At 38.2% G+C, this 60,948-nt stretch overlaps 8 protein-coding genes across 13 annotated transcripts; 5 read left to right on the plus strand and 3 right to left on the minus strand.

The window, feature by feature from the left end:
* Window positions 1-11,605: 11,605 nt before the first annotated feature.
* cnot4a (CCR4-NOT transcription complex, subunit 4a) lies at window positions 11,606-22,049 on the minus strand. 4 transcript variants are annotated; one of them, XM_053318712.1, is made up of 13 exons: window positions 21,836-22,049; window positions 19,949-20,123; window positions 19,413-19,610; window positions 19,042-19,128; window positions 18,668-18,769; window positions 18,343-18,468; window positions 18,121-18,245; window positions 17,811-18,017; window positions 17,642-17,699; window positions 17,290-17,545; window positions 13,868-14,374; window positions 13,421-13,654; window positions 11,606-11,941 (listed from the first exon to the last, which is right to left on the minus strand). In XM_053318712.1, exons 2-13 carry the CDS (start codon window positions 20,120-20,122, stop codon window positions 11,613-11,615), a joined length of 2,403 nt encoding a protein of 800 aa, XP_053174687.1. In that variant the 5' UTR covers window position 20,123; window positions 21,836-22,049; the 3' UTR covers window positions 11,606-11,612. The 4 variants fall into 4 exon arrangements, with proteins under 4 accessions (XP_053174687.1, XP_053174689.1, XP_053174686.1 ...); XM_053318714.1 differs by having other exon boundaries at window positions 13,883-14,374; window positions 19,949-20,171; XM_053318711.1 differs by having other exon boundaries at window positions 19,949-20,171.
* Window positions 22,050-22,974: 925 nt separating this feature from the next.
* zgc:136858 (uncharacterized protein LOC678543 homolog) lies at window positions 22,975-28,775 on the minus strand. 2 transcript variants are annotated; one of them, XM_053318715.1, is made up of 19 exons: window positions 28,571-28,775; window positions 28,032-28,127; window positions 27,832-27,942; window positions 27,558-27,732; window positions 27,299-27,410; window positions 26,837-26,943; window positions 26,529-26,655; window positions 26,273-26,393; window positions 26,027-26,112; window positions 25,728-25,852; window positions 25,570-25,629; window positions 25,401-25,464; window positions 25,214-25,308; window positions 24,986-25,114; window positions 24,360-24,474; window positions 24,128-24,265; window positions 23,797-23,963; window positions 23,583-23,665; window positions 22,975-23,430 (listed from the first exon to the last, which is right to left on the minus strand). In XM_053318715.1, the coding sequence occupies exons 1-19, from the start codon at window positions 28,666-28,668 to the stop codon at window positions 23,235-23,237; spliced, it is 2,205 nt and encodes a 734-aa protein (XP_053174690.1). In that variant the 5' UTR covers window positions 28,669-28,775; the 3' UTR covers window positions 22,975-23,234. The 2 variants fall into 2 exon arrangements, with proteins under 2 accessions (XP_053174690.1, XP_053174691.1); XM_053318716.1 differs by having other exon boundaries at window positions 27,832-27,946; window positions 28,571-28,683.
* A 674-nt stretch (window positions 28,776-29,449) lies between these two features.
* LOC128359380 (interleukin-17 receptor A) lies at window positions 29,450-33,017 on the minus strand. Its single transcript, XM_053319872.1, has 11 exons — window positions 32,919-33,017; window positions 32,763-32,784; window positions 32,498-32,641; window positions 32,237-32,358; window positions 31,993-32,113; window positions 31,640-31,687; window positions 31,393-31,547; window positions 31,171-31,245; window positions 31,005-31,071; window positions 30,467-30,562; window positions 29,450-30,382 (listed from the first exon to the last, which is right to left on the minus strand). The coding sequence occupies exons 1-11, from the start codon at window positions 33,015-33,017 to the stop codon at window positions 29,490-29,492; spliced, it is 1,842 nt and encodes a 613-aa protein (XP_053175847.1). The 3' UTR covers window positions 29,450-29,489.
* Window positions 33,018-35,791: 2,774 nt separating this feature from the next.
* Window positions 35,792-38,221, plus strand: LOC128359381 (troponin I, slow skeletal muscle-like). The gene is made up of 6 exons (XM_053319875.1): window positions 35,792-35,806; window positions 37,117-37,158; window positions 37,254-37,385; window positions 37,469-37,558; window positions 37,668-37,835; window positions 37,919-38,221. Exons 1-6 carry the CDS (start codon window positions 35,792-35,794, stop codon window positions 38,003-38,005), a joined length of 534 nt encoding a protein of 177 aa, XP_053175850.1. The 3' UTR covers window positions 38,006-38,221.
* Window positions 38,222-39,719: 1,498 nt separating this feature from the next.
* Window positions 39,720-41,890, plus strand: LOC128358450 (troponin I, slow skeletal muscle-like). The gene is given in 6 exon segments (XM_053318732.1): window positions 39,720-39,734; window positions 39,978-40,019; window positions 40,132-40,263; window positions 40,962-41,051; window positions 41,452-41,625; window positions 41,804-41,890. Coding segments are annotated over 6 exon segments (540 nt in total).
* Window positions 41,891-43,654: 1,764 nt separating this feature from the next.
* LOC128359382 (troponin I, slow skeletal muscle-like) lies at window positions 43,655-48,360 on the plus strand. The gene is made up of 6 exons (XM_053319876.1): window positions 43,655-43,783; window positions 45,926-45,967; window positions 46,405-46,536; window positions 46,648-46,737; window positions 47,985-48,158; window positions 48,271-48,360. The coding sequence occupies exons 1-6, from the start codon at window positions 43,655-43,657 to the stop codon at window positions 48,358-48,360; spliced, it is 657 nt and encodes a 218-aa protein (XP_053175851.1).
* A 2,783-nt stretch (window positions 48,361-51,143) lies between these two features.
* On the plus strand, window positions 51,144-53,235 carry LOC128359383 (troponin I, slow skeletal muscle-like). The gene is made up of 5 exons (XM_053319877.1): window positions 51,144-51,209; window positions 51,321-51,452; window positions 51,996-52,085; window positions 52,185-52,358; window positions 53,149-53,235. The coding sequence occupies exons 1-5, from the start codon at window positions 51,144-51,146 to the stop codon at window positions 53,233-53,235; spliced, it is 549 nt and encodes a 182-aa protein (XP_053175852.1).
* A 3,411-nt stretch (window positions 53,236-56,646) lies between these two features.
* On the plus strand, window positions 56,647-59,713 carry bpgm (2,3-bisphosphoglycerate mutase). Of its 2 annotated transcripts, none has more exons than XM_053318726.1 (3): window positions 56,647-56,727; window positions 57,251-57,873; window positions 58,364-59,713. In XM_053318726.1, exons 2-3 carry the CDS (start codon window positions 57,273-57,275, stop codon window positions 58,537-58,539), a joined length of 777 nt encoding a protein of 258 aa, XP_053174701.1. In that variant the 5' UTR covers window positions 56,647-56,727; window positions 57,251-57,272; the 3' UTR covers window positions 58,540-59,713. The 2 variants fall into 2 exon arrangements, with proteins under 2 accessions (XP_053174701.1, XP_053174702.1); XM_053318727.1 differs by lacking the exon at window positions 56,647-56,727 and adding an exon at window positions 57,000-57,127.
* The last annotated feature ends 1,235 nt before the right edge of the window (window positions 59,714-60,948 follow it).

Consider the following 60,948-nt stretch of genomic DNA (forward strand, 5'->3'; position numbering starts at 1 on the left):
TAGAATATAAACCCAGTAGAGCTCTGAGATCTACTGACTCAGGTCAGATAGTTGAGCCCAGAGTTCAAACTAAACATGGTGAAGCAGCTTTTAGCTGTTATGCTGTACACAACTGGAACAAACTACCAGCAGAACTGAAATCAGCCCCAACTGTGAACACTTTTAAATCCAGGTTAAAAACACTTCACTTCCACACTTCTCTTTCAAAGCACTTTAAATGTTAATCTTTCTTGCACTGTATGTCCTTTTAATGATTTTAAAGGGAATCATTATTTTTCTGTACTTTGTTTTTATTATTAGTGTGTGTGTGTGTGTGTGTGTGTGTGCGTGCATGTTTTTATGATTTTTTTCCAATTTAATAAGAATTTCCAATTCTTACTGTTAAATGTTTGTTTTATGTAAAGCACATTGAGTTGCCATTCTGTATGAAATGCGCTATATAAATAAAGCTGCCTTGCCTAAATGTTACCTGATTTATATTGTTTGATGTACTGTTGTTGTGTTATATGTGCCTTGTAAGGTGTCCTTGAGTGCTTTGAAAGGTGCCTTTTAAATAAAATGCATTATTATTATTATTATTATTATTATTATTATTATCATTATTATTATTATTATTATTATCATTATTATCTAAATCTAAATGTTAAATCAGTTGCCGAGTTTAAAGCTAAATATTTAGAAAATATGCAAATGATCTAGGTCAGCGCTCTGATCCACACCTTTTACAGAAGCCTCAGCTCACACAGCCCAGCCAACACCACTGTAAAAAACTGTATAAAACAGTAACTGAAATTTTAACAATCGGCACCCCATATCCAGCTGGGTCTTTCCCAGCTGCACAGCCAGTGCTGAAGCTAAAGCCGCTGGCAGCTCCACCTGTCAACAGACATTTCAGCTGTGTTTGAAATAACTCACCAGTAACAGTGGATTACCCGATGTGTTGTCTTTTATGAAAGTTTATAAAACTACCTGGTGTAAAAATAGTAACTATGACTACATGCAGCTCTACTGTTTATACAGAGGGGGAGGGGTGATGCTACTGTAGTAACCTCTCTATGTCATCGAGCCACCCTGAACACAGAAATAGTTTAACGATCTTACTACGCAGTTCAGTACTAGACAGCTAAGTCTTTTCATGTTTATTGAGTGAAATATTCAAACCAAAGACTATAATGTGTTATTGATACTACCGTAGTTCAAATAAAAATATCATAGATGTCTTATGAAACTTTGGGATCTATACTAAACTAAAACTAAAATTAAGGTAAGGTTGCATAGCAAAAGGTTTATCCTGACCAGCTACTCAGTGAAAGGAGAGATATTTAAAGGATGAGGCTGCCAAAGAAATCCCCAGAAAACACCAAATTGAAGCACGTGTTCTGTCTCTCAATACTTTATAACTTCCCCACCATGTGTTTCACTGAGCGCCGAGACTCTGACTGAAGACGTAAATCTTTAAAAATGCATCCTAAATATATCTTAAAAAAAAAATGCCCTAAAGCAACTTGGCTCTGTATTTTTTTTGGCAGACGTCACTCAAACAGGAGTAAATAGTGACATTTGTTGGGGACTATTTTCAGCTGCGGACTTGGCCCTGTAGTGAGAGTTTACAGCAGCAGGAGGGGTGCATACGGGATTGACTAAAAATAAACTGCAGTGCCCATGTTCTTTGTAATCAAGGCACATGTCTGCCAAGCAAGAGTGTGGCTCACTGATGTGTTTTTAATAGTTTTTTGGGCAACGACGGAGCTCACAAAGGATCAAGCTTTGGCCACACAAAGAATTCTTGTTAGTAGCATCAGTTATTTGTTGGCTCTTGTCATTTTACGGGTTAGTTGACAGTAACAAAAATGAAGACTATAACCAGACTTATTATTTATGAGGTTAAGGTGATGTAATGGAGTTATTATGTCTTAAATTCAGGTTTTTCATAATAAAACTACTTCGACCATCTTCTCTAATGTAAATCTAATTTCCCTCTTAACTTCAGTGTAATTAGCTCCATGGTTTGAATTTTCCTGTCCTGTTTGTATTCAGTCATAATTCCTGTAATTGATATTTACTTGAATGCTCAGGTCAACACTTGCACACAGGTGACGTCCTCCGCATGCAAACGAGAAACCTGTAATTGAAAAGGTGGTTTAAGCCACTGTCTTGGTAATCCCTGATCAGCGTGTTGGACTAATTGAGGTGCTGTCAGTCAGTGGTGCAGGAGGCCTCTGTTGAGCTTAACGCCTAGCTCTTCTGTCTATCTTACAACTGCTTGAACATGTCTCTTTGAATGAGGAGTTGTCTGACAGCAAATGTGTTTTTGTCAGGCAGTGAACGGCGTTTTTGCAGCTGTGCCTGCATGTAAATGTCCTGTGGCTGCGTGTACTTCCTCTCTTGTCTTTCGGTCTGTTTCTCTCTCTCTCTCTCTCTCTCTCTCTCTCTCTCTCTCTCTCTCTTTCTCTCTCACACACACACACACACACACACACACACACACACACACACACACACACAAACAAAGGATGGCTGATTTGCCTGAGTCAGGCCTCTGGCTCACTTGATATTCCCCCATCGATTTCTTTGAAGACAGACACTCATCCCATATCCCTTGTACAAAAATGCCATGCCATTCCTGTTGACGTCATCCAAAAAGTTTCTCAAGGGCCTTTTCATTGTGGCTCAATCAGCTGTATCATATGGTTTCTCTATATCAAATCACAAGTGTCCTCTGGTGTCCGTTTTTACTGCTGTGTAAAACCAAATCAGTGAGATGCCTGAGCTCTAGTCCACCTCTAACAACCTCATGTAGGTTCTGAATGTTAACAATGTGCAAAATAGCTTTGACAGCATTATTGGATCTTCCATGATTGAGCCAAAGCCCTTGGGCCTTTCACACCACCCCACCCCCAGGTCCAAGCCCACCAGCCTCTCTTAACCCCCCCAATTCCCGAGGCCCTCTCTCTGGCCCACTTCCTCTTTACATTACCTCCATCAGGCTGGGCTGCTGACACACTTGTTTAATAATTAAGGGCACGTCCATAATTTCCTCATCCTTGTGGAAGTCCACAAATGGTCTCTGTGAAAGTCAGGCCAGTTAAATGTACCTCTTTACCTCGGGCCACTGACAGCCCTACATCACTGCAGTGATACAGCTGACACGATACAATCCAAAGAAAGTGGTGGCGGCAGGATTAGAAGGAATCAGTCCATTGTGAATCACTCACTGATCTTTTTGTGTGTTAGTTTATCCAATTTCTATCAACGAAGACATGTTTGCTCATCTTGTATTGAAGTATCCACCATCACAGTGTGCTACAGTAGGAATAATGCATGATGGAGTAGACTGACTCTGTAAACACGCTTCAATATGTCTGTCAGTGGTAGAAAGTAATGAAGTGCATTTACTCTTTCCAGTGGTGGAAAAAGTTTGAAGTATATTACTCCACGACAAGTAAGTCCTGCATTAAAAATCAGTATTAGCATCAAAATATATTTTAAGAATGAAAAGTAGAAGTAGTAGCAATTCAGTGTGATGTTATATTATTGGATTATTACTACAGATGCATTACTGCATGCAGCATTTTATGTTGCAGCTTCAAAATGCAAGTAAATCCACTTTGAACTAGATGATATATTATTGGGTAGTTTAATCAAAATAATGCATCATATGTTATAAGATGATGATGTATTTTATACATAAATCCTCACTCTTCAAAATAAATGTACAAAGTGTATGTACAAAATGTAAAGTACAAGATTTCCATCTGAAATGTAGATAAGTAGAAATATAAGATCATAAAATGGGAATACTTGAGTAAAATACTTCTGCTTCACAACATTTAAGGGGGTTATATTGTATTTTTTCTCCAGTATATTTATTTAAAAGCTAAAGTTGCTGGTTAATTTGAAAACATATGGTCAAATTATGTAAAACGATGCATTATTATTATAGATTAAAGGCCCTACATACCCATACAGCTGCTGATTAGACCTCTGCTTAGGCTGCAGTGTGAGTTCAAACTAAATCTGGATATGTTCTTAAGCTGATAGAATAAATTTGTACACGCTATTTTGTATCATGAGCGACTTTAAATTACCATGCTGTTTGTACAGAAGTTAGTTAGACCTCAGTCAGCTCTGTTCAAATGCTGCTTGTTTGACCATGTCAATGATAATAATCTACCAATTAAATCGATTTAACACTCTAAAAAAGCCATTCTGCCAATCATTCTTCATTTATGACTGCTTTTAGTATTTTTACTGGTAATACTTTTGTTCTTCATTCAAGTTAAATTTTGAATGAATTTACCAACAGAGTAGTTTTACTGTACATTGCGTTATTGCTACTTTGATCTAAGTGCTTCCTGTATTACCACCATATGTCAATAAAACAATCTATAAACTGATCAATAGATCAACATGATCTACCTCTGTTGGTAAGATTGTTTTAAAGCCCATCTCCAATAAAAATGTGTTTTGTTTGTTGTTACTTGAGTTGAATGTTTGAGCTTCACTGTGCAGAATGACATATGTGCAGTTTGACACCAGAAGGCTGTTTTCACTTCATCTCCTGAAGGAGGAAACTTTCTCGGTGCTCATCTTAAATTTAAGACATTTACCGATGCACATGACATCACAACTAGTTTGGAGCCAATCTTACTCCAGTATTCAGATTGTTTTGTGGAAACTTGAACCCTCCAGAGCACAAACACTGTCAATGGACTTGACGGTAAAGCAGGAGACATCTCGTGTCCAACAATGAAACTTCTGAAATGAAAAATATTTGTTAAATTTTTAATGAGATAGAAGGGGATGGGGGTATTTTTATGTCTTAAACATGTCTGAAGGGCATGTTTAACTTGTTTTAAGATTTCAAGACTCAATTTTGAAACTACTTAATCCTTAACCCTTAATATGGTTGTTTCCTTTCCATCTATTATCCCATAAGGGAGGCATCTGTATGAGTGCAGTAGTCTGGATCTGTCCTTGTGGTATGAGGCGATGTGGATATCCATTTTCATGCTCCTCCTGGCTGGTGTGCACTGTCAGCTAGCTTGTCTCGGGGAGAAAATTCAAAACATCAACGAAACCGGTGCTGTGACCTTCCCGCTTCAATTACATCACAGCAAGGAGCTCAAGGAGGCTGGCAAATACAAAACCACAAAAGCATATCACCGTGTGCAACGGAAGGGGTGCTGACATACACACAAGTAGAGGAGTGTCATTTGTGAAAGGCCGGCTGGGATTGACCCACCACCAAAAGTAACTTGTATGACGGAAAGGGTTTTTAGTTCATGGTACCTTTGTTACTGGTGGGAAAGCAGAGACTCTTCTGGTGTAAAAATGATGAAACTTGGCCGTCATATTTTCTACTGAAGGTCAAGATTAGTTTTTGTTAATCATGACAACGATTATTCCCTAACCTTAACCAAGTTTTCATTATTGTATCCATGATGGTGAAGGTCTCCAAATTTGAACTAAATAGTACTTTTAACCTAAACCACGATGGTTAGCTTAGCTTAGCATAAAGACTGGGAACAGGGGGAAACGGATAACCTAGCTCTGTCCAACCTCACTACTGGAGGTTTATGTGCCAGACAATTTCTTGACAAAGAGCGATGACTTCTTGGAGTCTCTGTTGGCTGTCTGCAATTTCACAGTGTGTCTATCCATCTGTCCACCACTGTCTTAACTTGAGAGGCAGCTGGATTCACAACGCTGATTCATCCAGACCAACTTGAAGTCTGACAAGATGGATTCTCTCTCATCTTGTGAATCCAGCTGCCTCACAAGCCTTGTAACCAGATAGTCAAGCACAAAACCTTGATAAAACCACAAATTTACATTTTAACATATCTGTTTTTTATGGATTAAACAAACAAGATATAATTTGTTAAGTAATAAACTTTAGAAGTGCTATGGACAGAGCAGACTAGCTATTTCCCCTCATTTATAGTCTTTATGCTAAGTTAACCCACAGCTTCATATTTAAAAGTGACACATTATGTTTTTTGTGATTTTCCGTTTTACATGATGACGAATATCTATGCCTAAATGTGGCCAAAGCTGAATACTTTGTTTACAATTTCACCCATAAACGTCCAGTTTCAGAAAGAGGCTGAACTGAGGTGCTTGAAGGCCCCAGAAAATAAATGAAAAACCTGAGATGTGCATATTTCCCCTTAAACATGCAAATTTGAGTGTGGTAGCAGTCTTTTCTTCTCTTTCAAGTGTAGGAATGTGTAGTCTGCAAAATGTTCACAACATAAAACCTGTTTAAATGTATGAGATCCAGCGACTGGACAAAGACCCCTCCACTATGATCTTATCAGGACGTCATTTATCCAAAGTCTCTCCTTCAACATGCCACTCTATTAATTTAGTATCACTTGTTAAACAGACCTCAGTATCTGGATGCTTTTGAAAACAGATCTCATCTTATCATATCACATTGTTGCACTTTCACTGCTGTTCAGGTTAAATATTGATAGCAGATGAACAGCTGTCATATCGTCTAGAGAAGCAGCCAGAAATAGAAGAATGTAGTAAGACATGAATTTGATGCATTTTTCTGAGGTTAGAAGAGAGGACACTGTGTTGGACATGAACTGCTGTCCATGTTGCTCTACATATAAAGCTCATACAGCAGAGCCATTACATATTGTAGGAAGATGGAGGAGTATGTCAGTTTTCCTGGCCAGGACACATTAACTGGACTGCTGGTGGATTTACAGTAAAGGCTCGTGTAGGTCAGTTGAGAGTTGCGCACACTGCAAAAAATATCCACCAATATCTATTAAGTCGCTATTAGCAAGAAAAAAAATTGGTGCCAATGAGGAGAAATAATTGAAATGAATTTTATTTGTTTCTGGTTATACAAAATTGCCATTCTTGATTAGTGTGTCAATTACTATTTTTTTGATTAATCAGAAAACATCAGAAAACTGAACGATTTCCCGCAGCTCAAGGTGACATCTTCAAATATTCGTCCAACCAACAGAGCAAAAATATTTAGTTTTCGGCACCAAATAGAGAAAAGCAGCAAATCCTCACAATGTAGAAGCTGGAAACTGCTTTCAATTGCTTGAAAAATGACCAAAGTAGTTCCAGATGAGTTTTCCATCAGCTGATTGATTAACTTAACCACTAATGGTATAGTCCTCATTATAATAACTAAATATGAGACTGAATAACTTCTTAAAATGGTAATTTTTTGCAGTGGAGGCAGCTCGGCAGGCAGGGCCTGCATCTCCACTGGTGAGAGAGCCTGTCAAAGACTGACAAATGGACAGAGTGCTTTCTGCTGAGAGCGGTCCCTGCAGGTTTCCCATGCAGGCAGCCAGACCAGGGCCAGGAAATTATATATAATATATATATGTATATATCATCAACCATCATAATGTTGTCATATGGAAACCACATAACCTCAAAATGTAACTTCAGATTGTCGTCCCCACTGAAACACGTTGGCTTGAAGTTTAACGGCTGGGTGTCTGATATACCTTAAAAACGTATTTTCTGTTTAGGTAAGATAAAGACAAATAGCTTCACAGATGACGGCCGTCCACTCAGTGTAGATGGATTACCGAGCAGGCGCCGGGGCCCAGGGGCCCCTACAGAGCCTCTGTTTGGGCTGACTGTTTCAGAGCTCTGTGAAAAGTAGTGATGTGCTTACTGTGTGAAATATCTCAGCATCTACTAAATGAATTAGGATAAACTTTACACACATGTTCATGTCCTCCTGAGGATGAACTGTACTAACTTTGGTGATACATTAACGTTTCCAAATTTACTGTTGTTCAATACTTTATTTTATGACATAACACATAGAAAACTAATCCTCAAACTTTTCTTCATATTACAGCTGCACAGTAACAGTAAAAGCAATTTAAGTATTTTTAAGTAGTCTGGTGGCAAAATGGTTTTATTTAAGAAAATATAACCTCCATCTCCATCAATATTTTAAAAGTGTGCTGCAGTATAATATCTGTATAGACTGGTGTCAGTGTGGATCTGTTGTGGCAGGAAGCTTTGGCCACACGGTCGCTCTTCATCTACAACGTAAATTAAATACTGAAGTTCAGCAGTTTTTGAACCAACAGCAGCACCTGGGAGTTCACCTGCAGGATGTCACTGAACCTGTCTCCCTCAGTTCAGGGGGTCTAGCTCCTGTGAAAGAGGTGGTGGGGCCTTTTACACGTCTCATAACCCATCCGTGCCTCTCAGTACAGACATCTGCAGCTACCGTGCCCTCTCCACATGCCCTCAATCTGCAGTCCTGAAGGAAAGTGAGACTTCAGCAATTTAACAGGCTGCTCCTGAACCCCCGCAGAGGCTGGCTCGCTGGAAGAGTGAAAAATCAGGGCTTTTTCTGCTTGCGCTGTTGTAACACCTGCCCATCGTTAAACACTGTTTGTACACTTAAAAATACTTAGCTGACTTTAACGAAAAATGAGTGGGTTTTGCCAGGAGTTCAAACTTAGTAACTAATTAATCCCAAACCTTGTTCTTAATAATTAAAAAACAATATTCCTTCAGTATTTGATCTTGATGCAGTGCCACTACCACTGAAAGGTGATTCTAACCTCTTTTGCTTCATCAGTCCTCCCTATTCCCTTTATGATAATGAGCATGAATATGCAGTTTCAGCAAAGCCAGCAAATCAATAAACTAATCATTCGTTTTAGCAACACTGTCTGTCACAGAGCACTTAATAATTAAGTCCGGCATGCTTTTAGGCAAATTCTGTGCCAGACTTTTCCCACAGTGATTCATTCTGGCAGAAATTAAAAACCCAAACGTTGGATATTTCCTGTAACTGTAGAAAATAAACAGGAGCTATTCTTAAATATGTCAGACATGTATCATCATAAAGATGCCTCCGTTACGTGTCAGTGCAGCGTCTGCCTGCCGTGTGTGTGTGTGTGTGTTGGACCAGGAACACTCAGCAGAGCCCCCCCCCCCCCCTCCCTCTGTGTTGCTGCTGACTCATTGTCACAGCCCCTGAATCTGCTGCCTGCCTGCATTATTCACACACTCACCTTCCTCTGCTGGTGCCTCCTCAGCACCTGGAGCCTGAAACCAGAGGGGCAGCTCCAGCCAGCTACACCACCACTAACTTTTTGGCTTGGCTTCCAATTTACAGCTTATTCACTGCGCAGACAGGAAAAAAGAAATAAATGTAACCGCTATCCTGTCAATGATGCATAAATCAGTGGAGAAATATATTAGGAAGCACCTGATTCAAATATGAATGTGGAATGTGGAAATAATGAAGGTGCTGAAGGAGCATCGACTGTGCTCCTCCTCCCTACATCTGTCATAAGTCCTACAGGATAAAAAATAAAAAACAGCCTCTGCTGCAGGTATCTACTGCTGCATTGGCCAGGAATAAGTGCTACCCTGAAAAGACAAATAAGAGCCCTTAAAAAAAAGTGATAACACCTCACTCTTATCTGCTACTACTTTGCCCAACAAATACTTCGGTTCAGATTATTGAGAGGTAAAAACATGTAGGTGTAGCTGAACGCTGTAGTAGCAGAGTGTTATTCTGGTAACCTTGTGTGTGCTTGACTGAAGTTTGACTGCAGAGCTTCATCACTGACAGAAATGAATGTGCCCCCTAGTGGAAGACTTTGGAATAACATGCAGAGAGTGATTAATGGTGACCTTCCTTCGGATTGGAGTTATATTCAGTATGGTGGTGAGTACTTTCAGTTTAATTATTTATAAGTGCACATGTCTGAATCAAGATGGTGAGAACACAACAGCAGACAAACACCAGCTCTGAATTTTCAGTTTTATTTAAGGTTCATTTTTCCAGACCTGCAGAGGACAGTTCACTTCCTTTTAAGCGCCTCGATTTGTTTTGTTTTTTTCTCGCATCATGTTAAAACCCATTTTATGACTGTGTTGGTTTTCTCCTGGATGAGTTTGTTCATTTCTGTGAATACTGTTTAATAGGGAACAGCAGGAGATGGGGAGGAAGGGGACGGGTGAGGGGTAGAGAGAGAGAGAGAGAGAGAGAGAGAGAGAGAGAGAGAGAGAGAGAGAGAGAGAGAGAGAGAGAGAGAGAGAGAGAGAGAGAGAGAGAGAGAGAGAGAGAGAGAGAGAGAGAGAGAGAGAGAGAGAGAGAGAGAGAGAGAGAGAGAGAGAGAGAGAGAGAGAGAGAGAGAGAGAGAGAGAGAGCGCAAACACGGACCAGAAATTAAGACTTCAAAAATAAAAAGGCGGTGGTCGGGGAGGTCAATCTCAAATCCTAAAGGCTGAGAGCTCCTTAAATCACTACTACAGTACTTAGTATTGTCTTGCAGCACCTTCCTTTGTGACACGCACTCACATACAGTTGCTGAAGTCACATACACTATTGCAAATTTTTCAGCAATCACTGACGCTAGATTCCCCCTTCCAATCACTCGAGCTCCTTTCTCTCATCTGTCCATTTTAAGGCCTCGTTTAAGCCCTCATGGGTCCAACAAGGGACTCGTTAACCCTGTTGCCACCCTCATTATTATTTTTGACAAATCCTCATCCAGCTAGTCATTGTTCTATCAACTTGGTGGCTGTCCATGTTAGGGCTAGCTACTGTAGGTACCACACAGTGGCACTGTGAGTAAGAATCTAACCCTAGTGCTCAGGATGTGTGCCACGATCTCCCAAAGCCCTGGCTCCCCGCGGTCAGGCAGTGCTCTATCCTCTGATACAGAGGTTCAGCAAAATTTTCCTTCCAGTGGGACGGGGCCAGTGGGAGCCCTCCACTAAAGGGAATGTGGGCCAAGTGGCCTCTTAAGCAGGCCATCTGTGTCCCTACCATTTGTGTCCCTACCTAACAGGGAGCCCATGCATAGCCTTTGTCCTCAACTCCCCTGTGTCATCTGCATTCACTCTCACCAAACTTTAGCTTCTTTTTTTCCCCTGTTTTTTTTCTTTAAAAACCACTCTGAAGAAAAAAAAAGAAAAGCTAAGTGCCAAACCCCCCTTTCTCTATCTCTCACCTCGCCTGATTCACAACAATCGGGGACTTCGCTGTAAGGGTTAACCGTTTCACAGTCTCCTGTCAAAGTGGGGAGGATGAGGGTCTTTGGGGCAAAGCTTCAAGAGCAGATTCACAGCTTGCTTCATTCCTCGAAAAACTAATCGTGACTTCAACTTTCAAAAACACAATTGTTGTTCATGCTTAATCATTAGTTACTTTTTTTTAAATTAAAAAAAAGACCTCACTTCAGCTAATTTGTTTCTTTGTCAGTTTGTGGAGTTAACTTTTGCGTCACCACTGGGCGCTCGATGCTCTACTGTTTCTTGTGCTCTCCGTTAACAGTAAGCTACATGATGAATCTCCAAACATCTCCGTGATACGCCCAGAAATAGGTCTAAGGAGTGGTGATGGTAGCAGACAAAGGGTACTGATAACTTGTGTGCCACAAACAAAAACAAATTGGCCTTCGGAGTAGACAAAAAGGAAGGAGGAAGAGAAAAAGAAGAAAGCATGTTTGTTACTTTGTTAATAATTTTCATACTCTGCAGATTGGTGTGTATTGCGTCGGGGGAGGGGAGCGGGGTACAGGATGAGTGGGTATAAAGTGGTAGTGGGGGAATGGATGGGTGTCTGCTGTAGTCTGTATTCAGTGGCGGTCCACAGCGGCACTCTGTAGCAGCTCTGTGGCGGGCTGTCCCGGGGGTCTGAAGGCGGTCTGGAAGCCTGGGGGAGGGGAGTGGAACTGGCTGGCGGGGTTGGCTGTGGCAGGGGGCAGGTAGGGAGCCCAGCCGGCGGCGGCTCTGTGGTGGAGGGGGAGGTGGGCGTCGAGGAGGCCACTGTGGATGGGCTGGGGAGTGGGCACCACTGAGCTAGCTGGACCGTCCATCTCTGTGAGCGTCTGCAGGGACTTGAGCCAGTGTGGTGGGTTGTCGTCCTGGAGACAGTCTAAACTGCTGCCTGCTGAGGCGGGGATGCCTGAAGGGAGCGGGGTGTCAAAAAAAGGTCACAGAATACATGAGTGATGACAAAATAGAGACAGGCGACATAAGAAACACTTCACAACACGACGACAGTGCAAAAATACAAATACTGTTCAGTTTATGTTGAGGCAGGAAGAATCTGGTCTTGTTTAAGCTGTTTTAACTCATTTAGAACAAAATGATTGTCGAGCTCTATGAAACACATTAATACTGCTAATCTGTATTTTAATTTGATAACATTCACAAAGCTCACTTCATAACTGTGGCTGATGTTAGCTGTTGTTTGAATTCCAGCTGCATTATCTGCATACTCTACTGTAAGCACACAGCTGTGCTTCAAGCTAAATACTAACATCAGCATGCTAACATGCTCACAATGACAATGCAATGGTTAAGAAGGTACCTGTATGTTTATTATTTTCTCCATTTGACTTCAGTGTTAGCGAATGCTTACTCAATGTGCACTAAACACAAAGTCCAGCTAAAGCTGACAGGAATTTTATTATTTTTGCAGATATTTGGTCATAAACTTTTTGGGTTGAGGAAAAGTTGAGAGATCACCAAAATAATTACAACTCATCCTGTGGGGAACATCAATGTCTGTACTGTGAATCCATCCAGTTGTTGTTGAAATATTTCAGTCTAGACTGAAGTGATGGAACATACTGAAAAATGTCTATGGTATTTTGTCCTTAAATGGTATTACAAACAATATAACAGTTTTCCACTATCATTAAGAGTGAATAGCAGCATGTCATCTAAATGTGGCTGCAACTGAAAAATATTCTCAATACTGATTTATCTGTTAATTCTTTTGTTTTTAATCAACAGAATCAAACACTGCCCGAACACTGTGTCATGAACTGTACTAAGAAAACTAAAAAATTTTTATTACAACCTAACACAATGTGCAATAATGGGACAACTTGTGCAATACTGCTTTCAAGCTGCTTTTAAAACTTTTTTTTAAAATTGATTTGGGATGATGGTTATGTGTATTTATCACGTCTATTTTTATATTCAGGCACGGCACAGCAAATTTCATTGTACTTTTGTGTAATGACAATAAAGTCTATTCTATTATTTTTTCTTTAATCACTTGCTTTATAAAAATATCTGAAAATAGTGAAAAATTTGCATCACAAGTTCCCAGAGCTTGAGGTGAAATTGTAAAATGTTATGTAGTTGATCAAAAGAAAAACGAACTAACAACTACTTCGGTGACCTTTCAAGTAAAACACTTGTTGATTCCAGGTTGTTCTTTGTTTTATATTATACTTAACTGAAAATCTTTGAGTTTTGGACTATTGGTTAAGACAAAAACAGGAATTTTAAGTTATTATCTTGGGCTTTATGAAACTGAAGGACATTTTTCATAATTTCCTTACAGTTTCATAAACCAAGCTGGAACCATAAATTGAGGTAAATGCTTTTCCATGTTGATCAGCTAATGATCCGGGCTCTGCCAGACTACCTGTGATGATAGCAGGGTCCATCCAACTGGCTGTGCCGTCCCAGCTCAGGCTGTGTGAGATGCCTGCTGGCCCTACTGGACCACCGATGTGGTTAACACTGTTGGAGGATGAGGAGGATGAAGAGGAAGAAGAGTTTGGGAGGCCCCCGAAGTTGATATTGATGTTGGGCAAGAGAGCTCTGAGGCCGTCCTGCCACTCTTTCACATTTAAGCCATCTATAGAGCCACTGTTTTCTGCAGGGAGAGATGAGGGAAACAGATCCGTCAGTGAATCAGGAGTGTTGATCACAGACTAGTGGTGAGACGAAAAACTGCATGCAACAGTGTTTCTCCTGTAAGGTCAATAAACGCTAATCAAAACAAGCATTACATACATTGTGACATTGATTAACTTCATTATGTAACACATCTGATGTTTGGTATAACATGTATTGATGCCACACTGACCCAGGCGTCTGGTACCTGAGATGGGGATCCCTCCCAACCCTGTGTTGTGCTGAGGGGGCAGATTCAGGTCCAGTAAATTACTGTGTGAGGCAGCACTGGCTGAGTGGTTCAAGTGTGTGAGGTTATTTCGTGTTGGGACGCCCATCCAGGGGTGTCTGGCGGCAGGCTGCTGCTGACTGGCCTGGCTGTTCTGACTGCCGGGGAAACTGAAGGAGCTGTAGACGGCTCTGTGGTGGAGCTGGGGAAGGCGTGGCAGGCCGCTGGGGAAGTGGTGAGAAGCGCTGGGGTTGGGGGGCAGCAGGCTGGGACCATGATTGCTCCCATGTGAGAGCATCCCCGGGGACAAGGGCTGATCCTGCACCGACAGCTCCTTCTCTATCAAGTCGGCCAAGGCCTTGCGGGTAACGTCGAAAGGATCGAAGCCCAGGTCGTCGTCCTGCTGTTTGCTGGACGAGCCGAAGCCAAAGGCGGCCTGCCAGTCTGTGGAGGAAGACACTGGTATCGTGTCTGCAAGGAGAAGAAAGAAGAGAAGTTAGAGCTGTCCACCATGTGAGATAAGAATTAATGCACTTATAGCCTAATTTCTTCAACTAGTTGATTAGACTAAACACTAAAATATTCTTCACAACATTTCAAAGATACATTTTCAAGATAAATACAGTCATGCAGAGACATCTACTGAATTAAATCTATTGCTTATTAAAGCCCAACATTTATCAGTGAACACGTATGAACAGTAATTGTGCTCACTTGTGTGTAAATATGTTGGATCAGCAATGTGTATTTGATAATAGAAGACCTTTTAGTTACATTTATAGTTCAAGCATTTTAAGCCATTTACAATGACTGCAATGGCAAAGCTTGAATACAAGTGACCCCACTATAATAATTAGGGCCCTATAAAATCTGTTTTATTTTTTCCCACATTCCATTTCTTCCGCTTTAATTTTTGACACCTAGTACAGAGCCAAACAGTTCCCGAAGGACTTCTGAGGGGTTAGTGTTGAGTTTTTTAAGTTTTTTCGCCGACAAAGACAGAGCCGTGGCCAGCCACTTCGCCATGCTTACATTGTTTTGAAGTGAGATGGGCTCAGTGTGTAGAGGGGGCTTGTTGTGCCACCCAGATTTGCTTCCCTCCGTGCAGTTTTCCATACATCTTCCACACAAAAACACCATTTCAGTCAAATTATGTCAAATTCCGCAATATTCCGCATTAAAAAAAAATCCGTTTTAATCGGCCAATTGCGACCGCAATTCCGTGATCGTGGAAATCATAGGGCCCTAAATAATAGAAAATATAAAAGATAAGATAATCCTACATACAGTTGTGACCAAAATTAGTAGCCCCCCAGGAATTATGGAACAGTTTCCTAAAATTCTTCCCAATGTTTGCAGCATTGATAAAACTCCATATAATCAAACATTCACCAGTGCTTGTTAGTAGCTTTTGGTATATTTTGGAATATAAACTAACATTTTAGGCTTGCTTTATATCAAATATAGAGAAAAATGGGGATGTCAAAAATATTAGCCCCCATGATGGAGTGGTCAATAATATTACCCCCCCATGTGAATTCTTGCCTTCAAAAACACTTTCAAACCACACCTGTGCAGTCAACTGGCTTCCGAACAACACCTGAACATTCAATCAGCATAAAAGGACTCCAAGGAACAGGGCACTTGAACACATTATTGAGAGGGACTACTTTTACTCACCATGCCAAAGACAAAGGAAATCAGTCTTGAGCTCAGAAAGAAGATAGTAGAGGCTCATGATAAGGGGGAAGGTTATACTGCCATTTCCAAGCGTTTCACAGTATCTAGAACCGCGGTACGTTGCATCATTGCCAAGTACAAGGAGACAAATTCTGTAAGAAACAAACCTGGGCGTGGTCGTAAGCTCAAGATTTCAAGAACTCAAGAGAGGAAAATTGTCAGATGTCAAAGAATCCCCAGACATCTGCCAAGATGATTGTTGCTGACCTGGCCTCTTCTGGAGTTGATGTTTCAAGGAGCACAGTTGTGAGGGCTCTCCATCGTGGTGGGCTTCAGGGCCATTATCCAATAAGAACCCCTTTACTCAAAGAGCGGCACATCAAAGCCAGACTGAGGTTTGCCCGTGAACATTTGAAAGGTAAAGATGAGTTTTGGAAGTCTGTGCTTTGGTCTGATGAGACTAAACTGGAATTGTTTGGGAACACGGATGTTGCTTATGTTTGGCGAAGAAAGGGAGAGGCTGTGAACCCTAAAAACACAGTTCCCACAGTTAAACATGGTGGTGGAAGCATCATGCTGTGGGGCTGTTTTGCAGACTCAGGCACAGGGAGCCTTGTTCGGGGGCATGGCAACATGAAAAAATAGAATTATGTTGACATTTTGAGGGATAATACGCAGAAATCTGCTCGTAGTCTATCCTTAGGTCGTCGCTGGGTCTGAAGGATACCAAAACCAGGGTCCTGGAGTGGCCCGCACAGAGCCCAGCCCTCAATCCTATTGAGAATCTGTGGCGGGTGCTCAAAGTGAATGTCCATGCTCGGAAACCACGCAATTTGGACCAGCTGGAACAATTTGCAATGGAAGAATGGGCCAAAATCCCTCAGGAGACCTGTGCCAACCTAGTGAAGAACTACTCTAAGAGGTTGCTGTCAGTTGTGGCTCAGAAAGGGTACACTATTGACTATTAATGGCTAGGGGGCTAATAATTTTGAATTTCTCATGTTTGCCCTTTTTTGATTCAACTCATTATATCAATAAAATATCCTAATCAAACTTGTCAACTTTTGTGTTTGTAGTGTATTTGTTTCCAAAATAAACACGTGGTGTTAATGGCCATTTCCATGGAGAAATCAAGAGTATTGTCTAATTTCATAAGGGGGGCTAATAATTTTGGTCACAACTGAACATCCATGTATAATCTACATAGTCAGAATAACGCAGCTACAGTTTACCTGTTATTTGAAATTTAAAGGTCAGTGTGCGGGATTTAGTGACATCTAGCGGTGAGATTATAGATTGCAACCAACTGAAAACCTCTCTCCCTTCCCTGTCAAACATGTAGGAGAACCTACAGTGGTCATGAAACACTAAAGGTCCTCTCTAGAGTCAGTGTTTGGTTTGTCTGTTCTGGGCTACAGTAGAAACATGGTGGTGCTACACTGACCCGCTCTCTATGTAGATATAAAGGGCTCAATTGAAGGTAATGAAAACACAATGATTCTTATTTTCAGGTGATTATAACCTAATTAAAACATACTTATGAATATTATATTATATTTCTGCAAAGTCTGCTTCACTAGATGCTACTAATTTCTACAAACTGCACCTTTAAATAAAGAATAATTTGAAGCAGGGCTTTGATTAAATCGGAGCACATTTTACAGAGCAAAACAAGTCATCATTCAGGACATAAACGTTTCATTTACCTGATGTGAAGAGGCTCTGTGGTTCAGGGGTCATTGGCCAGTCAGAGCTGCCCCGGGGAGAGCTGGGGAAGGGGGGCAGGCCAGCGGGTAGAGGGTTAGGATGTCTGAAGTTACTGTTGTCTGAAAAGAGTGACTGGGACTCAGCTGCCGCACCCTCGAAGGGCGAACGGGCTGTGAGGTCTGACACGCTGATGGGCACTACCAGGCTGGGCTTGGTTAGACCCGGGGGAGGGGAGGGGGAGTCACTGGTGGGTATCTGGAGAGAGAGGTGAGAGCAGCAAACGTTTAATCAGATCTGACTCACTTTCATTTAGATTTGACTGAAATAATGAGACAGTTGTGGTAGTTTTACCTGTTGTAAAGTCTCTCCATTTACCATACTGATCGACTCTGGAGGTTTGTCACTGGGACTGCAGATAGAAAATGTGATGTATATTAACAAAAACATCTTACTGCTAAATAAACAATCATCTTTGAGGATATGTTGGCCCTGTTGCCTAGGTGGGTGTGGTCTGTATTACCTGCTAATGTCACAGTTAGAGGAGAAGGGGGACAGGGCAGTACGCTGGCCGGGACCCAGCTCTGTATCTAGCCCATCTGAAGTTAAAGCTTCTTGGTCTAGATAATCTAGCAGCGGAGGGGACTTGCGGTCCTCTGAAAGCCCATTAGCCAGTTTGTTATGCCCTGACAGCGTTGGCCACCCATCTTTACCATTGCTATTGTTGGTTCTGTTAAAAAATAACAAGAGGAACGTCAATTACAGCATTAGAACATACACTCTGTAAGTACAAAGAGGAAGAAGACAGAAGTTAAATAAATAAAAGCCCTGACCTCTGTGTGGAGTTGGATTTACTCTTTGACTTGTCTGTCCCACATGCTGGAGGTTGTAGAAAGCTAGGGTTAATTTTATAGAGGTCTTGAAGGAGTTTCTGCTCATACTCTTGATGTTTTCCCGCCTAAGATCAAAAAATACAAGATGAGTCAACATTAAACCTTTTCAGACTTTATCAATACTCACAGCATGGATCATATATTCTGTTTTATTAACATTACCTGCATCTCCTCTTTAGTAAAGCTAGCTGCTTCATCCCCTAGCTCATGTAGATACATACAATCAGGTTTAGGACACTGCATACTTTTGAGGAAGTAACTGCAGTACTTTGTCGTGCCTAAAGAAGCCTGCAAGAGAAAAGAGACAGAAGCTCTGAGAAAATGATGCAAGATCGCCTCAGATTAATTTTATGGCTTTATGGTAACAGATGTTTATTATAAGAATTTCTATGTATGACAAACAGAGCAGAATAAAGTTATCAGATGGCCTTTAACCTTAAAATACACATAAAACGAATTATCTGAGTCATTGAGGTTGATTTCTCACCTTGAGTGTTCTACCATCAACAACCACATTGTTCACACACTGTATTGCTCTTAGAGCGTCTTCAGAGCGGATGTAAGTGACGTAAGCGCTGGCACTTGGCCCCTGAAGAACCAGAAAATTAAACAAACATGCAAGTCAAACAAACAGTTGTAGCTGTTTAAAGCTGTTTATGTCTTTCTGAGCCTGCAATAAACCATTATTTACACCAATGAATCATGTCATGTAATTTAGAGAATATTAAATACAGTAATTATTATAAAAAATACAAATACTGATTATAATTGTAAGAAGAATAATGATAAATGTAGCTAAATAAACTGACAGAGTAAACTATTTTAGTATCTGTTGAAACTGGAAGTATTGTTATATCTCACCTGTGAACCTGCATAAGATGTGCTATTGTTGATGACCACTTTATGGATTTTCCCAAACCTTCCAAAATACTCTGGTCGTTTTAGGACCTGTGGGGACAATGCAAAAAGGAAACACTCATCACAAAGTTTTGGGTTAACTACCAGCTCTTTCTTCTCTTTTTTAAACTCAAGCTATACGCTCATGGTTACAGTGGAGACCTTTAAAGATACATTCAAATCCTATAAGTATTTACGATGTAGCAGCTAGTGCCCTCAGTATAACACAGTCGCTGCCTCATTTGAAGTTAAAATAAAAATAAAGACTGGTCTATGACGCTAATGCAACAATCAGCATAAGTCACTGAGCTTGTTAGTGGCGACAATTTACTCACCTCCGGGTCGGCGAGTCGCTGTGAGAGCCCCACCACAAACACCAGGTTTCTCTGGACCACTCGGACACTCGCCAGGTGCTTGCGGTTTTCTGTCACCTTCTGCTTTTTCTCATTCTGTTTTTGCTTCTTTTCATTTTTTATCCTTTGGATCTCCTCCTGTGACAGAGGCTTGTACACAGCGGGGTCCTCTGGGTACGGCTATGCGGAGGATAAACATCAAGAAATCAGTTTCAAACTGAAATATCCATCATTTCAAATATATTTCACTAGTCTGCATCATGTGACTTTCTAGAGAAGAGGGTAAGCGAGGCCATTGTTGTCAAAAAGGTATTTCAACAGGCAACACTAGCCAAACTGCTGAGGCTGATGTTTGAATTGAGCAGCTACTATAGAAGGGGGATAAAACTATTATTTCCCATCTCTATTAGCGTGTGGTCTCTCAAAATCATCACCTCTACTTTTCTAAAAAACACCTCTCAATCACCCTCCAGTTCTGATAAGTTTCTCTGGTATCACGCTCGTCATCTTTTCCTCACCTTTCTGCAGGCGGGGCAGAGGCCATTCTCGTCTGTGCGGATGCGATGCCAACAGAAGCGGCAGATCTGGTAGCCGCAGGTGCAGGGAAAGAAGTTGACGTCGTCAATCTCCAGCGGCTCCATGCACAGGGGGCACTCCATGGGGTCGTCCTTCATTTCAGGGCTGTGGGACATCCTATGGCGCAGTGAGGGTGAGTGTTGAAACTGGTCACAGAGCACAGGGCTACGAAAACATATATAAGCTCAGTATGAGATCCCTATTGTAACATAAAAGGAAATAATATAATTTTTCCCCCTACACATGCTTAATAGCAGGATGGTATAACTGCATATGATAATCAAGGTCACAACAGCAGACTGCAAACACTGACACACTTATATTAGCATCTTTCATATATTTGACCTCCTAATCAGCATGGGAAGCACAGTTTATCAAGCACACCTGGTGAAAACTAACAAGTATGGTACCACTACCTTAATGTGACGTGTCAAACTGTTTTAAAGAGTTGTTGATTAACTTTACACACATTTGGGAAGCTGCAGTTTGTGCTGCTGCTGCTCTCGATGTTAAACTGTCAGTGGCTGCTAATATTTTGTCCACCCAATCTATATCAATAAGTGTGCACTGCATACTGAATACATCTCTCTGTCTAATACAATTTGGAGCTGACTCAATTAGACAGAAAATTAACCAGCAACGATTTGGTTGATTGAGGTATCGTTCAAGTTGTTTTTAAATGTAAAACAGCCGACATTTACCAGCTCTCACTTTCTTAAAAGTCCATATTTGCTGATTTTCTGTGTCCTTGATGATAGTAAACTGAATATTGTTCAATTTTAGACTGACAAAAGCCTTTTCAATATGTTACCTTGGGCTCTGGGAATCGTGATGGGTCATAAACTACACATCCTACAAAAATGACTGCATATTTGAAAACAGCATGACTCGAAAACAGCTTCAACATAATCTCAACATTACAACCTCCATGAAGCTTTTGATCTATTAAAGGGCTTTGAAATTAGATTGCAATGGTTGTTAGAGATATGTATTGCATTTGAGAGGATTGGTTAAAAATGATAACGCAGATGTTGATGGGTTGACAACATTGGACACAATGTCGTGATGGCAGCAGACACCACAGACTGCGTTTATAGACACACACTAAGCCTCTGTTTGCAATTATTCTTCAAGTCTGACAGGAGGCTCAATGACAAGACCAGATTGATAAAAAGCCGACAAAAAAGTGTGAAAGGTAAAATAAACGTTAACAGCATTTCAAACACAATGTAGCACGCCTCAAAGTACCCCAGCTTCATCTTTACAGAAACGTGAAGGACGCCTGGATACCTAGTGATCCAGGTTGGTAACCTCAGCTGCTCCGGTCCTCTGGATCCTACATTATGACAGATGTTATTTGACTAACGTTGAGCTAAGCTAACATTAGCCGCCAATTGGGGTAAAAGAAGCCGGTCTAAACGTCAGAAAAGAGAGGCGAGTATCCAGGAGGAGTAACGGTGTGGTGAAATAAAAACATAAAACAAATCACACGTAGCTGAATATTAACCCAACATTGATGTTAAACACTTGTGTGACGTTTTTTTTCTTCTACCTCCTACATATGAACTGACAGCTTGCTCTTTTTTGATGCTACATGCTACATTCACCATAAACATGTACGGGAGCTTACGACGCGGCCTACACAAGCTAACGCGAGTTGTTGGCACTAAAACACCGACTGACACTGCTCCCACGACATCAACATGATCGAGACAGTCAGGTAATAAACTTGAGAATACTCCAGTGTCTGTCTATGAAGCCGTAATACGCACAAATGTCCTTTATTTGTTGGGGGGAGAGTGGAGGCTAGCTCGGCTTACGTTACTTACCCTGTCCGTATTTAGCTTAGATTCCTCTCCAAGGGAGTCACACCAAATTGGGCGGGGACTGTGAGCCAATGTGTCTGAAATGTCCAAATTTCTACAAACGTCCACTTAAGATAACCGCAGATGTGTTGTTCTGCTGTCAATAAAAGGCTGTAAAGGTGTTTTTGCCCCTCTGTTTTTCTTGGTATTGTGGAGACAATCTACGCTCAAACCACCATCTTAGCTAGCATTAAAGTAGGGAGGAGGGAACGGGGCAAGTATTCTGCGCCACTGAGTCTGCGCAGGCGGACAGGTGCCTTCTGGGAAGTGAAGTTTTCAGTGATTCCACACAAGACAGGTCAAGGCAAATTTAAAAATAAAGCACATTTTAAACGCAATAAATTAATAAACCATTATGAAAACCGTTCCTTGAAACCCCTGACTAAGATTTATATGAATCCCCACCTATTTACATTTAAAAAAATGTATTTACTTTTATTTCAACAGTTTTTAAAATGCTTTTTTTATATGTAATTTATTGTTTTATATTCTTTATTTCCTGATATATGTAACTGAAGTTATGAACTGTATAGACTGTGTGTGTGATGCCTGAATGTGTATTCCATTGTTGTATAAATAAAGATGTAAGATGTAAAATAAATAAATAAAAAGGAATGACTATATATATGTGTCTGTGAACTGCAGAATACAAATATTGCAAATAAGTGAAATGAGTGCTGTAGTAGTAGTGCTGAGATAATAAATATTAAAAGGTAAAAAGACATTCTAGTTACATGTAGTAATTGGAGGAAAATACTGTACTTCTTACTCCATTAAATTTGCTAAAAGTGTTTAAGTTATTCATTATTTTATAGATTATAATTTTACATACACAGCAATACAATCATAGTATTAAAACGTGAAATTAGCTTACCTGCTTACACATGAATTCATCAATAGTTAAATATTGATGATATTATAATACTCTCCGTACTTTTGCTCAAGTAAGTTATTTTTATACTTGTAAAAGAGAATTCCATATATATCCATATATATTACATATACATAAATATTGACCTTCTTTACAGTAGGAAATAAAAAAACAGAGTACATTTTAATAATACATGATTTATTTACAAACATTTATAATCATGAGAAAGTTCAGGGAAAAGTGATTAATTTATAATTTGTTTTGCATGATATAAATTATTATAGAACAACATAATATATGAAGTAAGATTTTGGAAAATTTGATATCTTCTCATTTTCATTTTCTGTCATATATTGTAAAAAGGTTTCAAAATCCAATCATAAATCTTAAAAAAATTATAGAATACTGCAAAAATATATTACACAAACCAATCCATGACCAACCAAATCTTCACACATATCTCCAATAATGTTTAACAGCTAAAACATATTTTTAATCAATCCACATGAAGCTCGGTTTGGGCCAGTTCTGAGTCTGGATATCACTGGGATCCACAGAGGCTAAGGTAAGCATGGGGTTGATGGGGTGTGGAGATGCCAGGGACAACCGTGCAGCCAGGAGCCCCATCCTGACACAGCTGTCAGTCTTTTGGCCCTGGAGAATCCCTGCTATCAAGGCACCTGCAAGACTGTTGGGAAGAGAGAGGGAGAGAGAGAGAGGGAGAGAGAGAGTGAGAGAGAGAATATAGGTCATGGAAAATTGAAAGTTCATCAAACTGAAGCAGAAGTTTCCAAAAGAAGGAGTGGGAAGGGAAAAGTAGGTCGTGTAAGTTTTTATCACCTGTCTCCTGCTCCTGAGACATTCATTGTCTCTTCTGCAGTTACAGTCAGCGCTGGGTAGTGGTTCGCACAAAGCTTCCTCATCTGTAAACACAGGTGCGATGAACATAATATTCAGTGTTACTGTCATCATCATCATCATCATCATCATCATCATCATCATCATCATCATCATCATCATCATCATCACCATTATGAATTTAGGCAGTCTTTACCTTCTTCTCTTTTCTTGGCTGCAGGTTGACTGAGCCTGAATCATGCTCTCCACACAGCAGGACTCCATGAGCTCCCAGAGTGACCACCAGACAATGGAGATGCTCCAGAAGGGGGCGTGAGAGAGCCACAGCAACACTCAGCACCTCCTCGAGGGAACTCGGAAGCACTGTCACCCCACAACACAAAACCACATCCTCATTTAGTATCATACTACTTTGCATTTTTCACAAGAAAACATACAGTGAAACCAAGAAGTGGGAGTGTGTGTTTGACAGCACAAACTGATACCATTAAATACTCTCTCACTTCTTTCAGTAGATGTCTGTTTACCTTCAGGTGTTTGGATGCCCAATGTTTGGTTCATGGTGCACAGCTCTGCCAAGTTTGGGGATGAGTAGGACAGCGACTTCCAGGCGTCTGACAGGAAAGGCTTACAGGCCTTTTCTGAATCTGTTGGCTCATACCAAACTGTGACACACATTGATGGTATTACATTAAAATCAATGGAAGCTGCTGTTCATGATCATTCATTATTATTTAGTGACCATCTCTTAGTGCTTACCGTTAATGTTGTACTTTTTGGCAACAGAACAAACATAGTCTATAGTGGAGGTGGGGATGTTTCCATCGAGACACACAAGAGTGGCTGATGACAGCTGCTTCTCAAACTGTGACACCTATAAGAAAATATTCAAAAGATACAGAAACAGTAACTCTTTCAAAACCAGAGTGCATCACATGTGCACATAAAATACAATTATATCATGAAAACAAGAATTTAGTGAAACTGGTTAAACACAATAGAAATGAAAACATAAAGAAATTACAAAAATATCAACCCAAGCAGGTGGGTTTTTAAACACTTTTTGTGACACAGAACTCAGCTTTTAACAGACTTTTAACCTTTAGTCGCCAGACTTCACAGTCTTGGTGCAGAATAAGTGTTAAAGTATAGTTAAAAGATGATAGATAGGAAGCTGAGCCAAACCATGAAAGGCTTTAAAAGTAATCAACATAATCTTAAACAGAATTCTTAAATAAAAATGTAGCATTGAAATTCATTCAGGACTGGAGAGATACTGTATGTTAGAGCATGTACAGATAGTAGAGATAAATATGATTTTCAATATGATATTGGAACATAAACCTTGGGCTAGCCTGGCTAAAAATGAAAAAGTAAAAACCTACATAGTGCTCTGTGATTTGCTGATGAACATCCATGTCACCCAGTCCAAGACTCAGTTCTCCACTTTCAGTGATGACAGCACAGTAAGTAGCTGTATGTTGATCTTGTAGCCTTGCCACGCCACTTGTGTTCTTACAGAAATAAGAAAAAAGTAAATAACATTTACAAATTTAAGTCAATACAGTTTGATTCATGTTTGGTGGTGATAACTAATGTTAATATCCACATACCATATGTTTACAGTAGTTTAACACAGCATCACTGTGTGAATCAGCTCCAGTGGCAGAGATGAACAGGGGTTTATGGCCTAGACGACTCAGAGAGTCTTGAAGGAAAACATCAGACACATGGCCCTAAGACAATCAGTTTTAAATCACTAACGAAAACATGCACGCACATAATCAGATAAAAACCCACCAGCAATGTTCCGCCCTACACCGCCAAATGACTGACAGACACTTCCTGCGTTTGTCTGTCCAAACTGAAAGAGACAACAACAGTTCTCAGAAGTCATTATAGCCTACATAATATGATTGAATGGAAGCTGCAGTATTAAGGTTTAATTCATGCTGTAAATTAAACTTACAAGAAGTGTTTTTGTTTTTCCTTTGGCAATAAAATCCACATTTATTCCCCCTACGACAACCTGCAACAGAGGAGCATCATATGTTCTGTATTGTGGCTAAATTTGACTTAACCTTTTCTACAACTGAAAAGAAATACATTGTATGTGTTTATACTCACAATATCTGATTCAGATTTTTTTCCATGATCAAGTGTGCTTCTTAATTTTCTCTTATTTGTCTGCTTTGACAGTGCGCAGGCTATCTGACTGCCAACTTTAGTATTGTTACGAATGAGAGCAATGTCTAATAACAAACAGGTTAAGGATAGTGGTGTTATAATGTACAGAACGTAAAGGTCATCAATAAGGGATCAAAGAGGCCACAGGGTTGTAACATTTTCAGCCCTGTGATACATCAAATTCAGAGTTTGAGATAGTAATGTTTTACTTCTCAATAATACAGATTTCAGAAAGATACTGGCCTGAAGGGACTTTCCATCTGTCAGCTCATTGACCTTTTGAAGAATAAACGGCGTCACATCTCTTCCCGTGATGCCTTTAGCACTAAAAAGAAACACAGACAATGACAACTTTTCCGTTAGAGATTAAACTGTTCAGTTGATTCAGTTTGTCATGAGCACAAACTGGTATCTCAACATCAGAAAAGGGGCGCAGAGAAACCCACATGGCTTCAGATAGCGAGTACCACTAAGACTTTCTATACCTTGCCTCTGTCACTGCAGTCTGTATCGCTTCTTCGATCTGCTGGCCTGCTGCTGCATGCTCCTCTGGTATGGGTACAGCTAACAGGATACCGCTTTGGAGGCCCAGTGATAGAGTGCTGGCTGAACCACACAAAACAATATATGTAAAAACAACACGCTGGAAAAAAATTTGCTGAATGTGATGTTTTTTAAATTAAGTGTTCCACAAGACTTGAGGAAACATTCAGTGTTCAGGATGTGAAACTCTTGATTTACAGATGAGTTTTGCAGCCTCTTCGGGGTTGCACACTTGATACGGGGAAGTGAATCCACTTTGAGGAGAGAAGAAGGCTGGGAAACTCTTTGATGTTCCATAAGTGGCGACACAGACACCCTGCGTCTCCTGATAAAAAATACACATCAGAGGACACAATCAATGGTCTAGAAATTTTAACACAAGCCAGTGTGATACATTTCAGATGGCTTAAAGATATTTGTCTGGCAGGTGTACACATTCAAATGTGAGTCATAGTATGACAACACAGTGGAGTGATTTTCTGAAAAATAATCTCAAATAGTCTTACAAGGAACTCCAGGGTGCGACCGATGTCGAGAATAGACTTAACCCCAGCAGAGACCACAGTGATGGGAGTCCTGCCCAGCTCTGTTAGATCTGCACTGATATCTAGACCTGGGGGAATAATTATTACTTGAAATAATGTGTGAACATGATACTAACTTACTCTTCTTAACATGCTATGAAAACATAAACTCATTATCCTGACAGTTTGGTTGTCCCTAAACGTCCTCAGAGTGAACAGTCTGTCACCAGCTTGTTCAGCGTTTAAATAGCTTCCTCTAGATTTTATGTGTGACTTAAGTGGGCACAAACTTTGCTTATGGGTTTGTCATCAAATCCAGATTGTCAGATTAACAAAGCTAATCAGCTCACTTTGTCTGTTTTCAAGGCATGTTAAGAGGAGAAACAGTATCAGTAAGCAGAAAAGTCAGGTGAGTTTTTTCCAACACGATGATGGTCATCTTACTGTTCTCTCCATCTCTGTGAACTCCTCCAATGCCACCTGTGACAAACACAGGGATGCCAGCTCTGTGTGCTGCTATCATAGTGGCTGACACAGTCGTTCCTCCAGACAACCCCTAAGAAAACAACATGCACAGACAGGACAGCATACAAAACAGCATAAATGACAGATTCATAGACTATGCAGCTGGATGAGCCTTCATGTATGTTAGACAGATATTGATTTGAAGGTTATATTTGACATGACTGTGTTGCAATCTTACTTTGCTAATGACGTAGGGCAGATCACGACGGGACACCTTCATGGAGCTCTTGTAGCGGGCGAGGTAGTCAAGCTCCTCTGACGACAGACCAACGTGGACTTTGCCGTCAATCACTCCAACCGTGGCAGGAATGGCTTCTTCAGCTCGCACAATGGCCTCCACCTCCTTTGCTGTGCTGCATTAATACATAAATGGGGATTCGTTATCAATGTTTAAAACAAATATTAAATGCTGGTATCAGAGTTTGTTGACACTCAAAGATCATTCAGAGTACCTCAGGTTGTGAGGATAGGGCATGCCATGAGTGATAATAGTGCTCTCGAGCGCAACCACTGGTCTGTTTTCTGCCAACGCCTGTGATACAGATGGATGAACTCTGAAGAAGCTGTCTGAGAGAAGAGGTCATGGTCAGCAGCCATTAATCATCATTGCCATTACCATTAGGAACTGTACATAAACTTTGCTTTTCCTCACCATTTTTGCACAATTTGCTTTGAAATGTTGAAATTCCTCGGCCTAACATGAGCGCAGAGGCTTTCTTCATCATTTTCTTCAGATTTCAAAGGAAACCTTGAAAAAAAACAAACATTTTCAGTTGTGAAAAGCAGCATCAGCTGATGTTTGCCTAATTAAGTCACCAAAGGTTAAAAGGATAAATAATTATTTCTAATTTTACGGTTATGTATGTACTTTGACTAGTTTAATATAGAAAAAGAGACTAGGAAAAACAAAATGTAACTTGTCTTTCAACTTGTGTCCCCCTGTTAAGAAACATTGAGTAACCTCTGTATGTCAAAGCCTGTTCTCCACAGTTTTTGAATGAAACACGACAACAAGAATGCACTAAAAATGGCTACAGGCCCAGATAAGTTTCTTCAGTTTAGCTCCTGGAGCCTCAGTTATTTGGTAGAAAATAGTTTGTGTGCGTCTAACTTTAATTCTGCGTTGACCAATCTTTAAGAAAAAAACTGCATATAGTAGGTGCTTGCCAGAATTAAAACAATGAACATTACCTCAGTTTTTTGAAGGAAAAATCAAACAGGCTCCCCAGTTGCATCAAACCCTGCAGTGTGTTTTCTGTCACTGCAAGGCACAAGTCCAATTCAGCCATTGTGAAGATTTTCTTTGCTCCAGTTACTTCAAATTCCCACCACCCTCCCCTTCTGGGGCTACTCTCCCACACTGACACCCAAATTCCCAAGCTTGGATCTGTATTGTTGTCTTTTTTCCCCTCCTACTTCAGTGCTTTTATCCATTAAAGAGTGCTTGCTGAAAGTTTTTGCAGTTATCTGAGATAAGCAGCAAATACCAGACGTTTTAATTAATACTGTACAACTCTTTTGTGCCAACATTGCCATTTGAACATTGTCTTTAAATGTAAAATCTTTTCAGTGACACTGAAAGGATTACAAACACATATGTAAATACAATCAAACTACACTTAAACTTATTTAAAAAACCTGAAATTAATCTAAAGTACATTGACACACATGCAACACGAGAGATCATTTATCTATACGGAATTGTACTTCAAAATATCAAACTTTCAGACATTTAATGCTATAATCAGCAAACTCATTCTAAAAAATGTCTCCACAAGCAGAGTTTAATGCTTACCTTCCCCAGTGCAACAAAAATGGTAGAAACTTTGCCCAGAAGGCTGAACTTTGACCCAAACACTGTTTACACAGCCCACAAGCATCAACCTCAGATCCATGTGGTTTTAACTACTCAGGGATTGTCTCCCAATCAAAGCAAGGGATATCTATCTTCCTCTATGTTTTCTTCATTCATTCAGAATGTAACAACTAACTTTTCATGATCCAATATCAGTTTACTATAGTATTCTTTTCTAGGGCATAAATATCATCAAACTGTTCTTGATACTAAAACTGGCTGCATGTTCTCAACAATATGGGGGTTGAACTGAACTCAGGTGGACATTTGGAGCTGTTCAGCCATGTGAAGTCGTATTCTGTCGACAGTAAAATCACTTTCTTGTGTCTTTAAATAACTGACGACATGAGTTGGGTCAGGTACAGAAAATGTAATGGGGTTCGTGGTTGTTTTTGTGTCCTCGTAGATCTCAGCTGAGGTCTCTTTGACCTCCAACTCTGAGTTTTCCAGTAATTCCTCTTCAAACCACTGTGGATGAGCCAGCTGGTATGCCTGGAAGGCCTCTATAGCATCCCGCAAGGCTCTACCTGAGGGGCAGTGATAATACTCATCCTCTGCGAGCCCATCGATGTGATTCACTCGGCCTGGTTCATGTTTTTCAATGTCCAGGATTCTGAAAAAGAGCTCCTCAAACTGTTTCATTAGTTTGTATCGAACTGTAATTTTGAAAGGTGAAGGGACATCCTCTTCAGAACAAACATCACCAAAGTAAGCCACTATGTACTTTTCAAATGACGCAGATTGGACAAAATGGGGGACCATGAGGCTGAGAGCTGGAGTGAGCATGTCGCCGACTGATGAGCACACATCCTCTCTCAGAAAAACCTTTTTATCACCACACATGGCTCTCCATTTGGCATGTACTCCTCGTGAGCACAGGATCAGTATTTTATCTGAAGAGCTTCCTATTTGTGCTCTGTGCCAGTCCAGCCACTGAATACTGCCCAGTACTCCCAGTCTGGTAGAGTCCAGCAGATCCAGGACCACCTCAATACCACATGTGTTCGCCAGGAAGGCACAAAGCTTGAGAACAACGATCTTGTATAAAGGGTGGTCAAGTGAGTAGATGATGAGAACTCTTTTTCTGTCTTTCACTTGAAGGCATTCAGGTTGCTCTTTGGCAGTAGAGGTGGTAGTGGTTACAGGATCTGAGAGAAGGAAGCAGTCAGACAATAATCATCTATTCAGCTTGTGTTTTATGTGCATTATATTACATTTAAAAGAAGGCAAACCTTTATGAGATGCACTCCACAGCCAAAAAGCAAGACAAACTCCAAACACCAACAGTCCCACAGTTGCTTTTATAATTAGAGTCCGTTTTGGATAACCTAGAAATAAGTTACATATTTTATGATTAGCTAAATAATCCACAAAAACAAAACACTTAAGTTAAAATGTTATCATGTTAGTGATTCCCATCCTTGAGTCAGGACCCCTAGTGGGTCACAAGATAAATCTCATGTGCTTTCAACATGATTAATGGGGTAGGAAAGAAGACAATAATGCGTCTTCTACATAAAATTGAATTTATTTTCAGTGTTTTTTCTAAGTTTAGCTATTTTGTGGAATATGGGATTGTTTTAACCTCAAGCCTTTATTAAAATCAGATGATTAGAGAAGACATCTGCGATTGTGATCTGCATTGATACCACTTTATTTTAAAGGGTCACAAGCCAAAAAGAATGGGAATCACTCACTCATGTTTCTGTATGCACTATAGGGTCATTAAAAAAGCAACCATATACTGTATATGTCAGAAATCATACTTACTTGGACAATCAAAGGTTTTCTCTAGACGCAAACAGTCATTCTTGCATCGTATAAAAAATGGCTGAATCTTTGAAAAAAGCAGACTATGATGAGCTTTTGACTGCATATTACTACAACTAATATTAATTTCAATGGTAAGGAACATCAAATCAGAAGTGAAACTCACCATTAACACCATTTTGCACTGTGACAGCTGCAATAAACCCAACTCAAAGGTCACATTCTGTGAAGTTGTGTTCTCCTATTTGTACAATAGAATAACATAAGAAGATGCCCAAATACTGTTATATCAAACTAAATAAACAGTATTATACACAAAGTCTCACAACACATTTTTGCCATCACTGATCAATTCATATAAGTGGCATATATGGTACATTGTAATTACCTTTGAGACCTTCTCTGAGCAATTGAAACCTTGACCCTGAATGGAGACTTGGTATTTCTCTGAATATTTTGCTGCCTTAAAACCCACAACAACAGACATTTTATGTTCATTATCAACTGACACAGACACAGTCATGTTAGGGTCCCAAAGACTACCTAAAAGAACAAAACATTCAGAGTAAATGATCTGTTCTGTGATTATCTTACAATACTCCATTAAATTTGTGTAACAAAAAGATGAAAATTACCATTTTCCAAACACATCTGGGCCTTTCGGATTCTCTCGTCATCACATCCTGGTGATGAGATGATGAGAACAAGATGAATCATATCACTGTGAATTATAGTACTGATTCCTGAGAAATGTTCGAGTATAAGCACACAACATAGTGATACCTGAGCTCAATAATACTGTATAATCCTGCTTGTACAGTAAATAAAGACAAGACAATAACTTCCAACAAAAGAATATGGTAGAAATGGTAGACTGAAATTACATTTTAATCCACCTACCTATCTAAATATACAAAACCTATTCATCATCAAAAGTAACTTATAATATTCCTACTGCGCTCAACATCTGGATCTGGAGGTAACTCACCTGGGATGGTAATTTCTTTGTTGATCATGTCATGCCGAATCTTAGCTTGTGGAAAATTGAAAATTGACACCATATATGTATGTCCAGGCTCAACCACAACTCCATCCAATGAAAACGTCCACTGATAAAGAGAAAAAAGCAATTGTTGGTGTCTCATCTGTTAATAAAGAGTGTGTGGAGCCTATTGGTTGACACGGATAAAGCAAAAGTTAAAAAAAAACAAAAAAAAAACGTGTTACCATACCCTTTTATTGGATACCAGATTCATCTGTTGAGGGGTATTGTAAGAAAACTGCACACACATACTTTGATTTGTAGTTTTATCCAGAATATTTATCTCTGATCCCTGCAGTTTTAATATAGATGCTGTGGGCAGAGGAGTGTATTAAATATGAATGAACATATCTCATATACTTTATTTTCTATTCACCTCTGATTAAAGACCTGCTGATTTGTTTTTCACATACTTTTTAAAGTCAGTTTGAATAGTTATAGCCTTACTTACCATCTGACCGTATTATCCACGTCACGTTCAGAATAGAAACAGGCCTGTGTTTGTCCATCATAATGCCCACATGTCCTGAACCCCAGTCAGGGCCAGTAGGAGCCGAAAGTGCGTGCACAACCTCATGTTTGTCTGAGCAGTTATCTGACATAAGGTGAATGGTGTATATATTATTATTTTGTATATATTTCACTGATGTGTACTTATGTGTGGACTGATGAATCACAAATCATTTTATGGATACTGCTAAAAAACAGATACTTACTCATTTTGCAGTGGTCAAGACCCTGAAAAAAAGGCAAGAGTTAAAGCTTTTGGGCTCACATACACAGTCAATTATGATGCCAGAATAAATCCCCTTCAATTTACTTTTATAAGAGTGTTAGTATGTTGGCTTTGTACAAAATAAATTAATCCTCACCGGTTGACTGCAGTCCAGACGCTTGTCCACAATCTGGAGAGAAGATGAAACCGTGAGTCTAGCAGTCAAACAAAAACAGAGAAAAAGAACAAGGAACATTCTGACTTTGATGGTGCAGCTCCCCAATACAGGTGGAATAACTTTAAGAATTAGTCAATGAAAGAGGAAAAAAAATGCAATAATCTGCTCCTTTCAACCAGATGGTGCAATAGTGTGTGCAGAAAGCAGAGAAGCCTCACTGCAATACGAGGTGATTTGTTTAATGTTTATCAGGCGGTGACATCTGAACATGCAGGAAGTATGCCGTTACCAAATATGGTTTGTAGTTCCCATTCTCATGAAGAACAAAGCATGAGTTGAAGTCTTTCTGTCTAAGGCTCGCAAACTCAGGACACACTTTTAAATCCCTTCCACAAAAATGTATTTTCATAGATGTGCTTTTATGTGAAGTCGTCTTTCACTGTCTTTTATTGTTAAGTACTCATGGTTTTATTTTCCCTGTTGATCTCTTTTTCTTTTCCTTTACCTCATTTCGTGGGCATAATTGAATTATATATTAACACTGTAATTTAAAAAGGCATTGATTTCTCACATGTTTTTTCAGTGTGTTTTGGATTTATAAATGCACTTTCTAAATGCTATATGGATCCAAATGTATTAGGTTGGTGTAGGTTATTATCATTATTATTATTATTATTATTATAGTTATTATTAGTAGTATTAGTAGTAGTAGTAGTAGTAGTAGTATTAAGCAATTAACTACTACAAAATTTTTGTGTATGTATTATGTGAAATCACCACCAGGGGGAAGCAGTGACAAATTAACAAGTGGTAAATTCCTGTTTAAACTGTAGAAATTGCAGTTGTGGCTGGAAACAGATATACAGTGAAACACTCTCCAAGACAACTGTCACACTGTCAAATGAGTTCAGCTGTTGACCAAGGGAAAATATTTTTATTCACATGCCTAAACTACTTTTTTAAGGGGCATTTTTGGCTTTAAGCCTGACCTCACGTGAACCCCTAGCCACATCACCTAAATATACAGATAACAGAACATTTGACTTCTGAGGATCAATACATGAAGCCAGCAGACAGCCTAGGATTTGGACCATGAGCTCTAAACCTTCAACTATTCACTGCTTGGTTACCAGAGATTAAAATCTATAGGATGAAAAATGTGGTTGTGGCTATGTTCATTCCTATAGCTTTGTCTTGGTGTTAATGTGTCTCCTACTGGACATTGAGCTCAACAGTATCAGTTTACATAACACCAAGACAGACAGACAGAAAGACAGACAGACATGTGCCACTGAAATCAGACCAGAATAGACTGTAAAATTGTATTTAATCTCTCCTCTGCGGTCCAAATGCTTTATGTAAAAATACACTTTTATGCAGTACATATACCCTAAATTGTGATATGACATGCTGCATTCAGGATTTTACAAACAGGTTCTTTGGTAATATGTTATTTTAACCTAGCTATTAGCATTTATAAGCTATATATAAACAATTAATACATGGTTTATAGCACATTATAACACCATAATTCATTTGTAAGCACATATTATTTATCTTTAAGTGTGTATGTGTCAATAATTATAACTCCTCCTTTAAAACTCCTTTTATGAAGCATCCATAACTGGTATATAAACAGTTAACTAAAAGCATTTATCAATTGTGTATAAACATCAATTAAACCAACACAAACAAAGACAATTTAAAGGATTATAATTTTGTTATCAGGCATTTTTAATAGTTTATATACTAGTTATTACAGGGAGCAGGTATAATTATTTCTAAATACATAAAAATATTTTTAGAAATCCTTATATTTGCCTAAAACTACCCAAAGAATGCCATAATGTGTACCATGTATTAAGTACAGTATCAGTCAAAAGATTGGACACACCTTCCAATTCACTTAAATGAAAAAGTGTGTCCAAACTTGACTGGTATAAAGTTTAGTGGTGATTAGTTGGGGTTAAAATAGTGTTTTACCTGATTTTCAGTACATTTAATGGAGAATTGTTCCATTAAATGACTTTAATCTTTAAATTCAGCTTAATATACCAGCTAGCTTCTAAAACTGAAATTACCAGGCACTTTTTACAACAAGTGGTCTTTTATGTGAGCTTTTGCCAGAACACGGGGCTCGGATCACCTGATATCTGCAGAGAGGATAACACAGCTGTCAGTTAGGTGAGGGCCGTGTGAGGTGTGCCCTTGTGCAGCCACATGAAATAAATGTGTCATGGGTTGAGGGCAAATCAAAAAGGGTTGCATTGTGGTGCAGCAATTGTCAGGTGGACGGGGAGTCTATTTTAACGGGCCATTCACGTGAGACTTGGAATACATAAATCTTTCACTAATAACCATAAAGTGCTTTTTCTTTTCCTGACTAGCCATTGTTGCTTCCCTCTCTGATTGCCCTCACCATCAAGGTAAGTTTCACATGATAATAAACCAGAGCAATTTAGCAGAAGAGAATAAAGGTGAATTAGATTTATCAAAAGGGCTGAATGACCTCTTGAATTAAGTTTTCAAGTTGCCGTGACAGCAGTCCAGGTATCTAAGTGTCTGTCTCTTTAACCATAAGTTTGTCTGGATCAAGTGAAGTCCAGTTTTAGTTGAGGGAGTAGTGAAGACTAGATACTACGGCTGGTATTTATGTACGGGACTCTGTGCCATGCTGCTACTTTTGTCAAGGTCTTAAAGCAACTTTTCAAATGTAGTTCTCTGGCTTTGGCTTCTGTGACACCTCAAGCTTCTTAATGAACTTTGCATCCCCAAAGTGAGAAATGTAACCTGAGGCTTAAACTGCCTGCCAAAGTATTGGTTGCTGCTTTCAGCAAGATTGACCCATCGCCATGGCCGAAAAGCTGGTGTGATAAGTGATGATGGCTCGCTCGTATAAAGTGGCGACCCCCTGGGTGGAGGGGCAAGGCTGCGGGCTTACTAAAATCTTAGGCTGAATTGCTTGTTTACCTTGACTTTTGCACCCTGTTAGGCTGGCTTAATTTTAATGGGATATATTACAATGTTGTGTCAGAAGCACTGGCATGCTTACATCTTGCTCTGAACACTTAATCTGTTATTATTGCATCATGCTATAGTTAATATAAGTTATTAATTCAGAGATAATGTTACAAAAAGGTCAAATAAGGATACAGAATGAGAAGGGGATGGAAATATGATAAAAGACAATGTGGCTCACTAGCTTCCAGCAACATTTGTCATTTTATTGTTTTATGATTCTCACAGTCTTATGTTTGATATTGTTTTTCTGTTGGCTGCCAAAGTTTCCTGTGGCTTAGCTTTCTCTGGCATCATCAAGGCCACAGCTGCTGCTGGGACAGAGCAAAGCATGGGGGCAATGTGGCCAAATATAGCCCTGCAACAGGCTCCTAGTCAGTTCTTCAATACAATAGGAGGGATTATGAGCTCCTGAAAGTATACTGAAAAGTATTACAAAGCCATGGAGCACAATTAAGCCTAAATAAATGTATTGAACTGTTAATCAGTTGGATTCACCCATCACATAAATATAGGATACTACTGAGACTGTGTAATTTATATGAAAAGGAGTCTGTAAAACTATGTGTGATACAATATGAGTTATAAATACATGTAGAGCATGACTTGTAAATCTTTTTTTTCTTGTTGTCTACAAAGGGACTATAAACTGCAGCCATGTCTGAAGGGTGAGTATTAGCCCATCAAGGTTACCGTTATTCTGTAATTCAGTTTTGTATTATTATATATTACACTAGATTAAATAATAAGCAATTTTTTTCCCCCCTGCTTGTCATTTCACATGTTTATGAAGACCGGTGAGTTAACATAACAATTTTCTCTAAATAATTAGTTAACCATCAGAAGTGGTGCAAAAATGTTTATGCATTTCATGCTTAAAAAGACATTTGAAAACATTTTCCAGTGAATATATTCAATGTATATAGAAGGGCACAAAATTAGCACTGGCCACCAGCCAAATACTGGTAAAATATGCAAGTGGCTGGTAGATTTGCTTTACACGTCAGCCAAAAAAAACCCCAAACAAACAATGGAAATGTTTTGAGTGGCAGGTCAAATTTGAACATTCACTATCCATTTGGCTGCTGGACAAAAAAGTTAGTTTTGGACCCTGATAAACTGTACTTTATACCTTATACATCTACTATCTATCTCACAGAGAAAGCCAAAATATTCAGCTACACGTCGACTTCAATTGAAGGTGGGTCTTTTAAACCTTTATGTAAACAGTATGTCCCACTATGCCTCATGAGAAAGTCAGTTTTTGTATTCACCACAGATCTTACATTTGTACAGTCTAAGCTGCTGAAGAAGGCAGCTTCTCTGCTGGTAGCTGAAATTGAAGAGAAGAAACGTGAGAGAGAAAGGACAATGAATGAAAGCAACCCTCCACTGAAGATGTCAGGTCTGTCAACCCAGGAACTCCAGGTACTGATTCCTGATTACTGATCATCATGATTCAATCATTATTTTTACTTAACATAATTTCTAACTTCCTTTTTCCATTGCAGGATCTTTGCAAAGAACTACATCGGAAGATAGACGTTGTAGATGATGTACGTTATGATATGGAGGTTAAGGCATCCAAAAATGAAAAAGAGGTACTGCAGATTTGATTTCAGGGATTAAATGTATACACTTAATGACATATTTGGATGTTGTAGTTGCCTGGTTATTGCTTCTTCTTAAACTATGATGCTTGTTGCATAGATCCAGACACTGGCGCAGAAGATGACTGAGCTAAAGGGGGGAAAGAGGCCTACCTTAAAGAGGGTGAAGAAAACAACAGACGATATGCTGGGCACCGACGCCAAATTCATGTCTTCCAAGGCTGATTTCAAGGCCAACCTCAAGACAGTGAAGAAAGAGGAAGAAAAGGTGAAGCTGTTAGCTTTGACAATCATTCACAGAATGAGGGGGAAAAAAAGTAGTTTACAATCTACTGTATATCTATTTTACAGAGGGAAGAGGTGACTGACTGGCGTAAGAACGTGGAGGCCATGTCTGGTATGGAGGGCAGGAAGAAGCTGTTTGATGCTGGACAATAAGAAGGTGCTCGTGTGAAAAAAGGACACAAGCACTCTGGGACACAAAACCCTGAGGTTGCAAATACAGTGTATGTCTTTTCTAGGTCCAGGTTTGTTGTGTCCATCACTTCCTTTTGTTAATCTTTATTGTTCACTGTCCAACTCTCACAAGTTCTCCATAACAAGAGAAAACTAAGCAGGTGTTGTGGAGAATGATGTCAACGCTTGCTACTTTTAAATGGGGAAATGCACTATTTAGATAACACAGTATTAAAATAGTTTTATTATTCAATGAATACAAACTTGTATGAACAATACCTCTCTTTGCCATAAATGTATTAATGTGAATTGTATAGTATATACATACTGACCATTGCAATTGATATTGAATAATTATATGCTCTGAAGAAAATGCTGAGTAGTTTTGTCAATTTAAGATATGAGGTTTGGTGTCTTTCAAAGTGCAGTATTTGTATTACATAGATGATGGCGCTGTCTCACAGTCTGTAATACATGTGATGCTGATTAAACAACCATTAGCACTTTTCGGCTTGGTTTCTTTAGTTTGTTCAGATTTCAAGATTTCATCTATATTTTTAATATTTATCAATAACAGTCATAATCATGATGATGTATCATAATTACCAGACAAAACAAAACATTAAAGACTGCCCTGACATCCCGGTGTTGCGCAATGGGAATATAGTGGTAAACCTTGTGTAGGGGGCTGCCATGTAGAGGTATAGTGATATACAGACTCCTCAGTCAGGACAGAGGAGTCTATTTTGGTTAGCCACTCACAGAAGGATATAGGAGCCATTAAATTTGACTTGAGTTTTCCTCTTGTCATTTAAAGACTGCCACTGCTCACCTCACCAGGTTTTCTGCAGGGACAAGAAGGTATGTTGATTCCTGTAACAGTGTGAATGGTGATTATTTACACTTTACACATTATATCACCTGAGACTGTGTTGGTTTATGTAGAAAACTTTAATTAGTAGCAGGTGACTTACTAGATAGACTGTGACACTTACAAACCTGCTAGAAAAATACAAACTTGCGGATTCATTATTTGAAAAATATACGCTTTCATTACAGTTGGACCATAAATTAGATATAAAGAGTCAAAAATACAACATCACTTGTTATACTACCTTGTATAAAACATTTACATTTGAACTATTTTAACAAACGCTAATGGGAATATTATTTATTCCAAAGCTAACCCCTTATGTTTCAATACATACAGTCAAAAGTTTTGACACATTTTCTCATTCAATGAAAATGAAGTGTGTTCAAACTTTTGACTGATTTATTTTATAATTTTTTATTTATTTATGTTATTTGAAACTAATTCTGAATTGAGTTCCGCACAGGCTGTCGTGAAAGTGAAAATAGTCCAATTGGGATTAAAAAAGATCCTTCAAACATTCTGCAGCACTCAAGCATGTGGTGTTGCAAATTGAAAGGCTTAATGCTGGTATGACACCATACCAAGGTCCGGATGACTGAGATCCCTTACTTGACTAAGAGGCAGATGAACAGTGTTCATTGTAAAGATATTGGTTTATACATAAAATACATAGTTCCTTTATATCAATTTTAGTTTAGATTAGCTTTAGAGAAAAAATATAGATTATGGGGCCATATGCATGAAGTGAACTGCTCCATCTGGATGATGTGCTTTTTCTGATTTTAAATTGTTTTATTCTCCATAGACAAAAGGCTTCCAAACATGTCTGAGGCGTAAGTTATGATTACTTTTATTACGTAATTCAACATGTCAAAAGTCATGGTAGTTCTTTAGGTGTTAATCATGTCAATACTGTCTTTTATTGCTTTACCTTTTCCATGTCTCAATGTCCACCACAGACCAGTAAGTTATTCATATGATTAATACATATTTGAAGACTCTTTATTTAGAAACTATGTGTGATTTCATATACCATAGCTGTTGCTTTATAAAATGTTTGCCTGCTTCTTTTTTGTGTAGAAAAAATCAAAGATCTCTGCATCTCGCAGACTGGCTCTTAAGGTAATATCTTTTTGTCTTCAATACAATATAATTCATCAATAATAATTCACCCAACAAAATAACAATAATTGATCCAGAGAGTTAATAATTCTCATTTTGCCACTAATTTCAGACCAAACTGCTGAAAGTAGCAGGTGCAATGTTAGAGAAGGATAAGGAGGGCAAGAGGCAGGAGAGAGAAGCTACTTTGAGTGAGAGAGTGCCTCCTCTTCAGCTGTCTGGTTTGTCCACACAGGACCTTCAGGTATGTGCAGGTCACCGCATGAACCACCCATCATATCAATGAAACAACATGGTGCAAATACTTCATGCGTACATCCCTCTCATGCAGTGCATATAGAATGTACATATGCCTTTGTCGCCTATACTTTGTATTTCAGCTATTCATCTCACACCTACTGGTTTTTAACAACTTGTACCAGTAAAACAATAATTCATTCAATTATTAAATATGTGGTATGTGGCCAATAATAATGAGCACTATCAACATATAATTTATCATACATTAGCATGAATAAAAGACACTTGGTGTAAGGTTTCATAAATAAACTAGTGCTCTAGTAGATGCATTAGAACTCACCTTAAATTTTGCACTAAAGTTAGATAGAAGTAAGAATACTTACCACTATACTTCCAGTTGTCACAGGAAATGAGGATTTTTGATCACCTTTTATCTTGTATTTGGAAAAAAGTTAAAATGCAAAATGTTTTGTTATTTAAAAATAAGTTGTTTAATGGATTTTTGATTAATAAAAACATAATTATGTCTCATGGTATATAATTAAGGCACTGCTTTATTTTTCATGGTTATTTGTGGAATGGGGTCGGGGGACTGCATCACTTATAATATCTATAGTTTAATGAAATGGAAACCAACCAGAGGATTAAAGGCTTCTTGTGACTTTGTTTGTTTGGTGACTTTGGTTCTCTGCTTGTCTGCAGGTAATGTGCAAAGAACTGAACCGTAAAATTGACGTAGTAGATGAAGAGCGCTATGACGTTGAAGCCAAAGTACTGAAGAATAACAAAGAGGTTTGTGTTTATTCATATTTGCTGTACATGTGAATTTAAGTCTGTTTTTATGTTTTTTTGTGTTTATTGTTTATTTTTAATGATTGAATATTATCTTTATAAGCATTCTTTGCAACAAGAAGAAGCAACATTATAGAAATTATGTTAATATTTTTATTTACCACTAGCATTTAGGATTTATTGTTTTACTGAGTGTTGTTGTAATTATTATTAATAATAACAATAATAATAATAACGTAATTTATATAGCACCTTTTAAAAACAGAGTTTACAAAGTGCTTTGACAGACAAGGCAATAATTGTATTTGTAGTCATTTTAATTGTGACTGAGTTAGATATTTTTTAACTGGCTGTGCACAACTACATACTACTTACTTGCATTATCAATTGTTTCCTGCAGATCGAAAATCTGTCTCTTAAAATCTTTGAGCTGAAGGGTAAGATGAAGCGACCTGCTCTCAAGAGGGTGAAGATCTCAGCTGATGCCATGTTGGGCGCTCTGCTGGGCGCAAAGGTCAAAGAGTCGGTGGACTTCAAGGCCAATCTGAAGACAGTGAAGAAGGAGGATGAGAAGGTAAGACCAGCAGTTAGAACATTAGATTGATTTATTTTTTCAATTCAAGTTTTCCAGGCTATGTTGATTTCTTGGTTATAAGATTAACTATGGCACGATACTTGTAGTATTGCTCGTTATTTTGGGGTTATTTGTGAAAATACAGTATTTCTAAGTAATATTTTCTTCTTATAAACAGAAAGAGGAAGTGACTGACTGGCGTAAGAACGTGGAGGCCATGTCTGGTATGGAGGGCAGGAAGAAGCTGTTTAATGCTGGGCAGTAGATTTGTATTTATGGACATTTTAAATATCTTTGATGGATCTAATGTAATTGTTGTGGAAGAGAGAGTAGAGACTATTAAGAGTATAAAGACATAACTAGCAAACCCACAGTGTAGGTGTGAGTGTGTTTGTATTGACTTTATATTTGTAATATGCAAAAGTATTCAGATTCAAATAATAAGAATTGTATATATTTTGCATTTAAATGAGTTACACTGTGGATTTGTGGTGTTTGGCACTTCAGAAATTGTCTACAGCTTAATCAGAGATAAGAACATGGTGAAATGTGCTGTTTCTTGGTGTTCTGGAGATGTCTGAAAAAGAAAAGGGTTCATGTGACAATATTAAATTAAAAAAAACTGATGCTAAACTTCCATTTTCAATCTTCTAATTTATCATCGAAGCTACTTTTTGACACTCGACTGGGACGCGGCATCCGCCAGATGGTGGCGATAGTTGCAGGACTTGGCACTTGTCAACTGTAGCAGCTGAGAAGTTGTTAAATCATGTTTGTAAATCAAAGCGGGCGTAACATTCACATTAAGAACTTTGAACATCCAAAAATAAGCGGTCGCAGGTTCAGGGCTGCAATAAACCCCTCACTCAAACAACAAGGGAACAGCCAAAGCACACAAGAACAATCCTCACTTCTACTACTGCTAAAAATAATAATTATTAGTTGATATAATTGAGACCATAAATAATCCATAAATAAATAATGTACATGATGAGATTAGTCGATTCATCGATTAAGAAAGTTGAAAATCAGCTGCTCAAATGTTAAGATTTGCTGACTTTCTTTGTCTTATATGATATTAAAGTTAATACATATTTATTTTCACTATATATATAAATAATATTTGAACATGTTCCATTGGGAATTTGAGATGGGCATTAACTATTAATTTATGAACCAATAATATACACATTTGTGCAGCCCTAATATTAAAAATTATTTTTCAAATTATTGAAATAAAACAAAATAAGATTGTCGATCATTAAATATTTAGGGATCTCCAGAAATAAAAAAACCCCAAATAAATAAACAACTATAAATACATGATAAAAACTATTAATAAACTTCATTGCCCCATCATATTTAAAAAGGATGCCATTAAGTAGATGCTTTCATCCAAAGCACCGATGAGGGCCCTAATAAGGTGTCAAACCTCTAAGTGTGGGTGAACTATTGAATAATTTTCTGCTGCTCTTTTCAGTCCTGACAAATTAATATGAGAAAACTGTTTTCTGTCAGTAGATCAAATATGATAAATGATGTTAAACAAAGCAAATCACAGGGGTAACTCTTTTACACATTAAGGCTAATTTATTAGTCATGAAGTGGCTCTGGAAGATGCTTGTCAAAATAACCCACTGATAATGTCATCATGATGTCACCGGGGGGACATTTTATAACTGGAAACCTGCATTCCAGGTGGTTTGGAGGTGTGGAGTTTGAAAGACATGAGCATTTACCATGTAGGGAAGGGTTTGAATTAAAGATGCCATTGGTTGCATTGTTTGCGAGGGAAATGTAGGGTCCAGCGCTCTTGGAGCTTGATCACTATTAAATTTAATCATATTAAAAATAAAACTAGCTCAGCCTCTACAGCTTAATTTGGATCACTTTTTTAATCCATCTCTTGAGAGTCAACAACAAGGCTCATTCATGACTATTCTTGTTTAATCATTGGTTGCCTACCTATCCTTATGTGATGGCATGAGTCACAGTCCTTTGACTGAACATTTGACTCCCTGTTACAACAATGACGCAGACTGAACTGCGGCTGGCTCAGTTTACAAACCATCAAGTCCTGACCAGCACCTGTCTTTGTTCCTCTACTCCTCTAAATAAAACCAGGGTAACCTCTGACTTTGTTCTTACCTCCAAGGTGGTACCGTGATGCGTAATCAGGGAACAATATTTTCATCACACACATGTGCATGAGTAGCGATGTATATAAGGTTCAGGGGTAGTTCTGAGGAAACGGATGTGCACTAGACATAATGTAATAATGTGGTGACACAAGAACATAAACACAATCCCTTAATAAACTGCAGCCTTAGATTGTCTTAGTAGATGTCCAAATGCGACCTCTTATGTATACCTCTTTTAGATACCTATAGATGGACTTCTTAAGGCAGTCCACATTCACATTAGGACGGTGTTTATTCTATTAATAAAGAAGCAGATTGAGTGAATACTGACATGTAGTTTGATGACTTTCTTCTGTTTGACTCCTTATATATCGGATCTAAACTCTAACATGTTGACCCTGGGCATATGTGAATGTGTGACACTGACCCAGCACAAGTGTGGTGACCCATTTAAATGCTCACTGTCACTTCCACCAACAGGTGGTGTCAAAACCACACAAGATACCAAGGGTTTGAGCCCATAAATGAAATTTTATTGCCCCCGTTCCTCTCTGAATATTGTGGTGATGCTATGTGCAACAGTAAATGTCACTGTTGGTGGAGAGACAGTTGCAGTAGCAGAGACTGGATTCTATTTTAGTAAGCCATTCACATTTGGCCGAGACACTATAAATCTGATTGATTTTTCTCCATCGTGTCTCACAAAGTCCCTGCTTCCACCCTCACACACACTTTTCTTTAGTTTGGAGGTGCATCTGACGGAGCCGTCTGGTTTCATTAAGGTACGGATTTGATCATTTTCAGATACATGTGGATTAGAGTAAAACTGGTATGGTGGTAAAAAATATACTTATTAAAACAATTACAAACTGTTAACTTTGAATCAGTAAAATATCTGTTTCAAAGAGTAGCATTTTGCTGTCTTATTTGGTATCATGAGTAACATCAACAGCAAGTTGAACATTGTCATCTTACATGCCTGTGGATTATCTAGCCATTCACCTTTTTTGTCACCTATGCAGAGACTCTTGTCAGTTATGTTAACACATGCACTGACTCAGCACGTATATTTTTTGCATGCAGTTTTTTTAAATTACTCTAAATTTGCTCTTAGTATTTTAGAAAGGTTCATCCTGTGAGAATACATGTGTATCAAATTGCAAAGTAATTTTTGCACTATTATTTAATTTAGTTGTGATATGTATCTGTATCTATTTTGTGAAACAGCTGTAGGCTGACTAAAGTAGAGCAAAGAACACTTTTCTTCTTCACTTGAAATAAGAGAAAATTGATTGGGAACAGTGTTTTGGTACAAACGCTGAATTAAAATCACAGTTTATCAAAATAACCTGATGAAGGTGTGTGTACCTAAATGCTGTTCCCAATAAATCTTCTCTATCTTGCAAGTGAAGAAAACAGAGTGCAGTTTTTTTGTTCTATCGTAATTCCACGTGAAAAACAAAAACTACAATTCTATCTATATCTGTACTGAATACATGTAGCTAACACATGATCATAATAAAGTAAACTAATTATTTACTTCTATGACTCATACAACATTTCAATCCGTCGTAAGGGATATACGTGACTTTTAAGACCCTCCTAACTCCACCACAGGAACAATTAGGTGACTGAGCAATAAATAACTTGGTGTGGCAAGCTTTAATAGGACAATGAATGTTTGGAGTGCGTGAAATACTTTGACATGAGAGGTCATAAAGATCATCAATCTTCAGCACACAATTCAATTGAGCAGGTTTTAAAGGTTAAAGAAACTAAGTCTTGTTGCGATTAAGAGTTTGTAACAAAGAAAAGAAGAAGAATTAAGCATTTTCTCTTTACTTTGCTAATTCCAGTGTGAAAATTTAAGACAATCATGGCTGATGCGTGAGTATACTTTCAGTTTAATTTAATGTGTTAATCAAAGTATATTGTAAAATTATGTGTCAATATTCATTATGTAATGTTCACATTTATTTTCTCTCTTGATGGTGCACTGACAGACCAGTAAGTACCTTATTATATAACCTTTATATAAGCCCTTTTTTCAATCATTTATTTGTTGATTCACACCATATAAAATACTGTTTTGTGCTCCACAACATGTAGTATACTGTATGTTCAGAGTATATACATTTTTTTTTATCTGTGAATTCTAGAGGAAATCAAAGATCTCCTCTTCTCGAAAGCTGGGGTTGAAGGTAAGACCTGTATTTATTGGGATATTTTCCTCTATTCGTTATTAATATTATGACTGCCATACTATATGAGAATGTCAGCATGCATATCATTGTATACTCTTCAAATCCCTAAAGAAAAACAATGACTGCAAGCATAAGCAAACAAAGATGTATGGCCAATTCATTGCCAAGATACCTCATAAAGTAGTGTGTATGTTGCATTAAACATATATTGCATACAAATGTGACATATGTTGTATCTAATGATTTTAAAAGGATGTGTTACATATACTCATGTTCATGTATTATGATTCATGTTCATGATTCATCATAATAATGTAATTAAAATTCTGATATCTATTTTGACTTTTGCCAGATTTCCATTGCTCTGATTGCTCTACAGATCACAAAAAAATTAATCAACAATGATTCTTTATCTACTTTGAATGTTTCTTCAGATCAGAATGTTAACAGTCGCTGCTCAGATGCTGGATGAGGAGAAAGAGCAGAAAGTCAGTGAAAGAGAAGTTGCTCTGCAAGAGAGAGTTCCTCCTCTAAATCTGTCTGGTCTGTCCATGCAGGAGCTTCAGGTATTTCCTCCAATTAAATTATTTCCATGTATACCCCCTCAATCTCAACCTCTACTTGTGGAGTTTATGTTATATTCTAATACCACTAGAGGGCTTCTTACTATTCTACAGGACCTATGCAAAGAGTTGCACCACAAGATTGATGGTGTTGATGAGGAAAGGTACGATATTGACCTCAAAGTGGGCAAAAATGAGAAGGAGGTGAGTTACTCAAGAATGAAAAGCAATATTTAAAATAAAAAAAAGTTGCATGCTGAAATATTTCAGAAAATTACAGCATCTGGTGTCTCAACTGTGAAGACAAGGTCCCAACTCAAAGGAGTGAAAAATTAACAAACAATGCCCCCAAGTGGCTGCAGTGAGAATAACAAGAACTAACAAAACAAAGCTTCTTGTTCTTGGAAGGTAAACCCTTCTAAATATGTTATGTAGGACAAAATATTGCCCCCCAAATATTTGAAGTAAAGTTCAACACTTCGAATTTTAAACTGAACCGCTATGAAAGCTGTAATTGTCTGTTGGCTGTGTAAAAATGTTAGTAGTGGGAACTAAACCTCTTATAATCACTTTATGGCACTTTAAAATTAAGTTTGGGAAGTGAATGAATGAACTGATAATAAAGAACTGCACATATATTCCCAGGTGTAATCTATTTTACATTAAATAATTTAATTCATAATTTAATTTAATATTTTTAATTACAGCTGAAGACTTTTCTGTTTGTAACTGCTTTTTAATACATCCCAAATTAAATCCAAATTTTAGAGTTAATATCTTACTGCACTGCACTGTAAGTAGTATTTAAATGTATTTTTAATTTGCCCTGTGTTGCTTTTATATCCTGTTTTGATTAATTTTATGTTTAATGTAAAGCACTTTGAATTGCCTTGTTTTTTAAATGTGCTATACAATTAAATTATCTTGCCTTGCTTTACATGTTGCCAGTATTGCTAAGAAGGTTTGGTGTTGAGTAATTATTGTGTTCAGTGCCACTAAAACACTGACAATACATTTAAAACTGTAAACGTAGCAGTTAGAAATTGTTTCGTAAGGTAATTCACCCCAGAGATCCCATGCCTGTCACATATGAGCATTGGTTTGCTTTTAACGGCTGCTGGAGGAATCTGATTAAGTAAACAGTTGAGTTCTTGATGCTGACAATTTGTGATGATTACTTTTTCGTGGTTTTTTATTTTGTAGACTGAACTATTGCCTAATTATTTGAAGAAATAATCAACTGATATTATGAACTCAGATCATAAATGTATACATGTGGAAGTAGAGTGGTTGGAAGAAAACTAAACAAATTGATAAATTCTGTCTTAACTGTGTCCCTTGATTCTTCTCATAAGACTTAAATAACATTGCACAATAATAAAACTGTAGAGTTAACACACAGTTATGGAAGAGCAACAGCAAATCTTTCTATCACATGATTCCCCAAACAGATTGAAAACATGCGTCTGAAGATCATTGAGATTCAGAGTAAGTTCAAGAAACCGACTCTGAAGAGAGTGAAGATCTCTGCTGAAGCTATGCTGAGTGTTCTGCTGGGCTCCAAACACAAGGAATCGATCGACTTCAAGGCCAACCTCAAAACGGTCAAGAAGGAAGAGGAGAAGGTAAACCTGACTTTTGCTTTAACGCCAGATAATAGCTATTTCTGTATTTATTTGTATAAAATTGTGTTTTTATGCATGTTATCTTGACTATGTTACGTTATGTTTCCAACAGAAAGAGGAAGTTACTGACTGGCGTAAGAACGTGGAGGCTATGTCCGGTATGGATGGCAGGAAGAAGATGTTCGACGCCTCTGGAAACTAAGAAAAAAATGTATTATTCATGTTTAAATGATCTTCTTCTCATAATGAATTCCTAACATTACTTCATATATATATATATATATATACTGTATGTCTCATCTACAGTACATGAAATAAAAAATGTCTGGTTGGACAAAACCTTATAAAACCAGGATAATCTTGCTTTTTGTAATTTGTTAGAATAAAGGAAAAATCAGCAGAAAAGTATTTCCTAAGAAGAGAGATTGTAGGCTTCAAGTGGTTAAAAATGAAAAATAATTGAATAATATACTGTATGCTAACAGTACATTGAATTGTATTTTAGGAACTGTTGATGTTGTTACTGTGTTAATGATGCAGTAATCAATTGTTTGCTGTAGCATGTTTTGTTCTCACAGTTCTCCTCTGCTGCCTTGTGATGGCAGCAAAACCTTTCAAACCATTGCTGCCAGTTTTGGAATGACCGGGTATAGCCTACTGACCGTGGAGAAATATTGTTTGTCCCTCATAAATTAACCGCTAGAGTATCAGCTGTTATAAACCGTCATCTGGTTTGCTAGGAAATAAAACTCAATTGGCTATTAAAATACAACAATTGGATTGCAATCTTTGTTAAAGTTATAGCACTGGGAGTATGTTATATGGATATTTGGTTTATGTACATGGAACCAGCGATGTCTCTCAATAAAAAGAAACCAATTCTGACGTTTTTTCTTCACTGTGTAATTGAACAATCCCCTTGCACGGTATGAAGGACTGACTCTTTGATTTCACACACATTACACTGGACTAGAGCTAAAACTTCACCTTCTTCTCCAAGACGAAGAGACAGTGGTACTAAGAAAGCATCACAGGTGGAGGGTTACAGCAAGAACTTTCACACCTCATACATAAGGGATGTGAGAGATGCGGTGCAAGAATGGTGAGGACAGAGGGTCTATTTTAGTGAGCCACTCACATGAGCGCTTGAATCTATATATCTACCCTCTTTCTGTCCTTCTCGTCTCAGAAAAAGACACCTAGTGAGTATTTGTCATCAACTGTATAAGGTAAGGCTTTTTATTTTCAAATAAATAACATAGAGAATGAAGGGATGAAACAGCTAACAAAGGCTTTCATTGCAATAATCTTGAGACAAATTGTGAGAAAATCTTCCTACTTCAAACCCACCAGTCAGTGTTTCAAAAGCGATGGCAGTTTTTTATTCCTTCTAACAGCATTTATGTTTATGCCAGTAATGGCAGATATAAGATTTTACCACATGAAAATTCTGAAGAATTCAAGATTTTGCATGCAATTCAGAGAGACGTTGTTTTTTGTTTTGGGGGGTTTTTTTCTCTCAAATTTGAGATCAGCTGATGTCCTTGGGTCTTAAACAAAGGTCTAAGCTGAAGTTATGAATAACACATCAAACTGTTAATTTGATTGTTTGTTTTACTTTGCAAACGTTTCCAATTGCCTACAATTGAATAGTGCCATGCACATTTAAGAACATTTATAAAACATGTTGAGAAAAAAAACTAGAAGGAATTTTGCTAACTTTGATTTACATGCTCATTTTTTGAATACCTGCCATGTAACTTCAACTATTTTTGGCTTTGTTTTAGAGATTTTTTTTAGTCATAAGTTTGACCTTAAGGCAAAGTCATAAATTGTTTGTGTGCAGCTATGGGTCCGCAGACAATAGGACTTTCTAAACCAGAACTGATGAAAACTGACAGTCAGACTGTCAGTTTTGCTTTATTTGCTTTTCTTTTCTTTTCTTTTCTTTTTACACTGATAGATTTGACAAGGGGAGACACAGAGAACTGCAACCATGTCAGAGGCGTAAGTCTCATCAACTTTTATCTCAGCAAAACTCAAATGTTGCATGTGAAATATAAAAAACCTAACATACTGCATTTCTCTTTCCCCCTATGAATTATGGACCTTCTTCCTACACGCTTAGGCCATCGGTGAGTTAGACAGAAAAAATGTTTTAAATTAATTTTAATTCTAACTATGTTGAAGGATGAGTCTATAGTATTCAGCACTTTAATTACGCAAATATGTTGAAGTGTCTCGACTGTTCATGGTATTAATTGACCTTATATACCAAATAACTAAATTATATGAGGGAGGGGTTTTCAAAGTCTGAGACTGTGGGCCTCCCCTCTCCCCGTCTCAGTTTACTTGATTAGTTCTGCTCAATTTTTGGATGCCTATGGGATCATGATAATGTTATTTGATCCCATAGACATCAACAATTGAGCCAATATAGTGTAATACTGCTGTTTGAGATGCTTCAGAGCAAATACAGGTCTGTCTGAAGGCATTTATTAGTTTCTGAATCTGGGAAAGTGGGAAAACAGCACAATTCCCCAAGACTACAGTCTCTTGACTATCTCTTTAACCAAATCATACATTTAGGCTATTCTATGTGATCTCCTTTAATATTTTTTCACTTCCATTCACTGAGCCTCACATAAAAACGTTTGGAGCCCCACTGGGGAGGCTCACCTCCCACTTTGAAAACCTATGATATATGGCATGAAGTAAATCCAACTTTATAAGAAACCTATATGTTTTGCTCAGGCTGTAAGTAGTCATGTTTCATCTTTGTTGAATCAGAACAAATATAATGTGCAAAATGTAGAGAAATCAGATTCATTCATCCTTAATGAAATATCCTCACGAATAGAGAATCTGTCATTAGGTTTGTTTTGATTAGTGAAATGTGAATAATGATGTGCTGGATTTTACATTCACTGTATTACTTGTGTACTCTTCTATATTTTAATATTTTGCCATCATTCTGAATGAAATATGAACCATCTTCTTTTCCAGAAACCAAAGCCAAAGATATCTGCATCCCGCAGACTGTTCCTGAAGGTATTTCATGTGTAACCGTGTGTTTGTCTTGGAAAATAATGCTATAGAAAGTATGTTCTTTAAGTACTTTAAACCATAAGATGCAATTCTGTATAATGATTTGTACATCAGACCAAACTGCTTAAAAAGGCCATGACCATGCTGGAAAATGACAAGCAAGAGAAGCAAGCTGAACGAGAGAGAACCCTTTCTGAGAGAGTCCCAGCACTCCAAATGTCAGGCATGTCTACGCAAGAGCTACAGGTATATTTATCATGTTGACGAACTATGTGTTTTAATCCACAGAGAAGAGATTTTAGTGGTTGTGGCTCAGTCCAAATCTACTACAAATCACAAATTTCCCCCCTATCTCTTGTGACATTTAGCTGCAACCTACTAGTTTTGAGATATCCGCCAACCAAATATAATCAAGATGAACAGAATTTTGTTTTCAGTGCTCAAAGTGTTTAAAACAGACATTTGAAACCCTCAACAGCATTGTCACTTATCACGAACAATTCCCCAGTGAATAAGAATAAACCTTTTTAATTGGGATCATTACAAAATTCTAACAATTAATCTGTGGAACATGAAAAATTATACCAAAAATGCTGCATGTATTTATATAAATTCACATTTATTGTACATTTTATATACAAATTTATGCCCCTACATGTATTGCACTGTACCTTACTGTGTCAGCATTTTCATGAAAGTCTGAACATTATCCTTGTATTTCTAGATCAAATAAAGTCCTACATTTGGTATTTAAAATCAGTCTCATAAACCAAAGGTTTCTGTCCACAGAGTCTTTGCAAAGAACTACACCACAAAATTGATGTTGTTGATGAAGAGCGGTATGACATTAATTCAAAAGTGACAAAACATGATGTAGAGGTAAGAGGCAATATTATTTGGGATATGACCATTTTTAGCGAATGGCTTTGCAACTAAGCACATGGTTTTGTCATTTGTGTTGTAAAAAAAAAAAAAAAGATACGAGACCTGACTCAGAAGATCGTTGAGTTGAAGGGCAAGATGAAGAGACCAGCCCTGAGGAGAGTGAGGGTGTCTGCTGACGCCATGCTTGGAGCTCTGCTGGGTGCAAAGGTCAAAGAGTCTGTGGACTTCAAGGCCAACCTGAAGACTGTGAAGAAAGAGGAGGAGAAGGTAATGAAAATCATCAATTTATCATAACACTATGAAGTGTCGTTTCAGTCCAATGTTCTTTATGTAACTAGGGAATTCCAGTCAGTATAACACTAATTTCCAAGAAACAGTGGATATATATATTAAAAATAACACACTACACATATGATAAAACATATCACCATACCTTCTAAAGAAAAAGTCAACAAGATTTTGGTGTGGAGGCTTTGAAGATTTGGTTACAACAGACTACCTGAGGGTATAGATTTCATTTCAACTTTGAGGAAAGAACACACAGCACAAAATCAGAGTAGCATCATGAAAACGAGTAATACCAGTCTAAATCCAGGATTTTAACACTAATGCTAAAGCTAAAGACATATATTTCTTGAGCATACTATATGCAGATGTGACAGATGGTAGAATAATTAAAGCAGATTCAGACAATGACTAAAAAGAAACCTGTGGAAGTGAAACCTGGATAGTTTAGATGACTTTAAAGGAACTAGAAAGTAGACTCAAAACAACTTGAGACTTGTTTCATTAGTTTAAAAAATGTGGAGCAAGTAGGAATATTTGCAGAGTGCAAAATAATGAGTACTTCTAGGTTTCAGTCAGAATGAGTTGATACAAAGTCGAAGCATCACTTGGGGATGTCTCATTAAATGTTATGTAAGGGAGCTACAGTGTGTGGACCTTTATCTTTTTTTTACATTGTCTTTGATCCAGCACCTGTTTGAAGCTTATTGGATGTGTGTCTATTACACCTTTTGATACAAACCTTTTTTGTTTTAACCTTTTTGCCCCACAGAAAGAGGAAGTGACTGACTGGCGTAAGAATGTGGATGCCATGTCTGGTATGGAGGGCAGGAAGAAGTTGTTTAATGCTGGGCAGTAGTACAGTTTTGGTGGATATATTTGTGAAGATAATTGCTGCTCTATAACTGGTGAAACCACTGAATCATGTGACCAATGTTCACTTTCATGAAAATGAAATTGAACAAAGTGTAAATTCTGGCACTGTTCATGTTTCAACTGTTTGTGCAAATGGCAATAGTGAATATATCAAATGTATGATAATCCTCAAGGAATACATAGTTTTTTACATAATGTAAAATATATTATGGAAAACATGTATTTTATATATTGGAGCACTGTACTGCTTTGTTGTTTTTAGGATACATATGAATTCATGAACACAGCACCACCATTGGCTGTCCATATCACCTGTAGTGAAGTTACTTGCTTGCTTTTTGACCTCTGTTACAATAATGCAGACGGGCACATTTATCAACATTTATGAATATATATTTGTATAACATATTTTCTCCAGCACCCATTCTGCCTACAAAAAACATCTTTTGAATCATATCGTTTTGTCTTAACATGAAAACATAAAACACAACATTTTTGTGTTTTTATTTATTTATTTTGCAACAAGAAATGTGTCAGCTAGGTTGATATAGAGAATGAATACACATTCCAAGGACAGTCAATTTTGAAAGGTCAATTGTTTATGGATTCACAGCAATGTGACCATCCTTGAAAAAACGAAGACGTCACAATGCAAAGTATCAGTGTTATAAATTGTGTATCAAATAATAAAGTGTAATTGATTTTACTATTAGTTTCTAGTTTGATTTCCAAGAAAAGCTATTATACATTTATATGTATAGATAGTGTGATGTAGAATTTAATTGATTCCTGTGTTGTGGGAGCAAAGGTTTGTTCACAGTCACATTAATGTGGGGACTCACTTCTCATCTGGGGACAAAAAAAGTCTGTTACCTCCAAGATAAACCATTACATTTTGAGGGTTGATATGTGGTTCATGGTTAAGGTTAATGTTAGGGTTAAAGGACATGTTCACAGATTTTCCAAGTCTGCATTTAAACAACAGCAGGTGCCCAAATGAACAATGGAATAGGTTTTCCTTGCCATAATCATTCCTCCTGTTCGTACTGGCCATTAGAGGATCCCTTCATAATGCACTTAGAATGTAGGTGATGGGGGCCAAAATCCACAGGACTCCTTCTGTGCAAAAATATATTTAAAAGTTTATATGGAGCTAATATGAGGCTCCGGCTGTCTAAATCACTCAAATCAAGTAGATATCTTTCAATATTTAAGTCTTTATAATGCCAAATTCTTTAGTTTTTGTTGCTATACTTCCACCACAGCTCAACAGGGAAACACTGTTGAGGTACCATAAAGACAGGGGGAATTTGACACTAAAAAGACTGTAAATGTGATATCCACTTGATATGACTAACTCAGACTGCTGTAGCCTCATATAGCTTCCATCACTTGAAAGTGCATATGAAGGCGATCTTTTGATGTCCAGTATGAACAGGAGGAATGATTACAGCAAGGAAAACTTCTTTCAGTGATGTTCAGATTTTTTTGTTTTAAGATAGACTTCAAAAATTGTTAATCTATTCTTTAAGTTGGGTTTCTGGGGAAGTAAACACAGTGTCCTCCTTAGTGAGAACAGTTGTGTAAAAAGATTCAACATTCAAAAAGTCAGTTTTAAACTATGGCCTGATCGATAATGGATTTTTGGGACAGATGCCAATACCAATATGAGGGAATAAAACAATATATCAGCCGACAATCTTATACAAAATATGTACATAAACCCACTTTCCCCCCCAAATATGATTACCAAACACTTGTGACAAAGATATGGAGGCTGTGATATTTTACAGTTTAAGAATAAACGTGCTCTGAAACAGTAAACTTCACTGAGAGTTCAATATGTATAAACTTGACTTAAGAAAAAGGATTAAATACATAAACTGCTGCCTATACATCTTTTAAAAAATAAATAAAAAATCACATATTGGCCAGTATATAGACCGATATACCGATATATCTTTGATAAGCCAATACCATCAGATAATATTGGGTGACCAATACATCGGTCTGGCTCTACTTCAAACACAGAAAGTAAAGTTATGATTCACCCTGGTTAAAGTAGCCTCACTGTACATTACGTGGGAGTGAACAGCAGCAGTGGCCTAGTTTCTGAAACTGTAAAATTAGTTTCGCTCTTTAAAACTGAAAATACTTTATTGATTCTAATTTATGTCCTCCCAGATTGCTCTCAAGTCTCTCGCATTGACCGTGAGACACACGCATTTCAAGCAGTTCATGGTTACACCCTAAGCCCACCGCACAGAAATGAATAAAGGCTATAATAGGCAGAAATGGACGGGCGAGGCGTAGGCCTAATTCTCTGCTGAGATCACAGCTGTTAGACCTACCAGCCAATCAGAAAATACTATTTCTTGTTGCTGGGTAAATTCGGAGTCTGTGTAGCCTCTAGCTACCCAAACAGCCCACAACTGCATATAACCTCTGTCGTCAAGGCATCAATATCTGACACACACACTTACAACACAAAAAAAATTCAACCTTTTAAAAACATGTCTGTGCAGCTGATAGGCCTACACATTTATTTAAAAAAAATAAAAATAATTGTGAATTACATTCTTCACATTTAATACAATTCATGTTTTTTCTCCAAAAATAGGTACAAAGTGCAAAAACTGAGGAATAAACTCTCTGCTCTCTGAAAGCTTCATTGAGGATTAATCTTGCTGTTTATATGTGACTGATGATGATGAGGTATTCCTGATTGGTTGGTGTGCAGAGACTAATTATGCTGAGATACTGTGAGTGAAGAGTCTGAATATGAATAGTGTGTGTGAGGGGTAAGAGGCTCATTTGGGGACAAATATCTTTTTCTTATTGATCTATTTGGGATCAATATCATAAAACAATTAATTTAATTTAGCTGAATTAGTCTTTTATTTGATTAATGCATTATTTTCATGTCTATTTGTGCTGGTCAATTATGAACAGTACCTATGTAAAATTGAAGTGTTTTTTAAGAGGGGGGGGGGGGGCAAACGCACAGGATTTCGAGTGGCTCCGGTCCTAACAAAATGTAATCTCACTTCAAACTGATGAAATGTGAGAGCCCTGCTTGCATCATTTTCAGACGGGTATATATCAGTAGATTGTCTAATTAAGTTGTTTCAAACGGTTGTGCCTTCCAACAAATACAACATAACTTCTCTCAGAACTGTAAACTACAGCATAAATACTGTACTATCACCTATAGTTATGTTTGCTGGCCGGCAACACCCACATACATTTTATTGCTCCCTCCTTCTTCCTCCACCGACCGGACGTCCCTGCTTCTCCCAATAAGGGCATAGCGTTTGACTAAGGTACCGCCCACACGCGAGGTTCTCCATCTGATTGGCCAACCGGAACGTCAATCATCGACATTCAAGCAAACACACTACATCGCCTGCCAAAAATTCTGTCAACACTGACGACTGTAGCAGCTACATTCAGGCCGGATTAAAACCCACATAGGGTAAGACGACATTTTAACAATATTATGATACTTTGGAAGAGTGGAAGGTTCTTACATGGACCCTCTTTACTCGGACTGAGCAGCCATATTTGAAGTACTAGTCATTTATATGGCAGCATATTCAGTACTACCATTAAAAGCTTCTCAGTTGCATCCAGTAAAACATTGTGCAGACAGCACCTAGCCAACATTATTTGTCATTTGGTGCCTATATTAGGACTAAGGTTAACAAGTAGGGGTATAACTGCTGTAGCTGTATTTGGGGCACCTTTACACCCCATGTTGTACACACTCTCATATTTGATACAACCCCTAACGTTTTACTGGCACTGTCTGCAAGTATGCTTTACTCCTGAGCCCAGATCAGATATACAGTCCTGTGACTTACTGAAGCTACATTGTAGGCTGTGCTGTTCTATTTAAATTTATTTAATATTTCAACTCTCAACTAACTTCTGCTATCATTTTACTTCCTCACTGTTTCTGCTAATAATGTTCATTTCTGCTTTCTGAATATGTGCAGGTTTGTGCTGCCGGTGCTGCAGATGTCCACCTACAAACTCTTTCTGCTGAGGCATGGGGAGGGGGCCTGGAACAAAGAAAACCGTTTCTGCAGCTGGGTTGACCAGAAGCTGAGCGAGGATGGGGTGAAGGAGGCCCAGGACTGTGGCAGGCTTCTGAAGGAGCAGGGCTACAAGTTTGACATGGTGTTCACCTCCATACTCAGCCGCTCCGTCCAGACTGCCTGGCTGGTGCTGGAGGCCATGGGCCAGGAGTGGGTATCTGTGGTGAAATCATGGAGACTCAACGAGCGACACTATGGTGCCCTGATCGGCTTGAACCGGACAGAAATGGCTCGTGAACATGGAGACGAAAAGGTGAAGTTGTGGAGAAGGAGCTATGATGTCACTCCACCTCCGATTGACGAATCCCACCCTTACTTTCTGGAGATCTACAATGATCGTAGATACGACACTTGCGATGTGCCGAAGGAGAAGCTTCCCCGTGCAGAGAGCCTAAAAGAGGTGTTGGTCAGACTGCTGCCATACTGGGACAGTACTGTGGTGCCAGAGATAAAGAAAGGCAAAACTGTGCTCATCGCCGCTCATGGAAACAGCTGCAGGGCCTTGCTGAAATACCTGGAAGGTATGCTGCTATACTGCATAAGGCTATTATACACAGTGCTCTCTCAGCATTTGTCTTTGTGGGGTGAATGCATTCAGTTGAATTCAGCCGCAGCTCTTGGACTCTACAGGCTGCCATATCTAATCGTCATTTGGGAAGGACATATTTCAGTGCCAAAAATGGAAGGTTGAACTTGTGCAAAAAGGCCACTGAGTTAATGTTACATTTGGCTGTGGCTATGAAGTCCACACTGACCTTTCACTGCTCTCGTAACCTTTGGGGAGTTCCATGTGCTACAAGCTTAACTTACAACATTGACTGTTACATAATATTATGCAGCACAGGTTAAAAAAAAGGTGTATTTCTGTTAATCACTTCATAATGGACTAACAAGATTTCATTACAGCTTTCATACATCAAACTTAAAATTTAAATTAATGATAGCGAACTGCCATCAAGACTGGTTGTTGCTAGTTTGTGATTTTAATATTACTGTTTTCATTTTCAACAGGTGTATCAGACGCAGATATAGCCAACGTGACTCTACCCACAGGGATACCCGTACTGCTTGAGCTGGATGAAAACCTCAAGCCTGTGAAGCCTCGGCAGCTGTTGGGAGACCAGGCAAAGATTCAGGCAGCTATTAAAAAGGTAGAGGACCAGGGAAAAGCCAAACCATCAAATTGACATAGCTCTTTTCTTGCTGCCTTTGTGCACTATAAATTTATAGGTACAGAAAAAACCTAAACAAAAAGAGACTCAAAAATCATTTCATAACATGAGACAACAACAACAACAGATTGTTGTTTAATGTGATTTAAAGGACAGGTGTAAGTCTTACAGTGAAGTTACTGTATATGTTACAGCGGCCTGACCTGGATACAGGATGTGTGTGTCACAGGCTGGTACGATAGGGACAGGAAAAAGATCAGCGGTGTACTGTAAATGTTTCAGCACTGTGTGGAATTGTTTTTTGTGTAAGCACTGAGGAAGCGTTTGATTTGTATCAGTTTTTAAGCTATTCATCCCTACTTTTTGCCTGCATGGTGAACCGACTGAGGTTATTTATTTATTTACTAATTAATCTATTTTAACTAAGACTAAAAAACAAAAGTGAAATATGTCATATTCAGATGGGACAAACAAAATCTGTCCTTTCTAAAGTATTTTTTCTGTTACGCTGATCAGCTTTAGGAACATCCCCTTTCATTTTAAATGTGTGCCTTCAGTATTTAATGTAGTGCTCAAACCCAGCTTCTTTTTGAAAGCTTATCAAGCTGGTCTTTTGTGGGGATTTTATTTAATAATGAAAGCACTCCTCTAACAAATCATACCTCATAGAAATTGATAGCCAGGCTGTTCATTCCAAGAGTGAGCTAATTGTAAGCCACAGAAATGCTGTAAATATGCAAAACATCTGAAATCTACTTTACCACATGAGTTACATATATTTTTAAATGGCGTACTCAGAAAGATGTTGTTTTTTCTGTGAGGTTTATACATTAGATTAACACTGTGGCTAAGAACCATAGCTACATTGGTATGGTTACTGGTTTATACTTTGCACTTTTTGGGGAAATATGAGGATTTATTCCCTTGTTAATTAAATGCAACAACTGTGAATGGTAAATACCATTATTTTGAATAAAGATAATTAGAATATATGGGGTAAAAACAAGCACTCTTTGGGGTCTCATTTTAAATTCAAAATTTTTATAATCCATGTGAAGTTATTTTCTGTTTATGTTAATATGTTAATAACATGAGGGAAATGTTACAGACTGCTCTTGTGTATGCCTGCAGCCGCCCAATCTTTGTCAATATTTGTCAGTTTTTGTGACAGCTGTACTGTAGTGGCGTTGCCTGTATCGTGTCTCTTGTACCGTGCATCATTTATGTCTTCTGGTTTTCCCAGACTGTATGTTACTTTACACTGTTTTGTACACTGATCTTTTAGGTCAACAGGGAGAAACATTAAGAACATGCATTTGGATATTTGTAATTTGATGTCTTCCCTGCTGTCTACACCTACTCATAAGGAGAGTTTGCAAGATGAAATAAAAGGGAATTTAAATTTTCCTTAATACGACTGTTTTTATTTCTGAATCACAGTCAATTTTCAACTTTGTTATAACTGAGCTGCAACAGGAAGTCGTGCAGGATGTCACGCTGATACACAGATCAGATAAATTTTGAGAAGGAGCAATAGAAACTAATAAGAACAATTTCTGTTTGAGGGAGTACATAAATTCCTGCAATTTGGATGCTGGTCGCTTGAGCCCACTGGAACCAGTAAACAATTGAGTCTGCTTGGCTACCACAGATGGATAAAGAGGAGTGGTTCTTCATGTCTTAACCATTTCTGTAATTTAGCCAAACCAGTAGGGCTGAGACAGGGAGAAACCCTCTAATTGGATGGAAATGCTCTTAAATGGATATCAGCATGATTCTCTAGTCTTTGTGGCAGCAGTGGTAGTATGTTCAGTATGTGTCTGGGTAGATATTTTATACACCACAGTTTTTATATGTATTTCATTTCAATCAGGCACATTTCTAAACATAAATATAAACTTCACTTGTCATTTTACTTACTTATATCATTATTATTATTATTTATAAGGTATGTATTCATACCAGCAGAGGAATAACTATCAAAGGTCATAATTGATGTTTCATCTTAAAGACCTTTACACATTTAGTGATGCATAATCTCAACTCAATCTAGGGATAATCATGAGGAAAAGAAGCCATCTTGACTTTTATTTATGCTGACTGTCTCTTTTTCTATCTCCTCTTTAAAGGTAATCTCCAAACAACAGACCTCCATATGAGTTTAATATTATTGAAAGTTATTTAATATCAGAAACATTCAAGAAAATATATAACATCATGTCTATTATAAACCAGAGTAGTATGTGCGATTGCAAATGTAATACATACTTAAGATGACACATAAACACTTTTTTTTTCACACAACTTTCCAGCCCAGTGTGAACATCACTGAGCTGCAACTTGGCAGGCGGGGCTGCACGCTCCATGCTCTGCTTATAAACCTCTGGTTGCTCTCCCTCTCCTGATTTTCAGCAGGAAACCAGT

Source organism: Scomber japonicus, chromosome 5, assembly GCF_027409825.1.
Source record: "Scomber japonicus isolate fScoJap1 chromosome 5, fScoJap1.pri, whole genome shotgun sequence".
Lineage (NCBI taxonomy): Eukaryota > Metazoa > Chordata > Actinopteri > Scombriformes > Scombridae > Scomber > Scomber japonicus.

Bases quoted from the DNA above. Each gene is read 5' to 3' on its own strand.
- cnot4a (XM_053318712.1), bottom strand. From the start codon at position 20,122: ATGTCCCACAGCCCTGAAATGAAGGACGACCCCATGGAGTGCCCCCTG. The intron at 18,469-18,667 runs GTGAGAAATCAA...TTTCTCTTGCAG, and splicing joins TTGATGGTAGAACACTCAAG to GCTTCTTTAGGCACGACAAA. The intron at 11,942-13,420 runs GTAGTCTGGCAG...CGCTCCCTTCAG, and splicing joins GGACCCTGCTATCATCACAG to GCATCCCCGCCTCAGCAGGC.
- zgc:136858 (XM_053318715.1), bottom strand. From the start codon at position 28,668: ATGGCTGAATTGGACTTGTGCCTTGCAGTGACAGAAAACACACTGCAG. The intron at 24,475-24,985 runs GTAGGTTTTTAC...ATTTTCTTATAG, and splicing joins AGCAAATCACAGAGCACTAT to GTGTCACAGTTTGAGAAGCA. The intron at 24,266-24,359 runs GTAAGCACTAAG...TGTGTGTCACAG, and splicing joins CAAAAAGTACAACATTAACG to TTTGGTATGAGCCAACAGAT.
- LOC128359380 (XM_053319872.1), bottom strand. From the start codon at position 33,017: ATGTTCCTTGTTCTTTTTCTCTGTTTTTGTTTGACTGCTAGACTCACG. The intron at 32,359-32,497 runs GTAAGTAAGGCT...CTCTGCCCACAG, and splicing joins GTGGATAATACGGTCAGATG to CATCTATATTAAAACTGCAG. The intron at 31,246-31,392 runs GTAATTACAATG...TTGTACAAATAG, and splicing joins GCTCAGAGAAGGTCTCAAAG to GAGAACACAACTTCACAGAA.
- LOC128359381 (XM_053319875.1), top strand. The intron at 37,386-37,468 runs GTACTGATTCCT...TTTCCATTGCAG, and splicing joins TGTCAACCCAGGAACTCCAG to GATCTTTGCAAAGAACTACA. The intron at 37,559-37,667 runs GTACTGCAGATT...CTTGTTGCATAG, and splicing joins CATCCAAAAATGAAAAAGAG to ATCCAGACACTGGCGCAGAA.
- LOC128359382 (XM_053319876.1), top strand. From the start codon at position 43,655: ATGACGCAGACTGAACTGCGGCTGGCTCAGTTTACAAACCATCAAGTC. The intron at 45,968-46,404 runs GTAAGACCTGTA...ATGTTTCTTCAG, and splicing joins CTCGAAAGCTGGGGTTGAAG to ATCAGAATGTTAACAGTCGC. The intron at 46,738-47,984 runs GTGAGTTACTCA...TTCCCCAAACAG, and splicing joins TGGGCAAAAATGAGAAGGAG to ATTGAAAACATGCGTCTGAA.
- LOC128359383 (XM_053319877.1), top strand. From the start codon at position 51,144: ATGAACCATCTTCTTTTCCAGAAACCAAAGCCAAAGATATCTGCATCC. The intron at 51,210-51,320 runs GTATTTCATGTG...TTTGTACATCAG, and splicing joins CCCGCAGACTGTTCCTGAAG to ACCAAACTGCTTAAAAAGGC. The intron at 51,453-51,995 runs GTATATTTATCA...TTCTGTCCACAG, and splicing joins TGTCTACGCAAGAGCTACAG to AGTCTTTGCAAAGAACTACA.
- bpgm (XM_053318726.1), top strand. From the start codon at position 57,273: ATGTCCACCTACAAACTCTTTCTGCTGAGGCATGGGGAGGGGGCCTGG. The intron at 57,874-58,363 runs GTATGCTGCTAT...CATTTTCAACAG, and splicing joins CTTGCTGAAATACCTGGAAG to GTGTATCAGACGCAGATATA.